Source organism: Nannobrachium achirus, assembly GCF_963921795.1.
Source record: "Nannobrachium achirus genome assembly, chromosome: 3".
In the NCBI taxonomy this organism is placed as follows: domain Eukaryota; kingdom Metazoa; phylum Chordata; class Actinopteri; order Myctophiformes; family Myctophidae; genus Nannobrachium; species Nannobrachium achirus.
In genome coordinates, this window is record NC_137812.1 from 14843613 (window position 1) to 14915701 (window position 72089).

Sequence of the window (72089 nt, forward strand, 5' to 3'; positions counted from 1 at the left end):
TAACAGGGGGAGAAAATGTTAGTGATGGAGGGGTTTAACGGGGACGACGGGGACGGACGTTGGGTGGGAGGTGTAGTAGGATGGAGGCCGTGCAGGGGATGGAGATGGATGACAGATGGGGTGGCAGGTAAGGGTGGGGACGATGGGAGCCACGACGGCGGCGTCGGTGTGGCGTGGGAGGGCGTGATGTGGGAGGAGGGTAAGGGAACCGGAGGGACATTAGTGCCGGTATGTGACGGGGCGTAGGGGGGCGGCAGAGAATGGAGCGGGGGGGGAGTGGGGTGCCTGGCGCACGGACCCTGGAGGGTCTGGGAGGGCGGTGCTGCACAGAGCAGGGAGGGGGGGGAGGTAGGGTGCTTGGGGCATGAGCCCTGGGTTGTGTGGGAGGGGGGGGAGGCAGGGAGCTCGGGGCATGAGCCCTGGGTTGTGTGGCTCTGGGGCTCTGGCCCTCGATTGGCTGGGCCTGGACCGAGATCCCAAAAAGAGCCGTGATTAACGGATGAGCGCAGCGTGGGCTTGGCGGAGGTCGTGGGCGTTGGAGCGGATGTATGTGTGGTAAGCGGACGACGACCAGCGACCGAGAATCTGTATGATGTGCTCGGGGATACCTTGCCGGGATGCTGAGGACGCCGCACCTATACGGAACGAGTGGCCGGAAAAGTGCTCGGCTGCGTAGCCGGCCTTGGCTAGGATTTGGCGAAGGTGGCGATGGAACCAGGACCGGGTGATCACGGTGCCGGTTTCGGAAATGAATAGTGGGTCGGAAGGTGAAGCGTTTTGGGACCGGCGGGTGTGAAGGTGGCGCACGAGAGGCTCGTAGGGACTGAGGGGTGAATTTAGCTTGAAAAGGTAAATGGGAGCCGATGCTCCGAATTGGTCTGTTTTACTGTGCCTGAGCGTGTAGATCAGGGTAGAATGGTCTAGGATTGTGAGGTCGGCGAGGCAAGGGTGGCGAGCCGGATCGAATCTGGTATTGGGAGCGGTGAACTCAGAGCACCTGAGGAACCCGTAAAAGGCCAGGAGGAAGACCGATTCGAGTGTGGAGTCGGTGAACGGATTGGCATGGCCGGAACGGAGTACCGTGATACAATCGGCGAGAATTGGTGAGGTGAGGGGTTGGCGGCTAGGAGGATGGCGTGGCTCGTACCGTCTAATGCCTTTAAGAAGCAGAGAGACGTGGGGATGTGAATGGAAGGGGTGAGGAGCGCCGGTGAGTAGTTTTGTTACGAAGTTAATACCGGCGAGGTAGGCACGGATGGTGGACGAGGGCATAGACCGGGAAGTGTGGCAGTGGCTGATGTAGGAGGCGAGGGTGGCTAGGTCTAGGGACGGGAAAGGTAGTGCATAGGTGGAGTGGAATAATTGGAAATTTTTCCAGGCGGTCCAGTAGGAGGACAGGGTGGACGGGGCGAGTGACAGGAGAATGGTTTGTTGGGCGTGGAGTATGAGGTGGCGGAGAGGGTGGTCTATGGGAAGGTCATGTGAGAAAACGGAGGTGCCGGAGTGGGGTGGATGTCCGCGTCTGGAGCCAGTAGCCTGAATTTCTGGAAGAGAAAACGAGAAAGTGAGTCAGCTATGGCATTGAGGTGACCGGGAATATGGGCAGCACGGATAATGAAATTGTGAGTGACTGTGAGCCAGGTGAGCCGTCTGAGGAGGGACATGATGGGGAGTGAGGAGGAACGGCCTTTGTTAATAATATCTACGGTGGCTTGGCTGTCTGAGTGAATGAGAACGGAGCGGCTGGTCCATTCTGAACCCCAAAGGGAAGCCGCTACGACGATGGGATAGAGCTCGTACATAGCGGAGGAATGGTGGGGGTCGCGCTGGGAATCTAGCATCTCCTTTGGCCATTCGTCCGCGAACCAGCGCCCACGGTAATAGCCTCCGTAGCCTACAGAGGGTGCGGCATCAGTGAATAACTGGAGGTCCTCTGGTGAGGAGTGAAAGTTATCGTAGAAAAAACTAATGCCGTTCCAGTTTTGGAGGAGGACTCGCCAGAGCCTGAGCTCCATTCTGCACTCTTGTGAGAGTGAGACCTGGTGGTGGAGGGATGGGACGGAGGAGGCTAGTGAGAGGAGGTGGGAGATGAACGAACGGCCTTGGGGGATAATGCGGGTTGCGAAATTGAGGTGGCCTAGGAGTTGGAGTAGTTGCTGTTTTGTGCAGGAGGTGGTGTCTGAGAAGTTTGCCACGATTAGGGTGATTCTGTCCAATTTTTCCTGGGGAAGGGAGGCCTGGAAGGCGAGAGTGTCTAGTTTAATTCCTAGGAATTCAACGCTAGTGGCAGGGCCTTCTGTCTTGTCTTCGGCGAGGGGAACACCGAGAGCTGTGAAGGCTGCTTTCAGACAAGACAGACTGTGTGCGGGGGGGGATGATGGGGGGTCAATAGTGAGGAAGTCGTCTAGCAGGTGGACGAGGGAGGGGATGCGGTAGATGTTTAACAAAATCCAGCATAACAGTTCTGACAGGTTATCGAACAGCTTGGGGCTGCTTTTGCATCCGAAAGTTAGGCGGACTGCAAAATAGTATTGGCCTTTCCAGCAGACTCCGAACCAGCGCCAGGAGTCTGGGTGGAGGGGGAGGACCTTGAAGGCCGAGGTGATGTCGGCTTTGGCCAGCCAGGCACCGCGGCCGGCTAGGCGAATGAGGGATATGGCGTGGGCCACTGTAGAATAATGGAGGGAATAGTCGGAGCTGGGGATGAGACTGTTAATGCTAGGATTTGCGGAACCGTGGGGGGAAGACAGGTCTATGATGAGGCGTTTTTTGCCGGAGTATTTGCGGGTGGCTATTCCGACGGGGCTGATGCGGAATTTGGTGAAGGGGGGAGAGGGAAATGGGCCTATCATGAAACCTTGCTGGACTTCCTTGGTGATTAGGGTATCGACGGTGTCTGGGTCTGTCAGGGCGGATTGGAGGTTATTGCAGGTGAGATTTGTGTCTGGGGGTGTGACGAGGCCCGGGGAGAAGCCGTGGTTGAGGCCGTCTAGGAAAAATCGGACAAAATCGGGGTCTGGGTGTGAAGTTAGCTCTGAAGCTAGGGCTGGGATGTTGATAGGGGTGGCTAGGTGCTTTGCTAGTCAACTGCTTGAGGGTTTGGTGGGGTTGTGGGGGCATGCGACACGGGAGTGGGCTCCGGAGCAAAAAGAGCATACATGCAACAATTTACAAGCGGACGAGTTACAGCCCTTGTCATTGAAATTATTGCACAGCATTTTTTGCCCGACAAATAGGATGGGGCGGCCTCGACGATCCCTATCCTGGGAGGAGGCTGGGAGTGCGGTGGGGCGTTGGGTTACGGGCTTAGCTGGGCGGGCCGTGAGCTGTGGGAGTTGTGTATGGGTTTGGGGTACCTGATAGGAAGATGGCCGGGTGAAAGAGGTGGAGGTTGAGGGGCGGGAGGTGGCGAGGACGCAGGCTGAGGTGGGGTGGGCCGGGCAACTGCACAGGTCGCAAGCGACGGCGGTTCTGCCGGCAAAGAGCCGGCAGTACAGCTCGGAGTCCAGTGCCCCCCAGTAGGTCAGCTGGTTCGACTGCTGGAGTCGGGCTGCCGCCGTCGCTGCGAACTGCCTGTGATAGTGGTAGAAAAGGGGCCCGGAGAAACGGATAGCTAGGTCCATGATTATTTGCAAATAATCATCCAGCTCCTGCCTGCGGTAGGGGAAAACGGAACAAATGACATTCCGGTAGAGGGAAAAAGCCAGGACGAATTCTGTGGGGGAGAGAATAGTGGGGTTAGTGGCTGAGTTGAGATCGCGGAGGGTGATGGACACCCCTCCGCAATCTACGGTCCTGGCCTGGTGGGAGAAAGCAGAGGGTTTGATTAAAGCAGCTAGGTCCACGTCCGTACCCTGGAGAATCTGGATGCGGAGTGCGTTTGACACCGGCATCGGGTTGGCGGAGATGGCCGACGGAGGTACGGGAGCGGGCAGGGCTGTGGAGAGGGAAAAAGCAAATTGAGGTATGGGTGTGTGGACGTGGGCCTGGGCTACTGGTAGGTAGTTCAGGGGGACAGTTTGTAGCTGTGGGTTGAAGTAAGCGGCCTGGTTGGCCGTGGCGAGGGAGTGAAGAATGGGTGGTAGGGCCTGGGTTTGGGGAAAAGTGAGCTGATTAGCTGTGGGGGGGAGGGGGGCAGTTAAAGCCTGTTGAAAGAGAGTAGGCTGATTAAGCATGGTGGGGGGAGGGGGAACAGTTTGGGCCTGGGTTTGGGAAAAAGTGAGCTGATTAGCTGTGGGGGGGAGGGGGGCAGTTAAAGCCTGTTGGAAGAGAGTAGGCTGATTAAGCATGGTGGAGGGAGGGAGGACAGATTGGCTCTGGGTCGTTAGACCCGTGGCCTGATTGCGGGGGGGAGGGGGGGGTGTTTGTGTGTGGCCGAGAATAATGGAAGATTGGACGGGGGTTTGGGTTTGTGCAGTCCCCTGTGCATACATGTTAAGTAAGTGCAGCAGTGGGTTGGAATACGTGGATGGGGAAGAGTGAACAGTGGTTGCAGAGACGTTAGTAGTGACAGCGGGGGAAATGGCGGGGGAAGCGACGTGGCGAGTTTTACGAGGAGCTTTCCTAGGGGGTGGGCGGGACGGGGATTCCCCGGGGTTTCCCTCTGACACGCCTGTCGGTCCCGCGTCATCAACGTGCGACGGACCGGGCATGGAGGGATCTCGCATAGCATTACAGTATAGATCAAACAAAGTGGCTTTAACTGCAGCTCGGGGAAATGTTACGTTTAAACTAGTCAGGGCGTTCTGTAAGCCACGTATGGTCCAATCATTAATGGCAATGGAGGGAGTGACTGACCTGGCAGATGGCACGGAGGTGGCAGAACGGCTCCTGGTGTACGGGCGAAGAGCGGAGGCGGCAGTGGAACGGTGAGTGGAGCGTGCTGGGGATGAATGGTGGCTCCGTGTAGGAGTGCTCCTCGGCCCGTGGTGAAGTTCCGCGGGGGTGGGGGTGAGGGCGGGTGGCGGCGCGGTGGTGGTGGAAGTTGCCGAAGTGGTGGTGGCGGTGGTGGTGATGGCGGTGGCAGCGACGGTGGCTCGCTGTCTGTCCAAAATGACTCGGAGGTCGATGGTTGGAGGGATCTCGTCCTCCGAGGCATTGAGTTCCATTGGCTCATCTGGGTCCATCGTGGCGGATGGGTGATGAGAATGGTAGTAGTAGTAGTAGTAGTTTAATGTCGTTTAGGACAGGTTTTTGCGAAAACAAAGTTTCTCTTAGTACGAAGTACTGTTGCGTGGGTTCCCATGCGAGAACTGAGCATGAAATGCTGCTGGCGAGGCCAGGTTTAAATGCAGCGCTTGATTGCTTGGTAGGAGGAGATAAGGGAGGGGTTGTTATCAGTGAGATCTGAGGCAGGTGAGGTAGGGAGGAGGAAGGTAGTTAGATTGGAGCGTTAGGGAAGGTAGGAGGTGGTTATCCGGTGTGGTCTGTACTCCTGAACTTTTGTTGTCTCCAACAGCATGTAGGGACGCCATTCATCAGAGAAGATCGTAGACCCTATTCTGACATGGTGCAGAATTATCGGGAGAAGGTCTCCTCTGCGTCTTCTCTGGATGAGGCAGAAGACAGGCTTTGCTCTTTGGTTGGGCTTAACACCGACCATGCCGAACACCCAGCCCTTCTTTTGCCACGTCTCTCCCACTCTTCCTCTTGCATACTGTAATGACACAAACCATTAAAGGAAAACATGTACTCTATTGATATTTTGAGAAATTCGGGTTGTGCCTGATTTAGATTTGTGCTCTGGGTTGTTAAAAATGTTTGAGATCCATTGATCTCAAGGCGCTAGACTAGTAAACTAGACTCATCCTGTCTTCTGAATCGAATTTATTGAGTCGAATCAGGAGGCAGGATGATTTGAACAGCTGTGGGAGATGTATATGAATGCCATGGAAATAAATACCTAATGTAATATATATAGGCCTATATATATATATATATATATATATATATATGGTTAAAGAAATAGGCATGTGCAGGTGGTATGAATGTGTGTGAATGTGAATGTCTTTGTCTTTATGTATTATATGTAAAAAACAAGAAAAAACAATAAAAATATATTTAAAAAAAAGAAGGCAGGATGAGTCTGGTTTTACGAGGCTATCAATGAGCTTCAAATGGAGAAGATAGGAAACATGTTAACAAGTGAAACACTTTAGGACTTACTTTTGTTTTACTTGGACATACAGTGTCCTGGGCATACAGTGTCAAATAGACAGAGCTAGTTGTTACATTACACATAACATTGACAGTGCAGAACCACAATAATAAACAACAGAAAATAAAACTTTGACAGTGCAAGTCTTTGAATTAAATAGAAAATAAAAATATACTTGATAAGATTAAAATGTTTAATATGGTATAGATATCATTTTCAGTGTTAAAAGTCAATGCCATGATGTTTTGAACAAATAACTAACGCAGGAGAATGACGCTGAGAGATGCCAATCAGGTCAAAATGCCCAGGACACTGGATAACGAATTGATAATGCCAATCCATGCCTTGTCCTTCTCTTTACTGGGCCCACGACAACATGAAAACATCTGATATCTATTGTTATGTTCTACATTGTTATTTTCTATTGGCCAATGAAAGTCTTCTATGCTGTGTACACTCAACTATATATGTGAAATTATTATGCTTTGTACTGAGAGAGCTACGATGGGTGATTTTGCTCTACTGTACTTGCTACAATTTGAACTCTGAACTATATTTTCAATACATCTAATAGAAAAACGGACTCGTACACTGTGTGGGCTCCTTTTATTGTGTGAGACTCTAACTGTGATTTTATTCTGTGGAGAGAAGCTGAGTCTTCTTGTGAAAGGATAACATTCTGAAGAAATTACAAATATGGGAATAATCCATCAATACTCTTACTCAAAATCCATAACATTGAACATGAAAGTGAGGTATTCTTGCACAGTGCAAATTTGGCATAACATTGAACATAAAAAATAGTGCAAATTATGTATACACATTGGAAAAACTTAAAGTAAGCATTATTTAACACTGCTATTTTAAAGTTTTTATTAAGATCTAAAATGAATTACCCCACTTGTAGTCACATGTAGCCTCTTTATCCAACTTTTTTTCCCCCTTCCCCCTGAACGTCTTGGACTTCTTTGAGCGGGACTTCTTCCCCTTGCTCTTCTTCTTCTTCCTCCTTCCATTGGAACTGGAGGAGCTGGAACTGGAACTTGCGGTGGGACTGTAGCTGGAGTCTGTGTCAGAGATGGTGTATTCGTCTCCGGAACTCTCCACAGAGACGGCGGCAGCCTCTCCGTTTTTTTTTTTTTTTTGGCACGCACTGTATACAGAAAATGAAATATGAACCACATAAGACAAATCAGGATTTATTTTACTCTACCACCTTTAAAAACAAAACTACAGTATACAAAACAAGGTAATTACACCAATGGTTCTCAAACTTTAGGATCATGCCATATCATGCCATATGTTGTGTTTACTTTAATTTAGTTTCTCCAAATATATATTGCGTTCAGATGGACCAATAGCCTTTCGGTAATTGGTGTTCATCTTTACGATTCTGGGTCCAACTCTGTACAGAACCTCCTTAAACTGGGTCGAAAGTACTGGGAGAACCGCTCCCCATCCAGCCGAAACTCTCGTATACGAGCCTACGGTACTCTCCCCTTTCAGTCCAACCCTGGAGGATGGGGTGAACCCAGAATCTCCGGGGTGGCCGCTCACATACCATTTCACGGGTCCGCCGAATCGCCGATGATGCATGAGCGCGATGACCAACAGAAATCTTCATCAGTCTGACCGGTGATCTGCAGCATTGGAATGGGAGGGCCTTCTTTCTGCCCTGGTACGTCAAAATGGCGGCGTAATGTTATCTCTATGAAAAGAGTACGGCCTTCTCCTGTCAGTACCATGACGACACCTGGTGGGTGTACAACTGGCATGCCTCTGCATGGGTCCAGGACCACAGGTACGAGAAGTAAGGGTTGGTCAGCCAGGCCATCATCACCATACACGTTTGATAAGGGCTTTATTTGTTGTGGCATCATCTCGATGATTTTCTGTGACAACGGATACATTTTTCCTGGTGGGGGTTCCCCCCGTAAAAGTATTTGTTGTGGCATCATCTCGATGATTTTCTGTGACAACGGATCAATTTTTCCTGGTGGGGGTTCCCCCCGTAAAAATAAAAGTCTCTCTCCTCTCCCTGGCAGCGTTTTTTGCCTTTGATTTCAGGTGTTTTTCTTTTTTTTTTCAGCACGATTTCAAGCTGGGGACATAACATGTATACTGTATTCCCGCATAACCACTGAAATGGTACACACCTCGTCCCAAGCCAATTATTCAGAATCTCTGGGGCGGCGTTCACGTTGCCATTTCACGGGTATCTCTGATATCTCTGCATGGGATCTATAATGACATATAGGATACAGTACCAAACAACCTTCGCCATTTTAACTGAGAAAAATTGTTTTCTCAGTAAACAAACCAACATAACGTTTAAGTGAATAGTGGGTATATGCACATTTCTAAAGTGACAATTGACACCCACATTACGGGTGCAATTGAAGGACCTTTTAATACCTCTAAAAGGAGAAATTAAACATTGTCCAAATTGTCAATTAGAGGCAGAAATTGTGAAAATAGCCGATCTACATGCTCACAACGCCTCGCGCTGCTATTTTCACAATATAACCGTGTTATACAAAATGTAATGCCTCAACTCTTAGTGCTCATCAGGGTGGGGGTGGGGGTGGGGGGGAGATCAGCTGGAGATCAGAGTGGCTATTCAATAATGCAGGGGGCACACAATCTGTCACAGCTCCACCGCCTGTGTATAGGGAGGTGTTATCCCACAAAGTGTGCCTTGACTTGTTAACATTATCGACTGTTGTTGCCCGGTGATGAGTGATATGGGCAAGTATTGGCATTTATTCTTATTATGAAAGTGGAATTACAGATAGTGTGCGTACACTGTATACATCATGGTCATGAGCAGATAGCTGAAACCATGTCCCACATCTTAAATGGTTGCCATGGCATGTATACAGGGGGCCTCTAAGTGTGACAGAATAGTGGAGTGTCAGTGTTCATGTCCTTTGTACAAGGTGTTCTTGTACTTACCTCACACCACACATTTGAATTGTAATTGTGTGTGTGTGTGTGTGTGTGTGTGTGTGTGTGTGTGTGTGTGTGTGTGTGTGTGTGTGTACACATGTTTCTGTATGAGCTTGTATGACCATATGTATTTGTATTGTGTCATAGTGCACCGGGTTCGAGGGGCAGAGCGGAGCGGGCACCTGGGACACAGACACAGGCTGTTTCACTAGTAAGAGACCACACCTCCGCTTAAGTTGAACACGTTTATTAAACAAAGTGAACATGGATGTTGAGGTGTATGAGGTGTGATGATGATGATGGAGCCCGGGATAGGGTGAGACTCAGTATGGGGGTAGTCTCTGGAGTGACGGCACGGATGCTCTGCTCGGGAGCTGTCTGAGGCCTCTGCTCCAATACTCCCCGGTTTATATTTACCTGTCGTCGAGGAGGGTGTGGAGCTGCTGGAGTCTGAGCGGAGGAAGAAAGGCGAGCTGTAGAGCTGGAGCGTAGGGCTCGGGGGGGCTGAGCTGGACGAGCAGTGGCGGGAGCTGAGCTGGTGCAGTGGTGGTTGGCGGTGCGGTGGATGGCCATAACCGCTCTATAGTCAAGTAAAAATGAAGCTGAGGTTGGAAAAAATTGTGTTATTTAGTTTTTCAACTGATTCTGACAGGAAATTAGGTCTACTAGCCAGGATAAAAAATCTACCATAATCTGCTCACTGCAAATACCCACAGTGGCCAAATCAAGTTGGGCTCCCATCGACTTTCTATACAGGAGGAAAATACCCAGAAAAAAAATCCGCTTTAAGTAGGATGTGAGGGGTCTAACTAGGGGTTTGTCATGATGCTGAATCCATTGCAAGCATTTGTTTTGCACAAAAAACATTCATTGGCCCCAGAAAACGCCCACAAAACTGATGAAAAGTGATGACTCGTCACTTTTCATCACTAAACCATCATTTTCTGGGGCCATTTTTAGCCCAAGGAATGTGTTTTGTGCAAAACAAATGCTTGCAATGGATTCAGCATCATGACAAACCCCTAGTTAGACCCCTCACATCCTACTTAAAGCAGATTTTTTTCTGGCTGTTTTCCTCCTGTATAGAAAGTCGATGGGAGCCCAACTTGATTTGGCCACTGTGGGTATTTGCAGTGAGCAGATTATGGTAGATTTTTTATCCTGGCTAGTAGACCTAATTTCCTGTCAGAATCAGTTGAGAAACTAAATAACACAATTTTTTCCAACCTGAGTGGATTTTTTTCCTAGAATTACTAGACTACTAAACAAAGCTGCCTTGCGGTCCGTCCTAGCAAATGGAATACCGGCCGCCATTAAGACATCCTGGAGACCGGCGACAGTCCAGTGAGAAATGGTCTGCAGAGGAAAATCTAGTCCCTGCAATGCGGATGGCCGCCGGTTGCATGTGCATCTCGGTGTGAGGTGGATGGCTGGCTAGGAACGATGACGGCCGGCTGCGATGGTGGAAAGTCCGCTGCGCTAGAACGGCTGCTTTCAGCAACTGAAAAGAGCGACGCGTCGGAAAACAGCTCGTCGTCGAATGCGTTGTCAAAAAGCTCGTCCATGGTGCATGGCCTCGAGCCCGAGCCTACTACTTTACACTTATAAAACGTATAAACTTAAATAACAAAAAAAAAAAAGTTTATTAACTAAATTAGCAAACGATGCTTGGAAGACAAATAATTTAACTTTGAGACAAAGAATTTAGCTTTGAAATGCGAGTGAACTTGAAATACAAGCAACAAACACTGTTTCGTTTGAGACCTACTTTTGCAGATACAAACTGGTAGGGGAGGCAAACACAGGTGCTTTCATACTGTGGAGATTGCGAAGTGGATTGGCCAGGAGATAGTGAGGCAAGTGTATGTGATAAGGTGATTGTGACCGGGGAGTGGCAAGGATGAGCAGAGGTGGGTCTCCACTCCTGAACCTACGTTGCATGCAACTACATAAGTCATGTTCAATGGAAGCCAATGACAGGAAGATAAAAAACCAACGCTCGAAAGGGCTACAAAAAGCCATACAAAAACAGCTGATCTAGATTTAACAGTTCCAATGACATGTCGGTGAAGCATCAATCTGGGACTGCAGAGTGGCACATGCTCAGGGACCCCCTCCAGGGACCCCTGGAGGTATCGCAGAGCTCTGGGGACCCCCTAGCGGTGCCGCGCCGCCTCCTGCTGGAAAAATGACCCCTCCAACGGAGCTGCAGTCCCAGGCCGAGGCCCCGAAGTTGGATAGGAGTAGAGCGGCGGCCGCCTGGTTCTCCAGAGCCATAATCCACAGTCATATCGCCAGGGGTCCCTGGAGGTGGTCCCCGGGGGTGGTCCCCCACTCTGCAGTCTGAGGCCAAGGCCCCAGAGTCGGATGCGAGTGAAGGCCCCTTGCGCCTGGTTCCCAAGTCTCAATTTCCCCCTCTTGCCCTGGATCCTTGGTATCCTTCCCCTAATATGAGCACTCGTGCTGGGCATACAATTTACCGAAAAAAGTAGATCTACAAACCCCCCCCCCCCTCCCATGTAGGCTCATATGAATTAATATATTAAGTAACACCCTTAACTAATAGTGTAAGTAATGATGAATTCCTTGTACTTCATCATGAATTGAAGCTTAATAAATGCTTAATAAATAAAAAAGTAATGTAATAGTAATAGTTAACTAATGTATTAGTCAAGTAATACTTTCAATTCTTTTTTTTGAGGTTATGAGAAAGTGTTATCCATTATTATACACTTATGTTGCTGCTGTTCCACATATATTGACCGATTGAATGAATCACAGATTTGAGGTTTTATCCATTTGCTTTTATGACATTTCTGAGACCATGATTCATGTTTAAATTGTGTTAGATGCTTCGAAACACATGTACTCCATTTGTTAGTGTTGGCATACACTTTAATCTTAGCTGATCTACAAAGATCATCTATTTTCGCTGCGCGACATGCTGCCATAGAAGACATGATGGCTTAAAAAAATAAAATAAAAAAATAAAAAGGAAACATTTTATAAGACGTGCAGGCCACATTTTGGAATCCTTTATCTGAGAATTTTAGAATATATGCTTTTGTCAAAAAATATCAATCAATCAATATACAAACAAGTGTCACTGCAAACCTTTGCCAGTCCACTCCAAATAGTCTGAAACGCGCTCCCGTGGGCTTTATGGGAGCACAGATCCGCTGCAGCGTCTCCTCCCGCATCCGTAGACGGGTGCTACGTCCCGGTCGGACCTCGGGACCCAAATCCCATTGGTTCCTATGGGAGAGTTGAAAAATGGCAGCCGTTGCACATGTGCAACGCCTCCCATTTTTCATCAGTTACACAGAGCCCTTACAGGAGGCTTAGCTCGGGTTCTAGTGGGCATAGAGACAAACAGGAAAAACCTGCTCGGTCTGCTTGCCGAGACAAACGAGACAGGCCTGCTTACCTATACACTAACGCTACTCCAGCGCCAACTAGTGGCCGTCTTTACACTCAAACAATTAAAAAAAAACAATGACAAATAATCAAAAACAATATTTTTTAGTTTTTTCCACACACACTTTAAGCAACATTAGAACTAATGCAAACTAAAAAAAGAGATAGATCGTTAAAAAAAAAACAGAAGTTATTGCCTAGGAGTTTAACTATTGCAAACTAAAGATAGAAATATACATATCCTTTAAAAAATAGAAGAAAAAAAAAGAACAGAAATTAGGGTCTAGCAGTTCAACCAGTCGTAGTCTGCAACTTCCCTTCCAAATGAGCTCTTATTGATGCCATAGTCAAAGAGAATTTCTTCGTATGCATTGATGTCTTTTATGACATGTTCTTTCTCAGTCTGATCGTCTTTCAGCAGCATCTTGTAGGCAAATGGTTTTACATTTGGTATTTTTTATGAATGGTTGATCTTCCTCCCAAATGTCCTCATGCCGGGATGACAATTGCAGCTGTCTGCTTGAGCGTCAAACCACCCGTACTTGAACTGGAAGAAGTAGTAATCCGGTGCCTCTTGCTGTTCGAACCTCGTTTTCCCATCTTGAAGGGAAAGATATTCCCCATGATAATCACAGACAAACTCCCCCTTCTTTATGTCTGTCGCGGCAAAAAGGCCTGTGGAAACAAATAATGTGAACGTTAGGTCTAGTTACTCTGCTACAGTCCTACCCTCCAAACCTCCTACTTTTCTTCCATATTGATACCTCATTCCAATGTCCTTTTGTCTTTAAGGGTTTCTTTTTGTTTCATTTTGTTAGTCTACATGTTGTAGTCTACAGCTCTAAAAGAGCTGTTTAATCTTAGTATTCTCGTTTAAAGCATCTTTGGGTAGATACCTTCCCCTTTTACGCCCACATCTTTGATGATCACAGCTGGCCAAGCTTGTGTCTTCACAAAACAGAGTATTTCTGGATCTTGTTCGGGGTCTAGCGGTGCAGTTTCAGTTTTCAGGTCTTTCATTACAGTATCAGGATCTGGCTTGATCTTCTTCCACTTCTGTTCAATGGAAAGTGTAGTCCTGCGTTTAGAAGGTTTGCGTCTGGAACCTTCACCTGTAAAAAGAATATATATATATATATATACAGTATATATATATATATATGTGTAACGGAGGTGATCCGAACCTCCCCACCCGGCTTCGAACCCGGGTCTCCCACGTGAAAGTCCAATATCTTAACCACGAGAGCAGATACTAGACTTTTGAGGCTTCAGGCTGGGGCTGCGACTCTCTCTGCCACACTCACCCCCCTTTGACCTCCTCCTACGGGGAAGCCCGAATCCGGGTCACGGCACCAATGTAACGGAGGTGATCCGAACCTCCCCACCCAGCTTCGAACCCGGGTCTCCCACGTGAAAGTCCAATATCTTAACCATTACTCCAAAGGAATTTCTTTTTGGAACGAGAGCAGATACTAGACTTTTGAGGCTTCAGGCTGGGGCTGCGACTCTCTCCGCCACACATACATAATATATATATATATATATATATATATATATATATATATATATATATATATATATATATATATATGGGTCAGTGACGTGACGCCCCAAAAAATGTGTTTTTAAAAAAACTTTAAATTGCAGGCATAAAAGTTATTTACTTTTGTTCTACTCACTCTCAACCTTATGGAAATACATTTTGTTTTTAGATATTTTATTGGAATCAGACTTTATTCAGCAGTTTGTTGTACTTGTGCCTAAAATCGTCATATGGTGTGACATGAAAATAATTGTTCATAAAATGAAAATGGAGTACATCTTTCTTAAGTTACTCACTTTATCAAAGTCCTTTATCATAACTAACCAGTGATCCACTATAGTTTTTTGAAAATTAATTATATCTGTATATTTTTTTCATAATCGACACTCTGTGTGAGGCCCATGTTCATGATCTTACAACATATTTTAAATGTATTCTGTCAAAACTTTCTCTAAAATTAAACAAATATTTGTGACTCTTCCTGATAATATTCTCTATGTAATCCATAAAAAAATTTTTGGTTTAATCATTAACTAGTTCACAGCCAAATCGCCTTCCATCGCCATTTTGAGGAGGGTGAGGCAGCCAGATCGCCAAACGTCGCCTTGGGGATCATTTTCTGATCATTTTGGTATTTTTTTGACATTTTTTGAGCTATAAATGACCTTTCTAGCTTAATTTTAGTCTAAAGTTACATATTCGAAGGAAGTGACATCATCGATGACGTAACCCGGAAGTCGTTCGGCCATAACATAGAATGAGAGAGTGTTTTTTACTGGTGATTCAGTCAGAGTGTATGAAAGGGTGCGCTCGTTTTATTGTCCACGACATTGCAAGCGGCGCGAAGGCCAGCGGACCTTGGTCCTGCTCTTCGCCCCCGAGCGCCGCAGGCGCGAGTGGCCGCGAAGAGCGGGCCAGGGCCGCGCGGCCGGCGGAGCGCCGCACGAGTTACGAAGCCGTGGTGAATGCAATCGTTATATTTATGCCCAGGCCGTAAGGCCTGGGCAAGCCCACGATAAACGCCCGCGCAGTCCGGTGCGCATTTCCGAACGCACCCTTTCCCCACACTCGGACTGAAACACCAGTAAAAAACACCATCCCAACATAGAATGGGCCTTTTTACAGCATTGAATGTTGACGTTTTTCTTATCAAACTTTACCATTTTTAGACCGATTTTCATTCGGAAAAAAATGGCTGGACTGACAGATTGGTCACTCAAGAGCAAAAACGAGTGTAAATGGCGTGCACACGACGTTCGGATCGTGTTTTATAGCTCCCGTTCGGCGGACCGGGAGACATAATGGCCGCCAATGGGCGCCGCCATTATGGGTCTACTGCTGTCCACTCGCTAGTCCAGACTCTAGGAGATTATCGTTGGGCACACTCTAGTGGATAGTACTAGTACTACATTCTACAACAATATGATCCCTGTTGGGTTAGATTAAAGCTAACTTGGAAATTAATAAAATTCCTGGCAGTATAGGCGCACAAGCCTATTGTAAATGGCTGGGAGAGAGTTTAATAAAGGTATGATTTTTCACTATTTGGAATGTCACACCAAATGATTTAGTGTCACACCGTATGATCATATCTTCATGTGTCAAAGCAAACTGTGTTTTAACCTACCTATTAGTGAGTACTGAACTTTACTGATTGATTAAACAATTACCCAGGATAACATGGCCTTAATATTTCTGAACAGGATATTATTGTAGGGCTTTAACATGGGATAAGAAAGAATTGTAGTAGTAGATGGATGATGAGGATGTGCACAGGAATGCTACGCACACCTAAGTCTTCTGCCGGCCCACGGCAGAAGGATCCTAAAGAGACAATAAGGCGCATAGCCACACTTGGAGCCAAGGCAACATTTTATTAACACCAATTAGTGGAAACAGAACTCAGCATTCAGGTAAATTGCTTTTTTCCGAAGTCTCCTGAACTTGAACACAGCATTTTGTGTTGAACAAATGTAATTAGGAATCATGACATTACACCACATCTCCACTAGCTAAAGAGTGCTGGGTTGCGCAACTCCGAAAATAGCTGATCTACAAGCTCTCGCAGCACAACGTGTTGAGAGCTTGTAGATCAGCTATTTTCGCTAGTTTTGTCTCGGGTCCTACCTTAACACTGTCCACTGTCCAGTCCAGTGAGTGAAAGTACAAAAGTATTAGATCAGATTAGATTATACATTTAGACTGTATTGTACATCAGCCAGTCGTATTTGGTGAGGGTAGCAAACCGGCTGCCTTGTTGCGGTTCTGCTATGCCACAGACAACCTCCTGCTCTTCGTAGAAAATGCAGTCTCGCCCCTTTGGCTCCTCTCTCCTTGCTGGGTCATTGTTTAGTTTCTCCCTGTACTTTCTCGTTCTCTCAGCACTTGTCATTTTCCAGCTGACAAAAGAAAATGGAATGTATAGTTTAAGACAAAGAGAAAATATTGTTTAGATTGAAACAATATGTTAAGGTTTCTGTGAAGGGGTTTCTGCTCTGTCTGATGAATTTGAAGTATCACTGAATGAAGCTAAATGACATTTTATGTAAAAATGTTTAAAACAAATGTACAAAAGAAACATGGAACTTTGTTATTTATTGTTATATCTGTAGTTAAATACAGTATAAATCATATGGTGTGACAATCAAGTCATATGGCGTGACAAGCAGACATGTCACACCATTATGATTAAGTGTCACACCATATTACGTTTTCTGCATTTAGGTTTACCTTGAGGCTACTATGTACACATTAGCATGCTAACAGCATGCTAGCTATAACAAAGCAACCTAGATCTACATGGAAATATGACCAAAACTTCAAATAACTTAAGCTTTTTTTAATGAAAAGGTGTCACACCAACAGACATCCAAAGTGGTGAGTTTGTCAAAGTTTCAACAAGATGGCATTTCATGAAAATGTTAAAATCATAACTCACCTCAGACACCTGTCTTGCAGTTGTGCTGGGAGTGCTGAATAGCCTTACAGAAGAAGGACCTCTCTAGCCAATAGGTGTCCAAATAATTGCCTGTTTAATTTGTCCAAACTAGTGTCACACCAAATGATTTTGGTTTGGGGGACAAAATGTTTTTGATCAGAAATGACTGAAAACATTATGCTTTGACTTTGAAAAGATATAGGCTCACAAATAGACATTTTTTTAGCCTAAATTCATTTTCAAATGATTTTTAGCAATTCTTTTTCTTAGTTTTATTCAAGTTCCCACTTTGAGAAACAAGGTCAGGACAGTCACACCATATGAGTTTTGCCATGTTTGGTTGAAAATTCTGAAGAAATGAGGAATGAAATGTTTAAATCTTGAGTAAGTTCACATAAAGCTTAATGTCCTGCACAATATTCAGAAGGTTTTTGACAAATATATTTTTTATTTATACATGTTTGACACCGAGGACAGCGAAAACGTTATGTCACGTCACCCACCCATATATATGTGTCCCAGCACCCCCAGCAGCTAGTCATCTCGGGGACTGTCATTATTCCCTGTAGCCAAAATGATTTTTTTTTTTTTTTTGCTCTTTTTTTTTTAATGCCACAACAGCATCTCATAATATCTAGGCTACATTTCACTTAAACGCCAGAGCTTAACTCTGCATGTAAATAAGACTTTTTTTAATTAATGTGAGAGATCGGTACATAATTCTGTTAGTCCTCCCAGTTTATATTAGCTAAAATGCTAACTAGCCAGCCTTTGTTAGCCGTTTGTAGCCAAATGCGGTAATATCGGGACTCCATTACTTAGCGAAGCAACCCACAGTATTTATCCCATTAATTTAATGCCACGTGTGTTCCAAATGAACAATTATTAACCACGTAATGTATGATTTTGTGTATTATTATTTATTATTCTTCCGCCGTTCTTGACTTCCGCTGTTTCTTCTTCTACGCTGGTGAAATGATCCTGGAGCGGCCTGGAGACGTCTGTGACGTATGCTCCGGTGCGGAAGCTTCCTTTGTCACTGAGTTAGCTTAGCATTGAATAGATCAGTGTCGTCCTAAACTATCTAATTCTAACGTTCAGGGTGTTTGTTTTTTTGGACAATAAATTGACAGCCAAGAAAACATGGATGGAATGCAATCGTTCACTCGCCGTCGGAAAGTTGACTTTAGAGTAGACTATTCTGGTTGACTGGCTATGAGTGGCTAACGGCTAACGCTAGCTAGCGTTAGCTAGCGCTAGCTGCAGCGCTAGCTGCAGGCTATAAACAAATAAAACGTGACCCAACTCTATTGTTGCTCTCTTCTACAAGCTCACAACGCGAGGCGGTTAAGCCTGTAGATTGTGTTTTATTATCAGGTCAAATAATCCTTCTGGCTGAAGTTACACAAACACTGATTATGCTACATTTAGCACAGTTAGCCCTGTTGCACACGTAATAGGTTCACTTCAACCTCGTGTTGAGCAGTTAATCCTATTTGCTACGTACGTCTACAAAAACCTTCATATTTCAAAGATAACGTGCTTACTGAAGTCTCACAGATGTCACAGTATGGTACGCTCAAGCAGAATTACCCGTATCTTTCGTATTGTTTAATAAACTGCATTTTAATCCGATCAGATGCCATTTTCTGTTGTTTTTCAGCCATGCGACCCCATCGGTTGCGAGGTGTACTGCACTTAGATACATTAATACCTTTTTAAGGAAACGACGACCGATCGGATTAAAATGCTCCTCATTAAATAATACGATCATTACGGGACATTCTGCTGGAGCGTACCCTATGGTGACATCTGTGAGCCTTCACTAAGCAATTTATCTTTGTAATCTGACCGTTTGTGTAGACGTATGTAGCAAATTGGTTAAACTGCTTCACGGTTGGCGCACTGTAGCGTCTTTACATTTAGCCCAATAATGCTTGAGATGCTGTTGTGGCATTATCTTTTTAGAGAGCAATAACTAAAGTTTAAAACATACATAAACCACTTTAGCCCTATGTTATACCAAGGCTATTTGAAAATAGACGATCTACAAGCTCACAACGCATTGCGGTGCGACGCGTTGTGAGCTTGTAGATCTGCTATTTTCAAACATTTTGTACTTTTACTTTTGGTACTTTAAGTACATTTGGATACCAATACTTTTGTACTTTTACTCAAGTACATTTTTTATTCTGGACTTTTACTTGTAACAGAGTGATTCTACATTGCAGAATTGATACTTTACTTTATTATAAAATGTTGGTACTTTTTCCACCACTGTGTAAACGTTTGTGTTCTCATGCCAATAAAGCTTCTTTGAATTGAAGATTGAATTGAAGATTGCTCCCCATGTGGCGGAGTCAGGTCATTGCAGGTTAGAAATTTATTTAAAACTTGAATATCTCAAAAGTACTATTTCAGCATGGCATCATTCTATAAGCCATATCTTCAAAACTGTTGGGTCAATCTCCACAACCAATATATCATTTTGTAGCTATGATCCCCAGCTTTCAAATGAAATGAAAAAATGAAAATGAAAAAAATTGCAATGACTGGCTCCTGGGGAGATTGGGACACATATATATATATATATATATATATATGCCTATATAATTTTTTTTCTTATGGGCGCAAGTAATTATTTCAAATAACCATTTATTAATTCAAATAAGTTACCTGATTGCAGCTTTAAGACACACTTCTCACATGTTCAGACATCCATAATAATGTATGCTGTACTGTATCCTCTGCCACAGCTGCCATGTTAATGTTATGCATAAGGTACAGTATGCACCCAGGGGACGTTTACTTGGCGCTTCCTGCATTAATGAATTCTATAAATATTTGCTGTGTTATGTAGTAAGCAGCACCCTGGGGAGTGGAGTCATGCTGCAAGGTATAATTATATTGGCTCACAGTTGCAACAAACTGTACCTTTGGTTGTCAATTTGATCTTTGCGTTGCTTGGTTCAAACAGTTTTTTTTTTATCTGGCTGGGTGTAAGGAGCAGCACAGCCTCTAGGGGCTGCTGTTAGGCCTTTTAGACTCATCTTGGGGACTTTGGACTCCTAGGCTGTTCACATAGGATTATACTCAATGGGATGTTCAACACACTTCTGTGCGCATACAGAGTAGTATGTATCTTTAGTGTCAAACCACACGGAATGTGAGGAAAGTGCCCCATCTGTTGGCCAGCAGAGGTATTACACATAAAGCTTCCAGTTCCATCTCAAGCTTCAAGGTTTAAAGGAGTAGTTCACCGCCAAAATGACTCTTTTCTATTGATTACTCATGCCATGGAGACTTGAGTTCAATTACAACAAAATGTGTTTTACTTAAAAAAAAAATCTCGGGTCAAATATTAACACATCTGTTGCCATGGCTTATTTCTGTCTGTACTGTGCTCTTGCCATGTTTTTGACCAACTTCGAAGACAGCCTCAGCATTCAGTTTTATCGTGACAAAATCACACAACACACCGAATGAAAGAGGAGATTCTCTAGTTTCACCCGGTCCAAGAACCATGTTTCTACGATGTTCGCTTCTGTATTTATAGGCCAGACAAAAAAAAAAAAGCGGACAAAAATGACCCCTTTTTAGACCTTGTTTTGAGAAAAACAGCTTTTAGTGAATGATACTGTATCAGGCTGAAAACTCACTTGATCTTTTTAGCTTTGACTTCAATGACTTCAATATTGTATTTACAGTATTTTTCCTTCAAAGAAATACAAAAGAATAAGACAAATAAGTGTTTTTTATTTTGTTTCTTTACCGTTTTCAATCAAGTGTATTCTTGCTAGTTCAGTGTTTCTCTGGCTTGTTCACATTGTTTCTCACATTGTGCGTGTGCGCGCGTGCATGCGTGCGCCTGTATGTGTGCACGTTCACAGTTCAGAGTCTGCATGCGTGCTTGTGTGCGTGTGCATGTTCACAGTTCAGAGGCTGCGTGCGTGTTCACAGTTCAGAGGCTGCGTGCGTGCACGTGTGAGTTGAGATGAGGCCGGTCAGAAACAGCGGGCAAGGAAAGTTTTCAGTTCTCCAAAGGGAAGTCAGTAGGCTCCTCTGCACGAACCACTACCTATAAATATAGAAAAATAAAATCCATTTACAATACAATGTGTCTCACACGCACGCGCACACACACACACACACACACACACACACACACACACACACACACACACACACACACACACACACACACAGACACACACACACACACACACACACACCACAATACATGTTCTCTATCCCTCTCTCTCTCTCACACAATAAAATACATTTCCTCTATCCCACACACACACACACACACACACACACACACACACACACACACACACACACACACACACACTTTCTTTCTATCCCTCCCTCCCTCTCTCTCTCCTTCATTTCTCTCCTCCCTCCCTCTTTCTCTCTCCCTATCCCTCCCGCCCTCTCTCTCTTTCACACACACACACACACACACACACACACACACACACACACACACACACACACACACACACACACACAATACATTTTCTTTCTATCCCTCCCTCCCTCCCTCTCCTTCATTTCTCTCCTCCCTCCCTCTCTCTCTCTCTCTCTCTCACACACACACACACACACACACACACACACACACACACACACACACACACACACACACACACACACACACCCCAAGAGAAAACATTTTCTCTCTCTCTTCCTCCCCCCTCCTCTCTCTCTCTCTCACACACACACAAACCACAATAACCGTTTTACTAAACAATAATCTTACCTTCAGGGGCATCACGTGACACATGATGGTCATCATCATTATCTCCAACAGTATCGTCTGATTCTGAGTCTAAATAAATAACAGATGGGAGGGGGAGAAAAGCACAAATCAATTTACACCTTTAGCCTAAAAGTTTTAGGGGTTTAGAAGACACATTTATCCTACCCAGAGCAACTTAGATTATAAAACATACATTGATTCATCTGACGATTATATATAGGCTATATATATATATATATATATATATATATATATATATATATATATATATTCTGAGAGCTGAATGGACTCTCCGACATCTGTGAATGATTGAATAGATACATTCTAAATGTAATCGTGGATCACTACTATACCGGCAGTTCGCGATACAAATACAACTTCAGAAACAGAAGGGGGGGGGGGAGAAAGAAAGAAACATTTACCTAACGAGCTGCTGGTTTGGCACGTTCACGACGGGGCCTGTGTGTGGGCTGCGGGCCGTCCCCGCAGCCAGCTGGGGAGAAGCGACCGGGTCCGCCTCTGGTGGTTCTGGCTCCGGTTCTGGCTCACAGAAACCTCCGACTCAGTGTCAGGCCTCGGAGCAGAATGCTGTATTGGCTGTATAGGGCTCTCTCATAGGGCTCGATCATCATGTCCACTCGTCCAGGGCTCAGTGGGTCAACCCGCGGTCGCGGTGTTGCGCTGTTGCGCTGAGTCGGATTACCTCCGTAGTTGAAGTTGGAACCAGACAAGAACGCGATCCACAGTGAGGAGAGGCCGCCGTCCGATGGCTCCACTATGGACGCGTACATATTGCATTCTGCTCCGAGGTCTCTCGCTCTCTCTCTCTCTGTGACAAATGTCCGACTACAACTCGCTCAAACAGGTATGTTTTAGACTCCATTATATAGGTTCAGGCGATGGATTCTTCCTTTGATCGTGGCTGTTTGTTTTGTATTCCAGGGTCGAAGGAACGCAAAAGTAGATTGTCTAGCTGCTGCTGTAGCGCCACCGTCTTTTGACATTGTTGTGATGACTGATGAAGTAGAAAATGTTTGTCACAGTGACCCACTAATGCCAGGACATTCACAGCAGCCCGTGATAGCACTAGAGTTAGTTGTGATGACGATGATTATGAGGAAGAATATGTTGTTTGTCACCGCGACCGACTAATTCCAGGGCTGCATAGCAGCCCGTGATCTAGAGTTATTGTTTTGACCTGGGGGAAACACCCTGGCTCCAATCCATTGGTTTCACACAACAGGGCTTCCACTAATCTGACAATAGCGCCATCGTGTGTAATAAAGGTGCAATTGACTAGCCTAATGCACGGAAAGCAGTTCAAAGCAGTGAAATGCATTTCTGGTTTAGAGCGAGTAATGAAGTTAGATATTTGAGCCATTTGAGCCATAGTTTAGCAATATTGTGGTTCATGGGAAGCATTTGTATTTGTTTTTGCTCACATCACTTGTTGAATATGTGATTTCTGACTTTTTTTTTATCACAGAAGCACCACACTTTGTAACAAGATGGGGGAGAGTGTAATTAACCTAATTAAGTAATTAAACCCAAACTCGGGAAACTCGGGGTTGGCACAGCGGTCTATTTGAAATCAAACTCGGGAAACTCGGGGTTGGCACCATATGTGTTAATATGCGATTAAAATGTGATTAATTGCGATTAATTAATTTCTTTTAATCGCATTTTAATCGGATCCCAGCCCTAATCTTGTGTACAGCTAACTTATTTTGGTTTGGCATTCCTTCAGCCTACATGTAAATGTGGATACAAAATACATTGCTATATTGTACTGTATACGCACTGCCTGCTACTAACAGCTACTGCTATCTTTGTGTATAGCAGTAAAAGGTTGTTTATTGGACAAGACTGGTTTCAACAAATACATATAACTACATTGTAGATGCATTTAAGTGAAGAGCAAATGACGCTATGCCAGGATTTGGTCACTGTCCTCCATGTCAGTTCTGTTGTTTTGGTGCCTGTGTAACCACACTAAACAGACTATATTATAGTACTTGTCCGACTTCATTCCGTCAAATCGACCGACTTCATTGGGACATTTTGCTAAGAGATACATTATAATGTTTACTTTATATCAATATGTTTGTGAATTAATGAATTAATTCAAATTTTAACTTTTCACAGATATGAAGATGACTGACATCATAGACCACATGAGACTGGCACAGTATGTCCATGTATGGGCATTACAAGATATGGGCTTAATATTGATGACATCAAGGATCTCCATGAATGGGCATGAAAGGGACAAGGACTGATTCAGACAGAGATATATGACCATTCATTTATTACTGAATAGATTTTCCCAGTTGACTTGAATGGGGAAAATTCAAATGGTAAGAAGGAATTAATTTGCAAGTGTGATTTGCGTCACGGCAACCACACTTGCAATTTCCAATTGCATCTTTCTTGATCTGATTTAGTCTTAGTCTTAAAGTGCGGGTGCCATGATTTTTCCCCCCTCTAAAACATGATTATCTACTATTATAATTATACTAGGAGGAAGATGTTTTCCAAAAAAGTGTACAGAAAGAGTTAAAATGATGTTTTTATGTGGCCACACCCACCAGTTCATTGGTTTGCGTGGTTGTCATGGTGGGTGGTGACCCAGCTGAAGTTAGCCACACCCACGTATGTTGGGTGAATGGTAATTAGGGGAGGGGTTGATTCTGTGATGTAATAAGTATCTGTGTTTATGGACCGGCACGTTTGACCCCACAAGGTGGCAGCCTACAGCTAAAACCCAAATAGAAAAGCAATACATAATTGCTAATAACAACCACACCAGTGGGTCTAATGAAGTACTGTCAACCTCCTAGACACGTACATGAAAACCAGAAAAAGTACAAAACTGTCCAATGACTGCTAATTTCCAGGAAATGGTACAGTATGCAGGCAGTTCAAGGTTTTTGACACACAAAATCTCACGTTTTAGCCAAGTGGCCGAGGGCCGGCTCCTGTCCAGTGTCCATGTGTCTGTCTGGGTGTGTCTGTCTGTCTGTCTGTCTGTCTGTCTGTCTGTCTATCTGTGTGTATCTATGCAGCTAATCTTGGACACAGCTGGACCGGTGGAGGACCTTTCTCGTTAGTAGCTCTGCAAGCCTATAAATTGTTCTGTAAATATACCTCTGAGATTTGTACAAACATGTGTCCATTTGGTTCAAGATCATTTAGCCGGGAAGCACCTGCTCACATTGAGAACCACTGCACTTCTAAGATACAAAAGCATAAAATCGTCGTTGTCGGGTGGAAACCTTGTATGTCCAAAACCGTTTCTTTCGTATTGATCATTTAACTCATACAGTGCCATCCGGCCACAAGGGGTGCTAGAGTGCCAGAAATTTCTCCATTGACCTTCTTTATAGCTTTCGTCGACCCTCTCCCAACTGGCCTGTGTTTTCACTCCGGTCAATCCTATGGGTGTCCAGAGGAGGAAGCTAGCTGACACGTAGCCAAAATGCTAACCCATTGAGAAGCCCGATCTAAAGCTATTTCAGCCGCAAAAAACTTTCTCATTGGGTCTGGGGACACAATCCGGAGAAAATCCTGTCTAAAGATGTGATTTATTATTGGAGTGGGCGGCGCGATTCGGCCGTTAGCGCGAATACGGCCCGTGGATGGCCGAGTCTATAAGTCCCGGCCAAGGATGGACGTCTAGACCGGGGCTTCGTTGAGGCCTCCGATAAAATAATTCATTTTATTAAATATCCCGGACTAGTTCGGGATAGGCACCCTGGAATACGTCGCGCCGCCTACAATGAACATTTGGTGAACATTGGGGGGGTCTAAACTTTATTTTAAACCATTTTCAATGGAATAAATCGTCGGAGCATCTAGCGTCTCTCGTTGGTGAGCGCTGGGCGAGCCGGGACCACCCACGTTGCTCCAAGCAGCTCGGGGTAAGTAAAATAGCAAATAAAAAATAGTTTTTGATCCCGAATATCCCGAACTAGTTCGGGATAGGCACTAAAAGGGTTAAAAGAATTATTCAACTTAAAGAAAATAGCCAATCTACAGGCATACAGCGTCTCACACCGCCGCAAGGCGTTGTGTGCTTGTAGATCTGCTATTTTCACTATTCTTGTGTGACAGTCTTGTATGGTGAAGCAGGGCTTTACTTTACGAAGAAAGAAAAAAACATACTAATTTGAAACTTGGAGATACAAGGTTTCTTCCCGACAGTGACGATTATATTCTATCCATGTTAAAGCTGAGCACTATTAATAGTCCTAATGAGTTTACAGCATACACTGCAGTGTCACCTGTCTGTTCCTGTTTTCTATACGTGCTTTGAAATGCTGAAGTGAATGAATGATGTGCAAACAAAGGCGGCTCATACTGTTCTTTCACTTGGAACGGCGAGTTCGGCATAAAGAGCAGGTGCTCTGTAGTTCTACTGTTCAATGATAATACAGTGTAGCAGGTCGTGACTGAGAATGCATGAGAAAACATTGGCACAGATTTTTTTTTCTTTTTTTTTTTAAATAATTGTAAGTGTTGAATCTATTATAATTAAGGGTACATTTGGTTCCATTTACACACTCAAAGTTAAATTACCAATGAGTATTTTACACTGTGTATTGGGGTCCCAGAGTGTGTGTGTGTGTGTGTGCGTGTGCGTGTGCGTGTGCGTGTGCGTGTACGTGTGTGTGTGCGCGCGCGTGTGTGTGTGCGTGTAGCCCCTGAGGAAGCGTCAAGCAAAAAAATGTAAAAGCAAATCATACCAGTTTACAGTTTAGGCATTTAGCAGACGCTTTTAATCCAAAGCGACTTACAATAAGCAGATAAAACATCACAATAATAAACAAGATAATATGTCAGTACATCAACAGCAATATAACAAATGCAAATGGATATCGATCTAGAAAAACACAATATAATCAGAAAAGAAAAAAGTTCTAAGCTAAAAAAAACAAATGCTAACTAGCTTCATGTATGGTCATTGATTTTTCAGTAGTGCTAAGGGTTTAGGTGGAGTCTGAGAAGGTGAGTCTTCAGTCCACCGGAGGAGAGTGTGGTCCCTTCTTTTAAAGGTTTTTAATTTGTGTCTTTATAAACATTATATTCTTGCGTTGACCTATTTAAGGCAGTCTGCTCTCTGACAGCTTGCTCCATTAAGTCACTGGCAACACAAACATGGTCATAAAAGATGATAACTTATCAAAGGTGGAGCAGAGCTGTTAGCTCAGTGCAATGGGAGAGGCACTGGCAGATGACCGACAGACATGCCAGCAGAACGGTAGGATTACTCCTTTTCTACATACATTGTCATGTAATATCCTAAGGCAGTGGTCCTCAACCTTTTCAGGCCGCGACCCCCAAAATAATCACATTTGAACCTTGCACAAGCACTTGGACTTGTAAGGTTTGACTCGATCTATTGTGAAAATAGCCGATCTACATGCTCACAGCGCCTCGCGTTGCGAGGCCTTGTAGATCTGCTATTTTCACAATTGCTGCCTCCAACATTTGACAATTTGACCAATGTTTGACCAGAGGTACTAAAATGTCTTTAAAGTCCTTAAATTGTCTCTTTAGAAATGTGCAGATACCACAGTACACTTATACTTTATGTTGGTCTGTTTACTGTTGAGTGAGGAAACAATGTGAACATTTAGCTAAACATCTGGGGACCCCCCAAAATAATTTGGGGACCCCTTTGGGAGTCCCGGCCCACAGGTTGAGAACCACTGTTCTAAAGTACTGTTTATCGTCCTCTGGCCGTGAGAAAGAAGGTCATCCATGCTTTATCCCGTTTGGATCATAGTTTTATTATTATGATTTTATGATGTTTTATGATTATGCTAATTTAGGAACATGTTTGGTTCGCAATACGGTGTTCCGCTTATTGCATATAATTATGTTTACGTTGTGCATTTTTAACAACAGAGTGCAAAGAGTTCAACAATAGTGTGCTTTTATGAGGCCCAATGAACACCCAACTATAAAACTATACAATCTCTTTTTAAAAGAACATCAAGCCACATAAAACTAATTTAAAGGCAGGACTAGCAGGAGAGAAGCACAATGAAGAATGTGACAACAGAGTCATTGCCAGGCCGTTCTGTATATGATTTCATATACAGAAACTTTATAAATATGTTTTGTATAAATACATCTTGTACATACAGTATTATATTCTAAACCTGAATTAAATCAATCATGTAATGGAATATGAATTTTAAAAATAAGAATCAAATCAACATTTCAACAAATCAACAGTAACTTATGGTACAGTAGTCTATAAAACACACAATATTATGTTAAATTAACCGGAACGGTGTGTGTGTGTGTGTGTGTGTGTGTGTGTGTGTGTGTGTGTGTGTGTGTGTGTGTGTGTGTGTGTGTGTGTGTGTGTGTGTGTGTGTGTGACTGCCAACTGAGGCAGAGGAGGTTAGAGTCCATGGGTGGTTTTCCCTCCATGGTAGGCCATAAAACTATAAAATACACAGTGTATTAATTATTACCAGATGAACTTATCAGGATATAGAATTACAACGCCTTGCGGTGCGAGGCGTTGTGTGCTTGTGGATCTACTATTGTCACTAGTTTAGATCGTTTTTAAAATGATAAATACAAAACAAACAGTTTTGGACATACAAGGTTTCCACCCGACAACGACGATATGGTTGTTTTTGTCTGTAGAGGGTTAGTGTGTGTGTGTGTGTGTGTGTGTGTGTGTGTGTCTGTGTGTGTGTGTGTGTGTGTGTGTGTGTGTGTGTGTGTGTGTGTGTGTGTGTGTGTGTGTGTGTGTGTGTGTGTGTGTGTGTGAACAAATATTGCTGTAGCTAGAGTCAACAGCCCACACCCTACAGCAGGGGTCTTCAACGTTTTCATGCCAAGGACCCCTTAGTTGAGAGAGAGATGAAGCAGGGACACCCACAACCTTTTCATAGATTCCATATAGTTTAGTCGTTTAACAGCGCAATCATTAGTGTATTTTGGAGTCATGTCAATTTGTGTTTTCAGAACCACTTGAGCCGTCTATTACCTAATAAACTTGACCTTTTACTCTGTACTCAGTCTGCTCTTTTTCCCCTCTACACCAAACCTCTTTGCCGAAAATTGCCGATCTACAAGCTCACAACGCCTCACAGCGCGAGGCGTTGTGAGCTTGTAGATCTTCTATTTTTGGCTACAGTTCTCAGAATTTGGACAATAGGGTTCAAGTTGTTAATATAAAAAGGACTGAAAGATTTGGAGGACCCCCTGTAGTAACTCCCCCTAGGGGTCCCGGACCCCCTGTTGAAGACCCCTGCCCTACAGTGTCATTGCTCAGTGCTCAATAACATTTTAGCTTTAGACCCCAAAGAGGGACTAGTGAAAATAACAGATCTACAAGCTCACAATGCGTTGCTTTGCCGCAGTGTGAGATCTGCTATTTTCACTACTTCTTTAAGTGTCATTTGCATGCCCATGGCGATAACCATCCGCTCTCGTGGCTATACACAGGTCATGGTGTGGTGGACACTGCTCTGGAACCCTGGCTGATGGCAGTCAAGGCAAACAGTGGAGACCTGCGTTTAAACGCATGCTGGTGGCCGGCCTCTTCATCGCTATGATCCTGTGCTACTGCCTCTCCAGTCCCAGCATCCGCTTCACTGTGCCTGAGCATGAGTAAGACTCATTATACAGTCAAACTAGCTAAGAGTGTGGTTGCCGTGACGCAAGTCACACTTTTTTTTGTTTTAAGATTTGTTTTTGGGCTTTTTTATGCCTTTATTGATAGGACAGTAGACTGACAGGAAATGGGGAGAGATGGGGAATGACATGCAGCAAAGGTCGTCCAGATCGGGAATCGAACCGGCAACGCCAGCAGGCATCATAGCCAAGTATGTGGTATGCGCCTTGACCACCAGGCCAGCGGGCGCCCCACGCAAGTCACACTTGAAAATTAATTCTGTCTTACCATTGAATTTCCCCCATTTTCAAGATAATTGGGAACATTAATTCACTTATAAATGAATGGCCATATATGGAGATCCATGATGTCATCAATATTAAGCACATATCTTGGAATGACCGCGTATAGACATTCTGTGTCAGTCTCATGTGGTCTATATGTCAGAAATCTATGAAGTCAGTAGTCTCCATATTTGGGAAAACTACAATGTTTAATTAAAGTCAATGAATTCACACATAGATTTATATATTAAACTATATAACATATCTCTTAGCAACATGCACCCCTACATGTCCTGATGGGCCCAAGTGCGTGCCACCAAAACTGTGGGAAGAGTACTGTACCTTTTATTTTAGCCCTATTTATGTCTCTCAAATATAAATTACGTATTGTTGCTGCCTGGCAGAAACCTCTTATTTCCATATTCTACAAATGAATGCCCTACTTGACAGCGTCACACAAAAGCATCAGAAATAGCAGAGCTACAAGCTCAAAAAGTGGCACAGAGTGACGTGTTTCGAGCTGTATTAGCAGTTTTGGACATATGAGGTTTTCACCTGACAGAGACAGTTATACATAGAGTATATATTTGTCATTTCAGAGCAGTAGATATGATGAAAATGCTAATTATTTTGTTATTATATTGTAATAGGAGGAATAATTGTGTCCACATAAGACTGCTGGAAGAAACTTCTTCCAAAGTCTTGAAGTTTTCATAATTCTCCAGGTTATGATGATTGATTGATTATGTTATTATGTATAGTCAATACAACTGAAATGTAGTACAGTGCAAGTATAGTTAAACACCCTGCCTAAAAGGAACATCCCAAATAAGACTTTTTACGGTCTTGGTTTACGTTGGAAGCCCTCTGTATTTAATTCATGGACCTAGTAAACAGCAAGCAAAGAAAACATACAATAATATCGCAGTTATAAAAAAAAAAAAACACTATGTACAGGATAGGGGAAACAAGGGGGGTGCTCACTTCTCGCCTATCTATGGGAGAAGTGATAACTACCTCCTTCTCTGGCCTCCTGAAAGGTGAGTTTTCAGGGCAGTTTTGAAGGATGCCAGCGAGCTACACGTTTTAAGGGAGGTAGTCAAGGAATTCCACACCTGGGTGGCAGTGATGTAGAATTTACCCATATCTGTCTTATGGGTTTGTGTTATCAGATCATTGTGTGCGCTCCCTCTGGTGTTTTGGCTGTGGGTGTCCTTAACTTTTTGGAGATGTTTGGTCAGATATGCGGTTACTGAGGGGATGGAGGGCAGATTTGCGTGGACTATTTTGAAAGACTATCCCATTTTTTGTTGTTTAACCCTGTCTTCAACGCTGAGCCAACTTAAGCTAGCAAAATCTGTGGAAGAAACATGGGTCATGGGCCCCAGGTCAAGAAGTAGCCGAATCAGTTTGTTTACCTTGCTCATAATAAATTATATTTTTTCACCAACGAAATTCCTTCTCTGTAAGTCTGCTGTCTACACCGTTGGAACTTAGCAGTATTTCATTGAACATTTTTTTGCTCATATATCCTTAGCTGTATCACCAAACAGCACATGTCTCTGAGAGCCTACTGATCCCTGCAGCGCCTTTTCTCTTTTCTCTTTTTTTCTCTTCTCTTTCAGTTTGTTTATGTTGTTTGCTTATCGTCGTTGTCGGGTAGAAACCTTGTATCTCCAAGTTACAAATTTGTACGTTCTTTTGCAAAGTAAAGCCCTGCTTCATCATACAAGGCCGTCGCACAAAAGTAGTGAAAACAGCAGATCTACAAGCACACAGTGCTTGTAGATCGGCTGTTTTCACTAGTTTAAATCATTTTTAAAATGATAAATGCAAACCGAACGGTTTTGGACATACAAGGTTTTCACCCGACAACAACGTTATACATATTTTCATTTCATGATTGGTCCATTCTGAATTATTTTCTTTTGTAGTTTTCCGGTGCCTCGCTCTTGTGCTCCAGCCGAGCTCCACAGCGGCCGGCTGACTGCAAACGGCTCCCAGCCCATGGGTGGCAGCACTGGACGGTGTACTCCTAAAACCGACCTCATGTTCATGAAGACCCACAAGACGGCCAGCAGCACCATCCTCAACATCCTGTTCCGCTTCGGAGAGAAACACCGGCTTAGATTTGCTTTCCCCGACGGCAGGAATGACTTCTCGTACCCGTCTCCTTTCCAGGTTATTATAGTTTTCATATAGTTTATTTTCATGATTAAACATTTCATTTAGTTTTCATTGGTTTGATTTAGATAGATTGATCTAGATATTTGCTAGTTTAGTTTTGAGTTGTGTTTTTTTTTTTTTTTTTTTTTTATAGTTTTTGTGTGAGTTTTAGTTTATTGTAATACGGGATATCTGACAAAATAGTCATTCTAAAAAGGGTTACATAGAGCCGCTTTAACTAAAATGTTTTGTACATTTTAGTTTCATTTATATTGTCTTATTAGTTTTAGTTAACCATAACAACCCTGTCTTCCTTTCCAGCGCTCCCGGGTTAAGGACTACAGATCCGGCATGTGCTTCAACATCATGTGCAACCACATGCGCTTCAACGCAGCCGAGGTGGCCGCGGTCCTGCCTGCGGACACCTCGTACTTCACCGTGCTGCGGGACCCCGCCGAGCTCTTCGAGTCCTCCTTCCACTACTTTGGCCACGTGGTGCCGCTGACCTGGGCCATACCCGGCGAGGACGGGATGGCCGAGTTCCTCAGGGACCCACGGCACTACTTCAAGCCGGACGGATACAACTCCTTCTACCTGAAGAACCTGCTGTTCTTCGACCTCGGCCAGGACCACCTACTGGAGCCCGACGACCCGAGGGTGGATGAGGGCATCAGGTCCATCGCCGACCGCTTCCAGCTGGTCATGCTGGTCAGTCAGGGAATATTATCAGAATAGGCTAATGACAGATCTTGGGCATGGTGTCGCAGTCGGTAGTGCTCACATCACAGCTAGAAGGTCCTGGGTTCAATTCCCACCGGTGACGCTGTGGGCGCTGGGGGTTTGTTCTCCCATCCGTGTTATCAGCGCCCATGCCCAAGGTGGGGTTGGCAAAAGGGCCTTTATGCGTGTTCCTTCCACGTGCCACGTCGAGGCGGGTAAAACTCCCCTCTGTCAGGTGAAAAGAAGCGGCTTGGACTCCTCGTGCATAGAAGGAAGCATGAGGTCAGTCTCCCCAGGTTGGCAGAGGGAGTGTAGCGCCCACTGCCGCCCAGGATTACATTAGGCAATTAATTGACACCTGGGGAAACAAAAACAGGCTTACAAAACAAATACTTGCAATGGACTCAAACCCTAGTTTGACCCCTAACGTGCTACTTTTTTTACCTGCATAATGAAGTTAATTGTACCACAACTTTAAGCAGCTGTCACAGATTCCCCTAGAAGAAAAAAAAATGCTAGATGTGTTACTAGACATCTTTACAAACACAGACATTATGAAGAAATTTCTTGGTAAGAATGTATTCCCAGATTTTATTAATGTCCCCTGATCAGGTGGAACACTTCGACGAATCGCTCATCCTACTCAAGGACGCCCTCTGCTGGGAGATGGAGGACGTGCTCTTCTTCAAGCTGAACGCGCGTGCTGAGTCCACCGTGTCCAAGCTGACCCCGGAGCAGCGGGCCAAAGCCCTCGAGTGGAACGCGCTCGACTGGAGGCTGTACCGGCACTTCAACGCCACCTTCTGGGAGAAAGTGGAAGGGTACGGGCGGAGGCGCATGGCGCGGGACGTGGCGGAGCTCAGGAGGAGGAACGCGGAGATGGCTGCCCTCTGCATCGAAGGAGGTTGTTTAGACCTGGAACGCATTATTACACATTATTACTTTAACCGTTATTTTATGCTTTATCTATTAATAAACTAGCAGATATACAAGCTTGTAGATCTGCTATTTTTGAAAAAAAAATCATGAAAACGAAAAACACATGTTTCTATGTCAGTGGCACTGGTGCTCAAAATTTTTCATGTCAAGGAACCCCAAAATTACATATAATTTGAGATGGGGGTCCGCGGCCAAATACGTTGTTCCAGGGAACCCCCCGAAGCAAATATTTTAGTTGAATATTTGAAATGTCCGCTTTTAAAAAGATATATTCAAAGATTTGCGAAAATGAAATAAATCACAATTTATCAAAAATAGCAGATCTACAAGCTTCAATAGCTAAAGTATAAAAATAATTACAGTTTTTAATGGGTTATTGTAAATCGCTCTGGATTAAGAGTGTCTGCTAAATGCCTAAATTGTTCAATTGTTAAATTGTAGGTCACGCCGTGGACGCGGGCAGCATCCACGAGGCGGCCATGCAGCCGTGGCAGCCCGTCGGGGAGAAGACCATCGTTGGGTACAACCTGAGGACCAGCGTGGACGAGGCGCACGGCGCGCTGTGCCGCAAGATGCTGACCCCCGAGATCCAGTACCTGTCGGATCTGGGGGTGAACCTGTGGATGACCAAGTTGTGGGGTCGCGTGAGGGCTGTTATTAACTGGTGATGAAACACGCGTCAGTGTCAGTTGCAAAAAAACAAAACAAAAAAAAGTACTGTAATTGTATTTCATCGCTGTCCAAAAGTGTTAGCTTAAAAAGAAAAAAAAAAGAAAAAAAATGTTCCAATGGGTCGACTGTAGTTATTATTTATCGTAGTTACATTAGAGCTATTCAACCTGCAGTCCGTGGGACCCTGTGGCTTGTCTGTGGAGCCTGTCATGGTCATAGTAATAAAAAATATATTTTTCTACTTTAAGTGAGGACACCCAAAGAAAGTCTTGTTTTATACAAGACATATTTTATTTTATTTTGTTCTTTCCAAAATAATTTCAAGTATATCATTTGAGTCAGTGCCTTTTTTTTCTGAAATATTGCACTGTTACCATCTGTTCACATTGATGTGTTCACATTTTGTGAATGACGCTTGTTTCTAGGTTTGGAATCTTGTCATTTTATATCCTGAGACTGAAACCTAAAAATTATAGACGTCATTAGGGGTGTAATGATATAGTAACTGAATTGAAAAAATCGATTTTAATCAGCAATGATATACAATATCGATTAACAGGCAAATATTGTACCGTTTGGCTTTGTATAATGTATCGTATTGTTTTACAATGCAAATAATCTGTAGAATCGTTTTGCAATGCAAATAATTGATTGTATGGAAACTAAGTATTTGTGCCTTGTATTTAGCTATTTTAAGAGGGAAAATGAAAAAGAGGGGTTTAATTACATTTCCATTCCATATAGCTACTCTTGGTCTATTGATAAATGTGTGTAATCTCTGTGTTCATGTCAAGGTACAGGTTTGTCCATATGTGTTGTAATATAATGTCCATGCATTTGCTAAATAATCAGTGTTTACTTATTTATATCCATAATAATAGATTTTCCCTTTAAAAATCTGCTCTATTAATATATTTCACACATATTTAATGCTAAATAGTTACTATATCGATTTAAAACCATTGAATCGAATCGTATCAAATCGCCATGAATGAACCAACATCGTCCATGTAACGTGATACATATCGTTTCGTTGTTCAAATGTATCGTTACACCCCTATAAGTTATGTTTCTTTGTTTGTTTCCAAAATGTTATTTTAGGTAGTGCATATTGTTTGTACCAGTGTGACATGGCTTCATTTCAGCTGAGCATTAGCCTCTTACCTACCTCTGATGTGTCCTGTGATTGCAAAAGTAATGTTCTCTTCACATTTTAAAAGTAATGTTCTCTTCACATTTTGTGAATAAAGGCTCATTTTGTAACTTCATCATTTCATCATTAATAATCCCATGACAATCTTTTTATTCAATGAGTTTTGGCCTTATAGATGGAAATGTGCCAGTTTGCTTTGTTTTTTGAGCGGTGCTAACCGCTCCTATAGACCGCTTTTTTACCAAAACCATGATGTCACAAATGATGATGACATGAGTCCGCTAGACCAATGAAACACTTCGATTCTGTTGATCTGTCCATGATGTCATAGTCACATAGGCACCCGATTGGTTAACTCTGATTTAGAACGCGTTTAGGCCGCGTAAAATACGTCATAACGCGTTTAGGCCGCCTAGATACGTCATAAAAAATTATTGAGCGGTGCTAACCTTGAATTTCAAAATTGTTTTAGATGAATATTCACTTATAAGCGATAAAATAACCACACTTTTAGACAGACTGTGGACGATCTTACAGGTTATAAATGATAGCCAACTAATACAAGTTTAAAATACAAATAAACACAATATCCACTGGGTATCCACTGATTGCCCAGTTCTTCGGGCTCTTCGGGCCCAGCTCTTCTTGAAAGATTCAGTCAAGTCAGTGGTCTTGAACATAGCTGACAGTTGTTGTACTTGGCTGACAGCTGTTGTACTTGGTTGTACAGCTGTTGCTGCAAGGTCTGTGGTTCCAAAAAATTTAAAATACAAATAAACAGCTTTTGGAAAAAAGGATTATGCTGTCACTAATGAGGGTAACATGAGTTAACTAGACCAAATGTTCCGCCCCAGGATAACGGATGATTCTTTGGTCAAAATAATCGTGGTATGAAATTCAAATACTTCGGCTTTGCCGAAATAATTAGTATAGGGTCATAAACAAAAATCTAGAGGCAAATAAGGTCCCTGGTTGCCTAACTGACGACCACCAGAGTCATCAGGCTCTGGTGGCAGAGCTGGTTCTGTCCAGAGATGGTTCCGTCCTCTGTATGGATTCGTCGTTTGATTGCCCTTAGGGCTACTAGCATGGCTCTTACCATTCTTCTGGGAGGGATCAGTCTGTGAAATTCCTTTCTGGCTTGATTAAACGGTTGTACCACAGCTTGACGAAAAGGTCCTCGGTGATATTACGTTTCTTCTCCTGTTCTGAGAAAGAGAGAGTGATATCTTCTAAGACAGTTTCTGTATAGCCTTCATAGTGATCTGCTGGAACAGGTTCCAATTCTCTTTTATTCCTCTGTACAGGTGGGTCTCTCCTTAGGTCCTCTGTACAGGTGGGTCTCTCCTTAGGTCCTCTGTACAGTTGGGTCTCTCCTTAGGTCCTCTGTACAGGTGGGTCTCTCCTTAGGTCCTCTGTACAGGTGGGTCCTCTGTACATTATTTTTCTCTTCTATTCACTCTTTGACTGCCACCAGGCTGTTAATGGCCAGGCTGTTTGTCTGATCTCCTGTCTGTTCTCCCTCTGTCTCCCCCTTGCTTTATAACCCACAAGAAGCTCTATTTGGCTCTATCTGGTTTCAGACAGCGACAATTAGGAGTTTCTCCTGCATCTCGGCTACTCAAAATGGAGTTTCTGGTGACACATAAATGTGCACATGAATGTGCACGATAAATTGTTATTAGCCTTTGGTCTGGTCAAGGATACTAACAAACCTGGCTGGTATGTTGCGCATAATATACTCCCGACATAATCTGTTTCCAAGAGGCAACCCAGCACTTCTTGGCGTTGGCCGTCAGTCAAAGTTAGAGGGAAAAAGTCTGACCAACCGCATATCCTGGACCTTTCTGGCGCAAATCGACCCCCACCCAGGATTCAAGACAGCGACCACGCTACATTAAACCCTGCAGTCTATGGTTGCTGTTTCGAATCCTGGGAGGTGTTCGTTTTGAGCCGGTGTAAAGGTCAGGACACACGAAAACCTTATATAGTCTGAGCAGACCTCTAGACTGACATCATACACAACACAAAGAATATTGCCATGCATGCCTATCAACACTGATTCGCGCAGGCGCCCTTACAGGAATTAGTTTGCACCGCTCACTTCGCACGGGTGTCCATTAAAGAAATACCACTTCCTTTGTGTTGTAGCCAATATATGTACTACAAAATAAACATAATAAACGTTGTTGTGAGACCCTCTGTTTGCTTAATGGAAGTAATTCAACTGAATGACCAGTCACCATATTTATTAGAGAGGTTTTAGGATCGTAACATAGGATTCAAAATCACAACACTTTAGTTCAATTATTCAGTTTCTAGTAATTCACACGATTGACTAATAGTCAGGTTTCTGTTGGGGACACTGACACATTGCATTGCAGCCATAATGCTGCTTCTGAGAAAACAGTTAACTCCACCCACTGACTTTTTGAAAAAAGTTAGAAAAGAAGTGAAACGAAACTTTAAGGCATAATAGCAAACCTTACCTCACCCTGCTCGGAACACTTCTGTATAAAACTTCTATCGTCAGCCGGCATACCAGTATTCACCACACTTAGTCCAACATCAGGAGGTAAGTTAATGATTGTATTTTGGAACTGATTTTTGGTGCTTGTTTAGAACATAATCTGTATTTTCAAACCAATAAGAATAAACAGTAGACCTATTTTACATTTGTTCAGTGGTGGAAAAAGTACCCTACTCAATTTTCTTTACTTAATTATCAATAGCCGCAATGTAGAAATACTCTGTTACAAGTAAAAGTCTGGAATTAAAAATGTACTTGACTAAAAGTAGGCTGTATTGGTATAAAAATGGACCACAAGTAGCTAGGCTACTTATTATGCAGAATGTCCCATTTCACCAGTTTAGTAGGCTACAAATCTTTTGAAAATAGCAGATCTACAAGCTCACAAAGTATCATGTCATGTTCTGTCTCAGGCTCAGCATTAGACTGTACCCATCTCCTGTTTATTTCAGGTATTACAGTTATTTTTTACTATGTATTACTTATTGTCAAGCATTCTACAGCTGTTAGCCACGAGCAATTAAGGGGATTGTTCAACCCAAAAAGACATTTCTTTAATATCAATTATTCACCCCATTGGAGACTTGAATAATGAGACAAAAACAAAAAATATCCATGAATACAATCATGGGGTGAGGATTATAATAGATAGAAAAGAGTCATTTTGGGGGCAAACTATCCCTTTTAGAAAGTAATCATGACCTCTTGTCAATTACACTTACACAGCTGTTTGCCATAAGTAATTATGTGTTCTCTATAAGTAAACCCAGAGACTTCAGGTCAATCAGCCAAATGTTTGTTCAGCAAAACTCGACCTTTCCTAATTTCTTGCTTAAGTTCTTTGCATGTAAGTTCATTTGTCAAAACAGTATATTGCATAGTTGCATTCATGTTTTGTATTCACATGCTTTATTATTTTATTAATGTACCCTTTTTTGTGATTTTCAATTCTGACATTTAAATTCACATCAGCTCATTTTACACACTAATAGTAACTCTGTTTTGACAGTGACGCCAACATGAGCAGGATCAGATGGGCTGAGGATGACTTCCCTCTCCCACGCGGAGTACAGCGCCTGGGCCTCTCGCCTCCAGCATCTGGTGGAATCTACGTCATGTACCATGGAACATCCAGGCAAAATGCCCACTCCATCCTGTCCCAGGGCTTCTACCGGTCTAAGGACGGGATGCTGGGCCCTGGGGTCTACCTCAGCCGGGACCTGTTGAAAGCCAGCCGCTACCCACTTGACCTCCACGAGTGCCATCGCGTTGTCCTGAGGGTGATAGTGGACGTGGGCAACGTGATCGCCATCACTAAACAAGGCCATCCGCAGCAGAAGACCTGGCACGACTATGGTTATGACACGGCCTGGGTGCCCCCCAATTGTGGCATGGTGAGAAGCGGTTTGGAAGAGAATTGCATCTGGGACCCCAATCGCATCTCCATTCAGAGTACCATCTCACCCCAGATGTCAACACCTCAGTGGGGCTACCAATACCAATAAGCTCCCTCACAGTTATTACCATGTGAGACGATCAGAATTTGTTTCATAGCCTAATTTTCAAATTTGCATATTTGGATTAAGACAGCAAATTTTCTACCAAGTTTTGTTACTTAATCATTCAATGTTCTGGCTAATAAATTGATCTAAAAATAAGAGTGGGCTTTGAGTGAATTTGTGAGTGTGAGCTTGTAGATCTGCTATTTTTGAATAATCGTGTACATTTGTGCAAGTCTTAGACTATTTCAAATCCTTTTTTTTTTTTGGAAAAACAATGTTTATATGTCAGTGGTGCTAGGGGTGGATATTGGCAAAAATCTTGCGATGCAATACGTATCACGATACTTGGGTCACGATGCAATAGTATCACAATATATTGTGAATCTTTGCGATATGATAATATTGCGATACTATTGCAATATATCAGCTTTAAAAGCTGAAGGCGCTGCTCTAATGTTGTTGTTTTCGTTGTTTGCAGCCATTTTCTCAAGACCCCTCACTCACTGAACCGTGGGAAGGGGAAGTAGCTACTACAGTACAGTGACATCTAGAGGCAGCGCAGTGTCAGGACCAGACTTCATTGGTTCCTATGCATGGGAACATGTTTTATTTTCCTAAAAGTATCGCGATACTACAGCCTGAAGTATCGATACAGTATTGGCAAATTAACTATTGCAATGTATTGCCATATCGATTATATTGCCCACCCCTAAGTGGTGCTAAAACTTTTTCATGTGAAGGACCCCAAAATGATTTAGTTCCAGTGACCCCCCAGAAGCAAAATTTTAGTTACAAATGTTCGTTTAGGGGTGCCCGGTGGCCTGCTGGTCTAAGCGCATACCATATAGGCATTGATGCCTGGTGGCGTCGCCGGTTCGATTCCTGATCCGGACGACCTTTGACGCATGACTATTGCAATGTATTGCAACATGTCTATTGCAATGTATTGCCCCTGACATTACTATTTTTTTAGAATAGTAATGTCAGTGTGTCACAAAATCACTGTCTAAACATCCAAAATAGGACTGTCATTTTTTAGCTTGCAGCCCTTGGACTTTTGTTTGTTTTTGCTGAGTGGCCCCTGATAGCCTTTTTTGTTGCCATGATTTTTTCTCTTCAATGTCCCTTGATGCCATGGTCTCCATAGACTTCCATGTAATTTATAGTGCACGGATCTGATGCACCACGTGTGTGCCCACTGTTCACAGCTTTCAAACAAAAGAATCCGCTTGGAAATCCGTTCAGGCATTCATGATTTATCAGCCATTATGTTTTCTTCAGATGTAAACAAACATGGCTGCCATGTTTGAAAGAATGGGTTGGTATGGGAGTTAAACATGCAATTTCGCGATCGCGATCATGCCTAACACATTTCTGTAGGTCCAAAAAACATTTTTGAACAAAAAATAATTTGAAAAAAAAAAAAAATCTTCAAAAACGGCCCAAACTCGGGAAACTCGGGGTTGGCACAGCATTGGTACCAATACAAACTCGGGAAACTCGGGGTTGGCACCATATGTGTTAAGTTGACTAGCCCTGAGTTACAAGATCGTGTTTAAATTGTTTTCATTGGTTATCCCTAAAATCCACTGACACTCCTAACCAATTTCACTTTCACTTAAGAAAGAATCACAAATAGCCAATCTACAAGCTCACAACGCATCACATTGCAACATGTTTTAAGGTTATTTTTGCTACTTTTGTGTGTGACAGCATGATGAAGTAGGGCATTCACTAATGAAACTAGACCAGGTCAACCTGGTTGTGCCAGACCCCGGTTCTGCCAACCCCTTGTCTGTCATCATCATTTATGACATCATGCCTTTTGTAGGCATGTCATCATCATGTCATCATCATATATACCCTTTATATAGAAAACCCGGACAGACAGACCGACATTTGCTTATGTAGGCCTACCCATTTCATGGGTCTGGCAAAAACTGTTAATTAGGAGATACCAGGTGTCTGCGTGATAGCAACAATTTGCTAATTAAAATTGATTTAATTGAAGATCTCTTTTTCCCTGAACAATTTCAATCCAATCCAATATTTTTTTTTTTGCTATTTTACTTACCCTGAGCTGCTAGTAGCAACGTGGGCGGTCCTGGCTCGTCCATCGCTTTCCAACGAGCCATGCTATGTTGCGACGATTTATTCCATTGAAAATGGTTTAGAATAAAGTTTGGAGCCCCCCCAAAAAAACAATTTTTGCGCGACGTATCCGAGGTGCCGCAACCGAACAATTCTGGGGGTCATTAAATAATCAGAGGCCTTGACGGAGACCTCGTCTAAATTTTTATTCCACCCCGAAAACCGCGAACTCTTTCCACCGGCCCGTAATCGGGTAACGCTGCCGCATCGCGCCGCATAATCCAATACATTCTCACATCTTTAGAGACCTTTTTCTCTGAACTGTGTTGTGTACCCAGGGCAGCGACAAAGTTTTTTTTGCGGCTAAATAGCTTCAGATCGGGCTTCTAAAAAATAAAGAAGCCGATAGCTAACTGTTAGCTCACTTCCTCCGGTCTTCGTTCATAACAGTGTTTGCAGTGAAAACCCAAGCCACTTCTGCCTGTGTACCCGGAAGTTAGAGCGAAGGCCTATGGAGAAATGTCTGGCACTCTAGTGGCCTCTTGTGGCCCCTGGCAGTCATCGAGTTAAGATATGTATTCCAAAATGTTTATAATATTTTATTTATAACATGATTTACCCAATATATTACATCTGATGATTTCTTTTGAATGTTTAAATGAGGCAGTTTAGGATCATCTAGTCCAAAGGGTTTAACCAGTTTTTACTGTAGCGACATTTTCATAAAATACCAAAGTGTTTCATTTTGTATTTACACTACTAGTAAGACGCCTAAGGGCGAAACGCGCTATCTGTCTTGGCCACCTGTCTTGGCCATCTGTCTTGGCCATATATGGATTCTGTTAGTGTGGTTCTCCTAACAGGGCATCATCTTGGATACAATCCCTTTTACGCCCATATATGGAGATCCCTAACAGAATCCCTTTTATGCCCATATATGGAGATCCCTGCTCTGAGTATCTAACGTCATTGTGATGTCACCTTTGATGTGTCAGGGGAAACACTGTCAGGCGTTACCCGTCCAGACGGACATCTATGGACAAGCTGTGACGGTTCTGATAGTAAACTGCGACCTATGGTCGCAGCTACTGTGCTGTCTGCGGAGATGTGCTTGACACAAGAGGTCTCCCTTCTGCATCGCGCAGTGACTGGGGGTCATGAACTTTGGCAACAACCGGCTCCGATTCCACTCCTCCTCGCATCTTTGGCACATTGGCTTCATCACTTGCCATCTTTTCCAGCTGCTCTGGTACCACTGCTTCGTTTTTCCCTTCTTGGCCGGTCACGTCCACCACGTCCTTTTTCGCTGTGGCTACATCGGGTGTGGATACTTCCTCTTTCAACACTTCTTGGACATTGTACTTCCTATACAATGTGTAGTCACGTACCACACTGACACAGCACACTGTCTTGATGACCTCCACAATGATGGTGAGCTCTGGGTTGGTCAGGTCGACCTTATTCTTTGGGTTGAGATTCCCCACCTGACCTGCTATTGATTTGATGATCTCCTCTCGGTTGTTGTGGCTGCTATTTCGGGCCTTGAAGGCAATTTGGAAGGTGGCGTGGCTGGGCGTTTTGAACCAGGGCTCGAGGAAAGTAACAAGGTATTTATCCATGTCTTCCTGGAAGGCCTTGCATGTTCCACTCACTGGAAGCATCCGGAGGATAACACGAGACTTGTTCTTCTTGGTGGTGTGTAGGTCAGACAGGATATGATGCACCAACTTGTCGGGTTCTATATGTTCCCGAGTCCTGATGAAGATGACATCTTTTGCGCCGCTGTCCAACGCCTGGAAACGCCTCTGTTGTTTCCCTTTGGGTGCCTTCAGCTGAGCCACTTCCTTTTTCAATGCTGCCTCAACATCATCTTCATCACACCCTTCTTCACTGCTACTCCCCTCGTTAAACTTCTCGGGTCCGTAGAGCTGGTCAGCATATTCATTGAGCAGATTGAACGCCTCGGCGGTGCATTTCCTCTCGTTCATGTTGCAGGTGATGAGGATACCCTGCATGCCCACCTCCAGCTCCCTGTAGCCCGCCTTGTACCGCTTCCCGTGGCCACCACCGTAGCGCTTCTTACCGCGTTTCCGCGACCCCTTTGGCACATAGGACATTTTGTCAATCCAACGGAATGCTGATGTGACAAATATTAAAAACCCTGTCCAGGGACTGACCCTAGCTGGCTACAGTAGGTGGTTATACTTGTTTTGGCTAGTTGCTTGTGACTTGCGTTAACACAATGGCTGTTTTTCGTTGTCTAATGAGCAGTTAACAGTCAAAGCTAATGAAGTAACTAGACTGCACTCTATCGAGGTGACAACTTACGTCCTGTGCACTCGTGTTCATGTATGGCCGACTTGTGCGCCAGCAGAGCGTGCCTTGTTATTTATATCAGGTGACACTTGTTGATGGTGACGCCACCAAGAATGATGGTCCCTCATTGGCTGATTATGGTGACATCACCAGACATTGTTCCCTGATTGACTACGGGCAGAAACACAGACAGACACGGAATGGATACGCGACTGAACGCAGTACTTGCGCACTCTGCTGGCGCAAGTAGCTACAGCACTCATGTTACACTTGCAAAGCACTTACCAAACTTTACAACCAAGTTAAGTATACGCTTGCTAGGGCACACAAACAAACACAGCATTTCTAGTCACACATTCATTCGCTACACATGTAAACACGCTGAGCCTGGGAGGGAGCCCCAAAATCCATATTTGGACATGACTGATGTCATGAAACCATCAATATATGACTCCATCAACATGATGTCACAGAGAAGCCACACCAGCCCCTCCTTGTCTGGTTTCATCATCACTGCTATTCTCTAACTTTAGGCCTCTAATGTCTCTAATGTATATAAACATGTCTTTGATTTGTTAGCACCACACAGAATTATGGACATTTAAAATCCATTATGGTCTCCTGTGTATGCACATTGATGTTGAAAAACCTGACCATGGTAGATTAGATCTTCTTTACATCATCTGTTGAAAAACCTGACCATGGTAGATTAGATCTTTACATCATCTGTTGAACTAGGTTGTCAGTTTAATTTAGTTTAGGTTGGATGAATTGTTGTATCTGTTGTGATATTCTCCAAGTCAAACGGAATTGTTTTGTGTTTACTTAAAACCAATTTTAATAGAAAAGTGTTTTTCATAATGACAGCGTTATTAAAGTTACCCATGTTTGACCAAAAAAAAGGAGTTTGGACAGAGACAGTTTCGGACAAACTCTCACCTGAGGTCCTTTGGTGGTCGATTGGCATAACTAGATTTAAAATGGGTTAAATCCTAGTTACGCCTACTGACCACCAAAGACCCTCAGAAGGTGAAAACATCATATTGGTCGAGTTAACGCAGTATACAATTATTTAGAGTATATTATACCAGTAAGATTCCCTAAGGGCGAGGTCCCACTGAAACAAGATAGTGACATATTCCCAGATATGTGCTTAATATTGATGACATAATAGGCCTACGGGCATAAAAGGGACAAGGACGGAATTCATTTGCAAGTGTGACTCGCATCAACCACACTGGTTAACATGAGACTGACACAATATGTCCATATATGGGCATTCCCAGGTATGGGCTTAATATTGATGACATCAGGGATCTCCATAATGGGCATAAAAGGGACAAGGACAGAATTCATTTCCAAGTGTGGTTGCTGTGACGTGAGTTCTGTCTTGGCCATACTGTATATGGAGCGTGACATGAGGCGGGACTGACTGACACACATCAACACATACATGAACACATACTGTACATTGGCTATTGTCGGTGAAGAGTTTTGGAGTAGAGGGGAAAAGGAGCATACCTAGGATGATGTAGGGATGGTAGTGCTGATATGTGCACCTTGAGCAGGCCTAAACAGGGTTTGTTTTTGTGTTGTGCTTGTTCTGTGTCTTTCTGTATTATCCACATAGTAATACTTTTGTTACGATTGTGTGAATATGGTGTGATGCTTGTGTTGCACTTTATGTCACCTGCACTTTCAGTTTGGTGTGTTCTTAGTTATTTGCACTTTTGGTCTGGTTTTGTTCTTAATGTTCCGGTAAATTGTGCATTCTTTTATTAATTATGTTCATTGAAGATTTTTTCTTTTTAATTATGTTTGCGTGCACATTTAAGTGAAATGCTCAAATAAATAAATACATTGATATTTACCTTATTCTATTTACTAGAGGTTTGCGTCCACTTCGCCACTTTTTTTTTTTTTTTTTTTTTTTACGGTTTTAGTATTGGATGACGTCAGCGCAGACACACAGACGTAGATTTACAAATAAACGTTCTATAAGGAAAATAAAATAAAACAACACTGGCTCTGTTCTTTCATTCCTTTTCCTAAATGTTAACCTACGCCAGGGGTGCCCAACCAGTCGATCGCGGTCGACCGGTAGATCGCGGGCTGGTTACCAGTGGACCGCGAGATAATTTCAAATAAATAATTTATTAATTCGGGGGGGAGGACATATATCGGGCGTTTCAGTGAAACGACTCCGAGCGAGTGGATGATGTTGACTGAACTCAACTCAACGTGTAGTAGTGTGTCTGTACTGTACCGAAAATAGCAGATCTACAAGCTCTCTACAAGTTCACTATGCATTGATTCCATCATGTTGTTTGCTTGTACATCGGGGAGGGAGGGGGGGGGGGGCTTCTGCACGTGAATAAATTAAGAATTGGGAGCTATCATTGGTCGATCACAGGTTCACTCACAGGTCACCGGCCCGGTGCTTTTTGTTGTGGGAAGTAGTTGTTGTGTCCGAGCGATAAGGAAGACAGCTGTTTTTGAGAAACACAAAAATGGCACAAGCGCAAGCCAAGAGACCCAAAACGTACCATTTCCACAAAGAATGGGAGGAGGATTACTTTTTTGTTTATTTAAAAGAAAAAACAATCTGTTTGATCTGCAAGGCAAGCGTGGCTCTGCCGAAAAAAGGCAATTTGGAGCGCCACTATGCGACGCACAAGAACTTGAAGTACGAGGAGAAATTCCCCCCCAAAACAGCCCTACGAAAGACACAATTACAGAAGCTGAAGGATGGATTAGGAGAGCAACAGGCGACTTTTACGAGGCCCATCACCAAGGCACAAGCTGCTACAGTCGCATCTTATCGTGTCAGCCACGTTCTCGCTAAAAAGAAAAAATCCTTCATAGGCGGTGAATTTGTAAAAGATGCGTTTACTGTGGCTGCCGAGTCACTCTTCGCTGGTTTCGAGAATAAACGTGAGATTATGAATGCCGTCAAAGACATGCAACTGTCACGGAATACTGTCACCCGGCGCTGTGAGGACATGTCCGAAGATCTTCATTCACAACTCAAGAAGGACGTCAACAGTTGTGAGTGTTTTTCCCTTCAGTTCGATGAATCTACTGATATGATTGATGTGGCACAGCTATGCATTTTCATTAGAATGGTCTTTGAAGACATGAGTGCAAAAGAAGAGCTGATCACCATATTGCCTCTCAAAGGAACCACCAGAGGTGAGGATATATTTCACACCTTCATGGAGTTCGCTAATGAGAGCCAACTGCCCCTTCATAAACTCATCTCCATTACAACAGATGGGGCCCCTTCTATGGTTGGCCGTAATAACGGTTTCGTTTCACTGTGCAAAAAAAGCGATGCTTTCCCGGACTTCCATAATTACCATTGCATAATACACCAACAAGCGCTGTGTGGTAAAATTCTAAACATGAAGGAAGTGATGGAGATCGCTATGAAGATCGTGTGCTCTGTGAGGGCACGGGGCTTACAGAGGAGGCTGTTCCGTGCTCACATGGAGGAGACAGAGAGAGAGCACACAGACCTGCTGCTGCACACGGATGTAAGGTGGCTGAGCAGAGGTACATTTCTTGACAGATTCAGCGAGTTGCTGCCTGAAATTAAAGAGTTTCTCAAGCTTGGTAAACATGTGGAATATACACAGCTAGAGGACAACACATGGCTTTTGGATTTGGCATTTTTAACCGATCTCACTGGCGGGCTAAATGACCTGAATTTAGAATTGCAGGGAAAGAATAAATGTGTGATAAACATGATCAGCTCAGTGAACGGGTTTAAAAGCAGAATAGAAATGTGGGCAAGACGGCTGCGGCACAGTGACCTGCGCAACTTTCCTCACATGCAAGCTGAAGTTCAACGTCAGGCTGGGGACACAGCACAGCCTGATTGCACACGTTATGCGGAGCAAGTTGAAAGCATCAGAGTTTGATAGGCGCTTCACAGACTTTGCAGCTATAGAACCTGTTGCAAGCTACATGTGTTTTCCATTTGGAAATGTGGATGTGGATGACATCACATCCAAAGTGGCCTCACTGTGTAACCTGGACAGCTCTGCTGTGGAGGACGAGATCATCAAACTTCAAAATGACATCGAAATTAAATCCAGGGCAACACAGCTAGGGACTAAGGGAGAGTTCTGGGAGCTATTGATGTCTGAAAAGTATCCCAACCTCATGTGCCATGAACATAACTGCTTTATTTGGATCAACCTACCTGCTTTTTCTCACATGAAGTTCATCAAGTCAAAGTACAGAGCTACAATGACAGATGAGCACCTTGTGGCCTGCCTAAAACTTGCAACCAGCTCATACGACCCTGACTTTGACAAACTAGCCTCCTCTTCCCAGTGCCAGGTTTCCCACTAAGGTAGAGACTGACATGGAATAAAGGACAAAAAAAAAAAAAAAAAAAAAAAAATATAAAAAAGAAAAAGAAAAAAAATATATAAAGAAAAGAGAACTATCAGTGACTTTTGACATAATCCACATGTTTTGTGTGAGTGCGTTGTCAGTGTGTATGCAGAGTGTGCAATAAATGGTCATGCTGTCTGTATGCCCAATGTGAGAAGTTGCAATCGTTCCATTCAATTACAATTCCTACTATACAGTATGAGTACAGTACAGTGAGTACACTGTTATAATCCCTATTAATATTTTCTGTTTTTCACGTGTATATTGAATGGGTGTTACGGTACATTTTGGGCTGGTAGACCTCAGCTAGGTGGCAAATTTTAAAGTAGACCTTGGTTCAAAAAAGGTTGGGCACCCCTGTCTTAAACCTTGCCAATCCATGTCATATACCTGTGCCTTTCCTCTGTCTTTCACTCTTGGGATCTCATAAGTGGCCCGTTCTTTATTTAAAATCTAGTCTCGCGTGGCCAGAATGTTGCCTCCCACAATTTACAAATGTTCCCGTCATATAGTCTGGGAGACGAAGTTCTAATCATGAGTTATTCGGCATGAGAATCGATAAAGTGGATGTGAAGCCTCCTCCCCACTTCCGTTTTGTTTTCACATTCACGCCCATTTATCCAAATATAAATCAAAATCATCTAAGCATATTTAGCTTGCTGCTTAGCGGAAATGATATTTTTAAATATATTTTCATGAACAGAAATGCCTGCTTCCGTTACTCGGATTTTGGTGTAGTTCCATACTCTATATCTATCTATCTATATATTTTCAAAGTGGGTGACGGGGCAAGAGATAATTTGATAAAATTTGGAATTTATTTAGTCTAATTTTAAACTTGAATTACAAAGTTATTTTCAGTCAGTTCTAACGAAAATGGCTATTATCTCAACGTTTCCCTTGCAACATAATCACTAAAATATTGTCATTGTCGGGCAGAATCCTTGTATCTCCAAGTTTCAAATGTGTACGTTAGGGATGTGAATCTCGACCACTGAGGCGATACGATACGCATCACGATACACTCCCAGCGATACGATATAATTGCGATACATTGAAATCTTGCCGATACGATACATCACGATACACCCCTGACCCTGATACGATGCGATATGATTCACGATACTTCGCGATACACCCCTGGTCCTTACGATGCGATACGATTCACGATTCGGTGCGATTCAACACAATGCAAAGGATTTATATTAAAGCCCATGTAAATTTCCCCCCAAAAAAATTACTAAAAATGCATTACATTTAATTTCCAAACAATTTATTGTTTCACTGTAGTACTAGGCTCTGTCTAACAATCCAACTTATTGAAATCTGGGAGAACACTCCTTGCTGGCTGGTAAAATTGTTTGATTAATACTATATCATTATTATATATCATTACATCCTCAACAGGTGGTCAGGGACCCCTAGGGTCCTCAGAGTTATGTGAGGCGGCCAAATATTAATAGTTAGTTTTTACAGTAACCAATTGAACCCCTATGGGGGAACATTAGCCAATACATTAACACTTATTGAGGGTTTAAGAGATAATAATTCATGGATTATAATGAATAACATAAATCCATCATATTAATAGAAAAGATAATGTGTGAACAAATAAACACAACATGGTAATGTATTAATGTCACTGATGAAATAGTGCTGTCAAACAAGTCTCTGACAAGTTTTAATCTGCAACAGTTTTATATAATAGCCTACAGTAGTCTAAAATAGCCTACAGTGGGGGTCCCTGCTTGATCTCTCTCTTCTCAGTTAAGGATCCTTGACCTGTATTATTATTATATTGTATGAATATAATCTAGGATTTTGCCATTTCTAGCCAAAATGTTTCAAAACGTAGATATTTGAGTCACAACGCGTTGCGTTGTGAGCTTGTAGGTCTGCTATTTAGGTGCGTGCGCGACACCGTCGAGCTGCCAAGTATAAATCAGGCTCCAGCCTCTCTTTGCAGAGGGAACAGCAGCAGCAGAAGAGTGTTCTGCCTGCTACAGTAACAAGTTGTGAAACAGTGTCAAATAATTTGTTTTAATCGCTAGCTGCACGCCCAGTATCGTTGTTGTAGTTCATACGTGTGTGTAGTTAAAGCGTGGAAGCTTCTGCTTTGTTTAAATCAATTCCGTCGCAGACTCGACAAGAAGAACAAACGGGTGTGGAATGTGGATCATAATATCACGCAGCGTGCTCCAGTCCAGTGACACAACAACGGATCACATCAGCGAACATTGGACAGGGATGTTATAAAGCTAAACGTGGTACTAATCTTGCATGTTTAACCAGTGGGCTCACGAGTGCTGTCTGTCTGTCTCTGCATTCCGTCGGGTCGGGTGTTCACTGCGCTCCGCTGAGCAGCTCAGTGCTGCTGTAAAAGACGCATATCTGTAGAGTCGCTACAAGTGCTTTTTGGGGGGAGGGCTGATGGGGAATTCAATGCGCCTCGGAAACACAGTATAGAATGCAAAAACCGATCCAACCGTGGAATGTACCGATCCAGGTCACTCACGATACGATACATCACGATTCCAGCCGTCAATTGTACCGATCCACCCTGAATGAACCGATTCACTCGTATCGCGCACGTTTGTATCGCGATTACGATCCGTACCGGTATATCTTCGCATCCCTAGTGTACGTCTTTTGGTAAAGCAAAGCCCTGCTTCATCATACAAGACTGTCGCACAAAACTAGTGAAAACAGTCGATCTAGTTGTGTGCTTGTAGATCTGCTGTTTTCACTAGTTTAGTACATTTTATAGATGATAAATACAAAACGAACGGTTTTGGACATACAAGGTTTCCACCTGACAACGACAATATGCTATAAGGTGCTGGGAGTGAAAATTATAATGTAGGGGTGCCTCGGATTAAAACAAATATTCATGGGGTGCCCAGAGACATAAAGGTTTGGGAACCCCTGCTCTATATAGCATTCAGAGATTGTGGAATAGTTGTCTGGCTACGCAAGACTATTTAAAACCCAGTATAGAGAGGAGTGCTCAGAAAGGCACTTCTCCACTTCTCTTGCAATCCAACCTGTATACTCATGATTCCTTCCTGTCCACGCCTTAACCACTGACCTGACTGTCATGGAGGGACAAGAAAAGTTTATCAATGCCACAGTGTCCTCTACAGCAGTGATTCTCAACCTGTGGACCGGGGAGCACTGGTGGGCCGTGAGGATATTGCAAGTGGCCCCCAAAATAGACAAAACACAGATTTTAATTATTATATAACATAAATAAGTATAAAGCAAAAAAAATCATTGGTATTTTTTCTTTGTGATATTTATAAATATCGACTTAAAGCCATACTGTGTAAGATGCCCAACTAGTGGTCATTAGCCCTATAGCAAACCGCGGTCGCGTCCGCGTCTTTCGGACGTTTTTCGTACCTTCAGACCCCCGCGTCTGCCTCCACCTCGCTGAGATCTATCTTTTAAGGGGTCCCTTGTTCCTGTGCGTTCAGTAATTCCAGAGATACGGACTCCTTCACCCTGCCTGGTAGGCGAAATTACCTAGAGAAGGGATGGTACAAACGGGCGACAACAAATATGGCTGCCATAGCGACCCCACTTCAAGATGCGCTGTGATTGGCCGGCAGTTGTATAACCCTCGCTGTGATTGGCCGGTAGTGTGATGACGCAATTTTGGCGCGAGATCCGGTCCACGGCAAGGATCTCAGTTTACATACAGAGAAGGCTTTACAGGCTGAAATTCACGGCGCGGATCTTCTAAAACTTTTGTGATTTAATAGTTAGGAGAATTTTAAGATTTGTTTTATAAAAAAAGTTACATAGTACAACTTTAAAGTATACTACATTAGTTCCATTTGTTCCAAGCCGGAATGCAATCAATTGATTGATCATTCATTTAGGCCTAGAATTATTGAATGCTTTAACTATTGAAAAATAGCAGATATACAAGTTCGCAGCGCGGCACTCTGTGCCGCGCTGCAAGCTTGTAGATCTACTATTTTTGAAAAAGTCGTGAAAATGTGTGCAAATCTTTGAATATATGTATTTTCAAAGCAAACGTTTGTAACTCAAATTTTGCTTCTGGGGGGTCCCTGGAACTAAATATTTTGAGATGCGGGTCCGTGGCCAAATAAATATCATATATCATTATATTTTTTCAAAAAATCTTAGAAGGATTCAAAAGACACTTATAGAATCGGGTCAAAATTATAATTTTCATGATTTTTCTAAAATAGCAGATCTACAAGCTCTGTGAGCTTGTAGATCTGCTATTTTTCAATAGCTAAAGCATAAAATAATGATACATAATAATGTGTACCCGTTCTAAAATGAAAATGCACGTGGCTGCCGTGTTATGTGGTCAGATGGGTGGGCTTTGAATGTTTTCAAGACTTTCAAGTGGGCCCTGATCCAGAGAAGGTTGAGAACCACTGCTCCACAGTTCTAAAAGACCTCATTTATGATCACAGCGAGAGCCAAGACTATGCACGTGAACAGGACTTTACATTAAATGGCACTGCCTGATGTGCAGTATATCGTCGTTGTCGGGTGAAAACCTTGTATGTCCAAAACCTTTCGTTTAGCATTTTTCCTTTTGAAAATGATTTGAACTAGTGAAAACAGACGATCTACAAGCACACAACGCCTCGCGGTGCGAGGCGTTGTGTGCTTGTAGATCTGCTGTTTTCACTACTTTTGTGTGACGGCCTTCTACAATGAAGCGGGGCTTTACTTTGCGAAAGAACGTACAAATTTGAAAATTGGAGATACAAGGTTTCCAACCGACAACGACGATATAATACTTATCTATGGGTAGTGCCTGGGCTGATAGCTACCCAGTGGCTTTCAGTTGTTGCTAACAAATCCTTCCTGTCAACAAAATTGGTGACTGACAGGTATTTGTTGATGTTTTTTGTTTTCAATTTGGCCAACTAAACACGTTACCTGTGCCTTTGTAAGTGATGTCCAGCCTGTCTGTATTTTAAGATATGTAGGTGAAATAATAAAATGTAAATGCTCAAGTGTGGTTGAAATCTGTTTGCTGTACATTGCAAATGCTGAGAGTGCAGTGGAGATAATATCCCCTAGTTCAGGGGTTTTCAAACTTTTTTGTCTCAGGGCACCCCATAAATATTTGTTTTAATCCGAGGCACCCCTACATAAAAAATTTCACTCCCAGCGCCTGGGAGTGAAAACGGTGTCGGGTGGACACCGTTTGTTTTGTATTTATTATCTGAAATATGTACTAAACTAGTGAAAACAGCAGATCTATGCGAGGCTAGTTTTCACTAGTTTTGTGCAACGGTCTTGTAACTTGGAAATACACCCCTGGACTGTTGTCGCGGCACCCCAGGGTGCCCCGTCACCCACTTTGAAAACCCCTGCCCTAGTTAACTTGTTCATTGTCCATGTATTCTTTCATGAACATAGCCGTTATTACCTACTAGAATAAACACAAGCACCCGGGAGGAAGGGGACTTTTATTATTATTATTATTATTATTATTACCCCTATCGTTAAATCGGTCCACGAAGCCGAGGTCCTAGGGCTGGTGTACACGACAAATTTCCAAACCCCGCTGTGTGTTCCCTGGGGGCGTGAAAAATAAGGGTGTGGGCTCTACATGTCCTCTGGGACCCCATCTACGTATGGACACCACTTGTTCGCCCATCCGTCTTACGGATGCTTTTTTATTCCATTTTATTTGTTTTAGGGTCCTATCTTGCAGTTCAAGCCTATTTCCACAGGGTGGCAGGCTACTTTCCCAACCTACTGGAGGTGAACATGCAGGGGCGTCAATTGGGTATGGCAAGCTATGGCAGCTGCCATACCTTGGCTACAGGGGGGAAATAATTAAATGTACTTTTCATCGTGCCTGTTGCTAAGGTATGGCAACATGATTGGTGTCTTGCAAGACACCAGTCATGTTGCCATACCTTAGCCTTTCCTGAACTGACGCCGCTGTGAACATGTGTACACAGCCAGCATATTACTCAATGCCAAACTTTGCACACACACTCCTTGCCTGCCAATCCACAACCTCCACCCCTCCAGGGACCCCCAGGGCTTATCTCCCGATTAGGACACTTTCCAGCATAGTGACATGCAGAACAAACTGTCCATATAGTATGGTTTACATAAAAGTCAGTTGTCTTTCACACACACACACACACACACACACACACACACACACACACACACACACATATATATATATATATATATATATATATATATATATATATATATATATATATATATTCATTTATTTATTTCATAAATATTTTTCATCACAATTGGGTTTGTGGGGAGCCATCCCTGCTTCAAGCTGTCACAGCACGGCACCAACACTTCAAACTAGTTAAAAAACCCAATACAGCAGATCTACAAGCACCTCACAGATCTACAAGCACCTCGCACATGCCAGGGACAGAGTAGGTTGGCCTGCATAAGCCTTGCTGTCAACACACTATACTACACCACTCAGGCCACCAAGCCAGGTGTGGTCAATTAGTGCCTTCTTTTGATCAGTGGCTTCTGCTTGATGAGTGGCACCAGTCTGTCTTTGTTCCCTGGTCAGTCAAGTTCACTGGGAGAGAATGTTTCAGATCAGTGCAAGTGTATTTGTTTTCCATTTGGACTTACTGTGTTTTGTTGGTACAGTATGCGTGCGACTAACTAATATTTCTGATAATTCCAATTTGTTTGTTGTTTAATTAGCCGGATTGTGAATGCCCTGCATTTTTCTTTCATCTTTAGAACCACACGTGTGTAACAAAACAGAGTGGTGATCATTTGGTGTGGGTGAAGAGAAGAAAAACATTTCATTAAAGGAGTAGTTCACCCCCAAAGTGACTTTTTTTCTATTGAACTCAAGTCTCCATGGCGTGAGTAATACATTGAAAAAATAAGTCATTTTGGGGGTGAACTACTCCTTGAATGTCAGTTTTGTGGTGTTTTGACTGGACACCATGAGGATATTGCCAGATAGACAGACAGACAGACAGACAGACAGACAGACAGACAGACAGACAGACAGACAGAGAATTGTAGGCCTTGCATTTATTTGACTTGGTTCCAACAGATGGCGAAAATAGCTAATCTTCAAGCTCACAATGCCTCACTGTTTGGACAAAGAGTTGAGGCGTTACATTTTGTAAAACACGGCCTTGTGAAAATAGCAGATCTACATGCTCACAACACCTCACAACGCAGGGCGGCGTGAGCATGTAGATCTGATATTTTCACAATTTCTGCCCCTAATATTTAATTTATCATTTTAAAAGTATTAAAATGATAATTTTTTTTTTTTTTTTAAACTACTGGTGACTTTGTACATTTCCCATAGATTCTATGGGACTTGAACACTTGCTCCTGCCCTTCGTGTACACGGTCTGTGCCGTGTCCCCTCAGAGGGACACTGTGGGCCCCCGACCTCACTTTGAGAACCGACCATGGACCACTTGATAAGCCCACAGTGTCCCTCTGAGGGTCCCCCGACCTCACTTTGAGAACCGACCATGGACCACTTGATAAGCCCACGGTGTCCCTCTGAGGGTCCCTCGACCTCACTTTGAGAACCGACCATGGACCACTTGATAAGCCCACAGTGTCCCTCTGAGGGTTTATGTAAAACTACTGGTGACTTTGTACACGCCTGTGTACATTTCCCATAGATTCTATGGGACTTGAACACTTGCTCCTGCCCTTCGTGTACACGGTCTGTGCCGTGTCCCCTCAGAGGGACACTGTGGGCCCCCCGACCTCACTTTGAGAACCGGCCATGGACCACTTGATAAGCCCACAGTGTCCCTCTGAGGGTTCATGTAAAACTTAAAACTATTGCCCGTGTACACAGTGGTTAATCGCATGTGCAAGGATCTACAGAGCTGGCTGGAGCAGCCTGGTGGAGTCTGGTGCAGTCCTGTCTACCCTGGTCTGGCCTATTCAAGCCAGATCTGGACAGTAATGGCCTGGTAGAGTCATCTAACTACCCCCTTTCCCCGGTCTATACTCCTACTCGGCAGGACTGGGCTGGACTTAGGTTTGCTGGACTCTGTTGGGCTCTGGGGGGCTGTATTGGGCTCTGGTGGGCTGTGCTGTGCTGGGCTCTGTTGGGCTAGACGAGGCAGTACAGTACTAAAGCCTAGACATGTTCATGTAAAACTATTGGCCGTGTACACAAAGTCATGTAAAACTATTGCCTGTGTACACAGTGGCTTTTTCCTTGACCTTTCGAGTTAGGAGTGTCGTAGAGACACGAGACCGGGTTTGTTGGATTCAGCGTCAAAAAGTAAGTCAGAATAAGTGTCTTTTATCCGAATTAATGTGTAATCGTGTTGGTGGCGTGCACATTTCGTGTCTTTTTCGCAATCATAAAGGGTTCAAAGTGTCGGAGAGACACGAAACCCATTCCATCGGATCAGGCATCCTTCAAATATGAAAAGTGTTTCCTGCGTAAAACAAACAGATTTTTTTAGATTTTTTTATTGATTTTAAGGACAAAAATCCGGGTTTCGGTGTCTTTTTCGCAATCGTAAAGGGTTCAAAGTGTCGGAGAGACACGAAACCCATTCCATCAGATCGGGCATGCTTCAAATATGAAACGTGTGTCCTGCCTGAAACAAAACATATTTTTTTGATTTTTTTATTCATTTTAAGGACAAAGGGCCTGTTTTGACGCCTAAAACGACCCTTTTCCTTGACCTTTCGAGTTAGGAGTGCCGTGTACACAGGATCTACAGAGCTGGCTGGAGCATGGAGCAGCCTGGTGGAGTCTGGTGCAGTCATCTAACTACCCCCCTTCCCTGGTCTATACTCCTATTGGGCAGGACTGGGCTGGACTTAGGTTTGCTGGAGTCTATTGGGCTCTGGTAGGCTGTATTGGGCTCTGGTGGGCCGTGTTGTGCTGTGATGGGCTCTGTTGGGCTACACGAGACAGTACAGTACTAAAGCCTGAACATGTTCATGTAAAACTATTGGCTGTGTACACAAAGTCATGTAAAACTATTGCCCGTATATACAGGGGTTAATTATTATAATTGAATTTAAGGACACAACTGTTCAAGTGTGGAGAGCTACAGAGCTGGCGAGAGCCTAGTGCAGTGTTCCAGACGGATCCAGCCTCATATACTCCCCTTATAAGTCAGTGGTTCAACTATGGGACCCCTAGAGGGGTCTCCATACTCCCCTTATAAGTCAGTGGTTCAACTATGGGACCCCTAGAGGGGTCTCCAAATGATCTTGGGTGGTCCCAAATGTTTAGCTTAATGTGAAACATTGTTTTTCCACTCAACAGTATACAGAGGCTATCTGCACATTTCTAAAGAGACAATTTAAGGACTTTTTAATACTTTTAAAATGATAAATTAAATATTAGGGGCAGAAATTGTGAAAATATCAGATCTACATGCTCACGCCGCCCTGCGTTGTGAGGTGTTGTGAGCATGTAGATCTGCTATTTTCACAAGGCCGTGTTTTACAAAATGTAACGCCTCAACTCTTTGTCCAAACAGTGAGGCATTGTGAGCTTGAAGATTAGCTATTTTCGCCATCTGTTGGAACCAAGTCAAATAAATGCAAGGCCTACAATTGTCTGTCTGTCTGTCTGTCTGTCTGTCTGTCTGTCTGTCTGGCAATATCCTCAGGGTGTCCAGTCAAAACACCACAAAACTGACATTCAAGGAGTAGTTCACCCCCAAAATGACTTATTTTTTCAATGTATTACTCACGCCATGGAGACTTGAGTTCAATAGAAAAAAAGTCACTTTGGGGGTGAACTACTCCTTTAATTAAATGTTTTTCTTCTCTTCACCCACACCAAATGATCACCACTCTGTTTTGTTACACACGTGTGGTTCTAAAGATGAAAGAAAAATGCAGGGCATTCACAATCCGGCTAATTAAACAACAAACAAATTGGAATTATCAGAAATATTAGTTAGTCGCACGCATACTGTACCAACAAAACACAGTAAGTCCAAATGGAAAACAAATACACTTGCACTGATCTGAAACATTCTCTCCCAGTGAACTTGACTGACCAGGGAACAAAGACAGACTGGTGCCACTCATCAAGCAGAAGCCACTGATCAAAAGAAGGCACTAATTGACCACACCTGGCTTGGTGGCCTGCGTGGCGTAGTATAGTGTGTTGACAGCAAGGCTTATGCAGGCCAACCTACTCTGTCCCTGGCATGTGCGAGGTGCTTGTAGATCTGTGAGGTGCTTGTAGATCTGCTGTATTGGGTTTTTTAACTAGTTTGAAGTGTTGGTGCCGTGCTGTGACAGCTTGAAGCAGGGATGGCTCCCCACAAACCCAATTGTGATGAAAAATATTTATGAAATAAATAAATGAAATATATATATATATATATATATATATATATATATATGTATATATATATATATGTGTGTGTGTGTGTGTGTGTGTGTGTGTGTGTGTGTGTGTGTGTGTGTGTGTGTGTGTGTGTGTGTGTGTGTGAAAGACAACTGACTTTTATGTAAACCATACTATATGGACAGTTTGTTCTGCATGTCACTATGCTGGAAAGTGTCCTAATCGGGACAACCTCCATCCCTGGAGGGGTGGAGGTTGTGGATTGGCAGGCAAGGAGTGTGTGTGCAAAGTTTGGCATTGAGTAATATGCTGGCTGTGTACACATGTTCACAGCGGCGTCAGTTCAGGAAAGGCTAAGGTATGGCAACATGACTGGTGTCTTGCAAGACACCAATCATGTTGCCATACCTTAGCAACAGGCACGATGAAAAGTACATTTAATTATTTCCCCCCTGTAGCCAACGTATGGATAAGCCCACAGTGTCCCTCTGAGGGTCCCCCGACCTCACTTTGAGAACCACCACGGACCACTTGATAAGCCCACAGTGTCCCTCTGAGGGTTCATGTAAAACTACTGGTCGTGGACACCACCTAGGGCCTGTGTACATATGGCTCTCTGCTGCCCCCCATTAAGAAACTATAGACGGCACAGACCGTGTACACGAAGGGCAGGAGCAAGTGGTCAAGTCCCATAGAATCTATGGGAAATGTACAAAGTCGTGTACAAAGTCACCGGTTGGTCCACGAGCCATAGTTTTTTCCATTGTAGCTCCCTACAGTGTACACGACTTTGATTATTATTAACTTTGGTGTAACCAGAGCGCTCAGCGCTGTACTGACACCGCATAACCTCGCGTCACCACGCTTTCCGCAGTACATGTGGAAGCCTGGTTTCTATTTACTGCAGTGATCAGTGCTCTGATTCCGTCTAGATTTAAAACCCGCCTACTGTATCCGGTAATTTGCAAACACACACATAAGTGCACGTAACATTTCCGTGTCCGCTCTAGACCCAGACGGATCAGCAAAGTGAATTGATCCCAGCCTGCCTGGGCTGCAGTAGTATAAAGTTACTAAGTACATTTACTCATACAGGCTGGGGCATATGAGGCCCTTGAACAGGAGGTGTAGGGTGGAGCATAGATTTCGAGGTCTATATGGGATGGAGGACCTACTGTAGGCCCATATGTCCTACAGTGGGGGGGCTCTTCCTCTGGACAACAGTGGCAGTACAGAAATGTGTGCAGCTGGTCTAGCTGTCCAGGCACATAACATACCACATAGACTCTGATGCTTGACAGCGTGTCGCGGGTTCGATTCCCGATCCCGACGGCCTTTTCTGCATGTCACTCCCCGTCTGTCTCTCCCTGCTTCCCGTTTTATTTTTCAAATCCAAACAAACCACTACAGCAAACCTATTTGCCAAAAAAAAGCCAATCTACAAGCTCTCAACTCCTCGCAGCGCGAGGCGTTGAGAGCTTGTAGATCTGCTATTTTTGGCTAAAGTTCTCCTCGGAATAGGAATGCGAGGGTTCAAATTGTTAATCATTATATCACTATAACATGACACATTTTTCACAGGTTCCTTTTATTCCACGCACGCACGCACGCACGCACGCACGCACACACACACACACACACACACTCACACACTCACACACTCACACACACTCACCCTGACACTTGCTCTCGATTAAATTATTTTTTGAATAACCCAAGTTGCAAACACTGCACAAATTTAATTTGTTCAGTCCAGCAGTTATGTAATACAGTAATACACAATTATAAAACAATTTTGGACAGGAAAAAAATAAAACAATTCATTTCCAAATCTTCATATATGTTCTGGACTTAACAATCCAGGTAACAATTCATTTCCAAATATTCATATTTAAACTATGTTCTGCACTGTAGATCTTTTATTCAACAATCCAGATACAGATAATCCTGATACATAATATTTCGGGATGGGGGTCGGTGGCCAATTACATCATTTTGGGGGTCCTTGACATAAAAAGGTTTGAGAACCGCTGACATAGAAACATTTTCAGAAACCTGTTAGGATTTAGGAGACATTTATGGAATCAAGTCAAAAATATTCAAAGACTTGCCCAAATTTTCACTATTTTCCAAAAATGGCAGATCTACAAGCTCGTAGCGCAGCACTGAGCTTGTAGATCTGCTATTTTGTAATAGTCAAGGTATAAAATAATGGTTAAAGTAATAATGTGTAATAATTAATAACAGTGTGTAAACTCAACAGGCGGTTTGGTCATGCAGTAGGATTTAAAAACGCTCTCACTGACGGGGGAAGACAGAGAGAGAGAGACCTGGAATTAGATTGGGCTCCTCATAACCGAGTGGTTGGGGCATGTACTCTGACACTCTGAAATAGATTCAATTCCTTATTTTCCCGTCTTCTTGACTGTACTATCAACAAAGCCTGTAAATTATAATAGAATTAGATCACAGATGACTTAAAGAAAAAACATTTCTCAAAACAAAGTTAGTTAATATCCAGAAGACACAAGCTTTGTTGTCCAACAGGGGTCTCCATGTCTATTACAAGGCATCTACTGCATTTAGTGTATCTGCTTGCAAACATCTGTCGACCCTTCATTTGACGTTAGAGACTTCATTAAAGACTTGTTTTGGCCACATGAACCCTCTTGTGCCAATAAAACAGGTTGAATTGTTTAAGAACGAAAGAGCACAGCAGCAAAGTTGACAGTTATAAATGCTGCTCACCTAGTTTGCCCTTTGACATCTGTGAGGTCCCCTACTCTGATGGTAGAACACATGCCTGTGTTAAGGTCCCAGCTGACCTGCAGGTTGGAGTGGTACGTGTTGAGCCTGAGGACAAGGAGAACGCACCAACACTCAGAGAGGATTGCAGAACAGAAGTAATGTGCCATGCCATCAGTGATTCCCAAACCTTTTAGCCTGTGACGCAAATGTCAATTACACATCACCTTGTTGTCCAACCCCCCCCCCCCCCCCCCCCCCCCCCACACACACACACACACACACACACACACACACACACAAACAAACAAACAAAAGGGAGAACATTGCCTGTGATATAGATGAGGCCCTCTGGCTAGACAGGAGCGTGATTTCAAACCATGTACCGAAATATAACTTTTTGTGGCTGCATATTTGTGTGATGTTTTATTTTGACTATGAAAAAAGTAGACGTACACCGAGTCATTTTTACAAAAGGAGAAATAGCTCATTCTCCAGAGCCATTGTCATTCATATGGTGTGTTCCATTTCTATGACTGTGTTTTAAATGGTGCACTTCAGTACCTGTGTAAATGTGTGTACAATCTGTAAAAATGAACAGAGTGGGGCATACTACTAACTAGAATGTCCAGCTGAGTTGTATTATAGTACTAGCAAGTCCCTTTTCTCATATGCTTGCCTCTTTTTTTCCTGACTCTCTTTCTACCAAGGTCCATCATGTACGGCTGTTTGCAGGAGAGGACATCTCCTCAACTCTTACTGTGTGTGAGTGGCCGAGCGATTGTCATCTTTGGCTTCAAGTAAGAGATTCAAGAAAACACCAGATTCATACTCAACATAGCTGTCCAGTAAAGAACATTTAACTATCTGTCAATGGATTGTAATCTGAGCTAGATAAATGATGTGTGTGTGTGTGTGTGTGTGTGTGTGTGTGTGTGTGTGTGTGTGTGTGTGTGTGTGTGTGTGTGTGTGTGTGTGTGTGTGTGTGTGTGTGTGTGTGTTTGTGTTTGTGTGACATAGACCACATTTGGGGTCAAATGTTGAACAGAAAACCAGTTGATTGGGGTCAGCATACTAGGGTTAGGGTTGATATGAATCAGTTGGTGAATTCATTGTCCCAAAAAGTTTGCAAAAGTGATGCTTGCCCCTCTCTGCTTGCAGCACCAGCTCACCTCTGATTCGCCCTATGATCAGCGAGGACATCAACGACTCGGACAAATACAAGAAGAGAGACGTGTACATCACCATTGCTGCCTCAGCCACGACAATACGCACAGGTAAGAACGCAGAGGCTGTAGTTTATTCTACTTTTGTGAAACAGGCCCCTGATGCGACAACGGTTGCTACTGTTATCGCCAAAGGTCTGCACCAGACCACCATTGTTAAGGTTTTCTGTAATAAGTTATAAACGTGTGCTCTTTTCCCTGCTGTCTCTCCAGGTGGTGAATGGGCTGGCTATGTGCTCAACAGCAGGTACCAGGTGTGTTATAATGTGATTGGGGATTTTCAGTCAGGCATACTAGACAGACACCACTGGGGTCCTGGGACTTTTGCATTGCTTTGATGTAGCCGGTAGAGAGCCAGACAGGTGTTATAATTTATGAAGAGACCATTTTAAGATCAGACGGCGTCGGTCGTCGTCCTAGAAACGGCAGATGTTGGACATGGCGACAAAACGCGAGGCTGTCCGCGTCAGTGCCTATATCCAAAATGTTCCGTTCACCATGTCAAAATACCGATCCGAATCGTGTTTAGATTAAGAAATGTAGGACACTCACGTTGTCGCGCTGTGGTGGACCGTGGTGCTCCGTAGGTTGCGTTTTGTTGTTGTTTGAAACAGGAAGACAAACAAACCACTTCTTCCTGTCACTGTGTTTACAATATGTTTAAAAATAAAACTATTTACCATGAGTAAACATGTGTCACGTAGGCTCCATTCATTATTCAGACCATTTAAAGCGTACAAATAAACGCATCAATAAATTAATGAATACAAATAAAAAATTAAAAAAAAGAGTCAACAGGATTCGATCTCCTCTCATTCTCGGCATAAATTCACCGTTTCAGAGCATAGACCACTGCACCACAATGGCCACACAGGTTGTCATTTGGACTCCCCATACAGAGTAAAGACAAACAGCCTTCACACACAGACGACATGGATTAACTTGAGACATTGACACTGCATTTCCAACTTGGCTGTTTAATAGGCAACCGATTTGTCTCTCAACATCTCACTCGCCATCATTCATCAGATTTAGTCTTCATGGTATACAGCCTACTTGGAAATTGTAAATATGACGCATGATATAAAGGTAGTCTAGTATAGCAACTCGAACTGGTATAAAAAAAGACAAAGCCCCTCCCCCTGACCATAGACCAAGGCATATACCTACCTCCCTCTTGCCTTTGGAAATATCTCCTATTTCACTTCATTATTATTATTTTTTATAACTGCTTTTTTTTTATTGTTTACCCCTTTGTTACTGAATTCCCTTTACAGAGTACCTACTTCTATCCGTCTGTCTTTCAATGTTATATGAGATATCGAAAGTGGTTCCTCTGTAAATGAGCCAAAAAGCTGACTAAGGATCTCCCTTTAGTTGACCTTGTACCAGTGATTTGTACTGTCATGAAACTGTAGGCTACTTTTAAACAAACTGTAATGTATGTTGTGTTTTATATCTGAGGTCTGACCTTTTTAATTATGTATTTTTTTATTTATTTTTTGCTTTATAGACTACATTTATATTTATTTTGTAGTAAACCTTGTATCTGAAATGTACTGCCCTGTACTTTTTCTTATGCAAACTTCTAATTATGAAATCTATTCAGAGAGTTTATAGCATGACCTCATAACTGACCTCATGAACAGTCTAATTTTAAGGTGATTTGATGTAATCACCTAGAAGTTGTAAGCCTATGTTATAAGATGCAGTTGCAGCCGTTGCACAGAGGCTAGGCATGTCCACTTAGACTTGACAATATTATCCAGGACAGCCCTATGCTCTGATAGTCACTATGTACATGAAATTCCCCCATTACACAAAGAGCAAATAAAGAGGACCAAGTAAATCACACACAGTGATACATTGCAGTATGCTTCTGTGTATCAGGTTGTAACCTTTACAAATACATCATAATGTACTTTGGTAGGGTTGAACGTAAAGTTTAGTCATTTAGCAGATGCTTTCATCCAGAGAGACTTACAATAAGCAGGGTACACTGCAACAAGACAAACGTTGCCTCAGCAAACTGTGAGAACAATTAATAATCTGCATTCTGCAGACTCCAGGGTTTTAGATAATAATGAACCTAGCATCTGTCAAAATTGCATGCCACGTAAATAGGCCTCCAATGTTAACCTTTGCAGAAGTCTGCATGGTCATCCAGACTAGGTCTATTTTTTTATCCCACCACAATCTTGTAACCCATTTTTCACTCGGTGCCAATTGCTCAAGATATCATCTTTGCCCACTACTCTCGCTCTGCCAACCTGGGGAGAACCTCAAACTGAGCTCATGCTCCTTTCAATGCACGAGGAGTGAGCGGACCCCTTATCAGGTCTTCTTTGTTTGTTTTTTTAAATCAATTTACACATCTGCAAACTTCTGATGGCATTCTGCATAATGAGTACTTTCTACTTTCTTTGATACCAACAGTTTTATACCTTCACTCAAGTACATTTTGAGTTTGTCTATACTGCAGTATTGATACTTTCTCCTCCTCAAGTCAAAACATTTTACTACATTTCTTTTCACAATTGCAATACTCTCTGAATGGCGAAATAAATTATAACGAAAACATACCATAACTAAACTGTACACTATAATATGATAGATAAATGATGAATTGATAGATAAATTGATTGATTGAATACTTTATTAGAAGCTTGCACACTTCACAGATACACAGTCAACTAACACCACAAGAAAGCTGGTGGGCCTAAATTGGGGTCCCTTTTTACAACTCATAGTCTACTCAACATTATATTATGACAGACATGAGTTAGTCTAAAAATGAGTAGCCTGAAAACAGAGAAAACAAAACCTGCTCTTAACTATTCAGATTTCCCTAGTAGGCTAGCCACTCACACAAAGTGCACACATTTCTTGTGCATGGTCCCCACCTGTTATACACAGTCTCCCCAAAAAATAAGGTTGTCATGCAGATTTAGGCCTTCCTTTGATCATGGTGGCTGGACATTAACATTTTTTAGCACATTTACTGATTGACTCTGGTCAATAATCAGTGTGAGGTGAGTTTTCTGAACACCTTAATCAATCAATCAATCAATCTGTCAATTCTATCATATTATAGTGTACAGTTTAGCTCAGGGGTCTTCAACAGGGGGTCCGCGACCCCTAGGGGGTCCGCGGAGGTACTGCAGGGGGTCCGCAAAATTATTGCAAAAAAAAAAAAAAAAAAAAATAGATTTCAAAAAATGTTTTTTTTTTTTTTTCACATTTATGTGAAAAATAAATCTTGATTCTATCCATTTTGAATAGCTTGAATACATGATTACTATGCAATTGACAGATTGTTGATATTATTGGTTCTCAGTTAATAAGTAGTATGTTTAGAAATGGTAGTGCTACGGCCCACCCTGCTCGCTGTAACTTGTACATGTTTAAAATAAAAAAATATGTCGTAGCCCCGACCCCCCCACCCTCCGAGGTGGTAGGGGGTCCCTGCTCCATCTCCCCATCAGTTTGGGGGTCCCCGGCCTGAAAACGTTGAAGACCCCTGGTTTAGCTAGGTTCACAATGCTTGCAAGCTTGGAGAACAGCTTTTTCCAAATGGCCAAAATGTATATATCTTTGGGCTGAAGTGAATAATATGTTGTAATAATAATCACAATCTACAAAGTAACTAGTAACTTCTGGTCAGTCAGGTAACTCACGATAAATTGATTGTTCAATGTTTATTATTAATGAGTATACAAGTGTGTATGCAACATTTAATTTGCTGTTTGGATACATTTCCCCTTTGCTCAGCAGCAGCACAAAAAAAGAACTTCATTAGGAGATATAGATATAGCCACGTCATAGCCTTCTTCAGGTGTAAACTGAACAAATGAGTCACAGTGAAGGTTTAAGTAGTGCATGCTGGGTAGAATTCACACAAATCATGAATGAAATCAGCCTCTGCCCCAATGATCTTGACTGATTGTCAAATCAGCCACAGGCTGTTGTCTCTAGCAGTGAGAGAGACAGCCACATTATAGGAGGCCATCAGGAGGTATAGGGTATTTAAAGAATAAGCCAGCATATTTACAAACAAGAGGTAACAGTGTACCAAACCTATTACAGTCATATACAAGGATAATAACTATAAACAGTGTAAACAAAGTCAGATTTCACAAATAAAACTCAAATAACAACGCAACAAGAAATACAATGCAAAAGTAAAAACAATATACAATGATTAAGTAAGAAACTAGACCAGGTCACCTGGTTCTGCCAGACCCGCAATGAAAATCAGAATGCAAGGAAGGGGGGGGGGGGGGGGTGGATCAAGAACATTTTCAACACTTAATAGCAAGAGCTTGTAGATCGGCTGTTTTCACTAGTATGGCACTGAACTAACACATGAACACACAGGATTGTATAGGCTGAGCAGCTGGAAATGTTTCTGAGCTTGTAGATGGGCTGAGGAATTTATAGTGTCAGCAGCTCGTCAGCCAACTCAACTCAGCTGGTCCTGTACAGGTGACGGCACTCAAGGCAATCAGCCGAGCAAGGGAAGGGAGGGGCAGATGAGCAGTCAGAGGCAAACACAGGCACACTGAGGAAAAGAGGGACCGACCGACCGACCGACAGACCGACAGACCGACAGACCGACAAAGCCTTTTGTAGGCCGACCCCCTGGGTCTGGCAAAAACAAGTCAGAAGAAAGGCTTCAAATCAAATTCTTTGTTAAGACCATGTGGGGCCATAGTGTGAAGATAGTGTATATAGTACATCTCTCTCTGTAAAAGGTGTCGTTCTAGGTTGCCGCCTCTAGGGGTTTTTGCCAGACCCAGGGGGTCGGCCTACATAAGGCTTTGTCGGTCTGTCGGTCTGTCGGTCGGTCGGTCGGTCGGTCGGTCCCTCTTTTCCTCAGTGTCCCTCTTTTCCTCAGTGTGCCTGTGTTTGCCTCTGACTGCTCATCTGCCCCTCCCTTCCCTTGCTCGGCTGATTGCCTTGAGTGCCGTCACCTGTACGGGACCAGCTGAGTTGAGTTGGCTGACGAGCTGCTGAGACTATAAATTCCTGTGTGTTCATGTGTTAGTTCAGTGCTGCAAAACATTTGCCCCACAGCCATACTAGTGAAAACAGCCCATCTACAAGCTCACAAACATTTCCAGCTGCTCAGCCTATAAAATCCTGTGTGTTCATGTGTTAGTTCAGTGCCATACTAGTCAAAACAGCCGATCTACAAGCTCACTACGCTTTGTTGCTGAGACTATAAAATCCTGTGTGTTCATGTGTTAGTTCAGTGCCATACTAGTGAAAACAGCCGATCTACAAGCTCACTACGCTTTGTTGCTGAGACTATAAAATCCTGTGTGTTCATGTGTTAGTTCAGTGCCATACTAGTTTTCATTGCGGGTCTGGCACAACCAGGTGACCTGGTCTAGTTTAGCTAGTCTTCAGGCCAACAAACTGTCCAGCTCTATGATCAGATCATTTTCTCAGACGATAGGTTGCTACCTTTGATTACCTCTTATGGATATATGTCGCATGGTAACTGAGCTAGTTAACTAATTGACCATGTCATGTGAGTTGTAGCATCCAGACTTAACCCTTTAATGATGGGAATACCTGTTTGTATTTTCACCCTTCAGGACATGAACACATTTTGTGTTGTTGTTGCAATGTAGTATAGCATGAAATTGTTTAGTAATGTTTGAAATAAATATTATTACGTTTTTTTCTGAACTGCCTGGGGTGCTCAGTCACAAAAGCCAGAGTAAAATGTTCACTTAAAACTCTTTAATTGCCTCTGTTCTTCTTATTTTATAGGTGGCCTTCCTACAGCAAGTTTCTCCTATAGGCTAATAGTTACCTGGTTTAACCATTAACTGAACTAAGCCAATAAGGCCCTCTATATCCTATATGATTTGTGTATTAAACTGTTTATTGCTTTACACTGCATTTATCACTGTGGAGTATTGTATTTGGCACTGTATTATTATTCCCTTTGTGTTTCTTTTTTCTTATTCATTATTCTTTGGCAGTTTTTTCGTTTAGGCCTTTGATACATATGTATAATAACTATATGGCCATTCGATATTTACTTGGATGTAATACATATCATTCACCTGTGTGTGTGCTCCTTCTCAACCCAGTACTTTATTCTTTGGCAGTTTTTTCGTTTAGGCCTTTGATACATATGTATAATAACTATATGGCCATTCGATATTTACTTGGATGTAATACATATCATTCACCTGTGTGTGTGCTCCTTCTCAACCCAGTACTTTTCCATGTATGCACGGTCTGATTGAGCGTCACTCCCCCAGATTGGCCATGGTGCCTTTCGGGTACTTGTTGTGACCAGGGTGTTTCTTTGACCAGTGTTCGTATAACCCTGAAGAAGGCAGCTTGTCTGTCCAAAAACGTTGGTTTATCATTCTGTGTAGTCCTATAATAAATGTGCATCGGCAGCTACGAGTGTGCGGCTTTACTCTTTTTTCAAATGTACCCTAACATCTTTCAAAGTGAAATATCCCTTTAACATGGAGTCCAGGTGGTTGGCTGAGGTGTGATGCAGATTGGCTTGCTCATCTAACAAACATTATAAAGGTGTGTGCACACACACACACACACACACCTCTTTTGGGAGTCTAAGACTAAGCAAGTTATTTAGCAAGACTAAGCAAGTTATTTAGCAAGTAAAGCAAGTCAGTATTAAGTAAGTAAGTAAGTAAGTAAGTATGGATCCAGAATTATATCAGTCCATTATGGACTTTAAATTACACAAGATATATCGTGAGCCAGAAGGTCAGCCTTTAAGTGGCAAGGCCAGGGGGAATATAAGGCGAAGAGACGACCGATATGTGCTAATCGGTATGTATTCTTTGAAACTATCAATCTCCATAAGATAATTGTTTTATAAGATCTGAAATGTAATATTGCCATCACATTAATTTTCAAATGTATTTGTACCAGATGGTGTACTGCACTACAAATGCATCAGAAGCCGTTCAAAGGAGCCTCATTTGGCCAAGGTAAATATATTTCATGCTTACTTCTGGTGCTCAAACACTAGAAATTCCCAATGGGGCTCAAAAGAGGACTGTCTGTCTGTATCTCATACATGGGAATACTGATTACTTCAGTCTATATTAGTAGCCTTAGTAGTCTTTTTTTTAATGTGCAATGCATTCATATTTAAGTTCATATAGTTAAAGGGATACTTCACTTTATAAAAAACCTTTGGTCATTTTATCCTCAGGCTTTTATGAACACCCTGGACAGTTTTTAAGTTGGTTGATTCAATATTTAGATATTTGATGTAAATGTTACTCATCCTCCAGGGCCGCTCCCCAAACACACTCATTGTAACTTCTAACTCCATTTTAACCATGATAGATTCATTAAAAACACCCATTATTTTTTATGGTGACTCATACTACACTCCTAATACGTGAGCAGGCCGTGTTTTTTCAATAACCTTTTTCATTTATTTATAATAATTATTTTGGAAAATGGAAAAAATTAAATACAATAAAAATATATAAAAAATAAATGAGAAACGTTATGGAAAAAACATGGCCTGCTCACATATTAGGAGGGTAGTATGAGTCACCATAAAAAATAATGGGTGTTTTTAATGAATCTATCATGGTTAAAATGGAGTTTGAAGTTACAATGAGTGTGTGTGGGGAGAGGTCCTGGGCCTGGAGGGCCGAATAACATTTACATCAAATATCCAAATACTGAATGTGTCACGAATGAGTACAGAGGTGGACCCAAAAGCAGGCGACAGGAGGCAGAACTATCATTAACTTAGAATTTATTATGAAACAGGATCTTTCAAGAATGCAGGCAGGTAATAAACAGAACCAAATACAGGACAGAACTCACTCTACAGGGTACTAAGATCCAACAAGAACAAAAGAGAACACAGGGCTTAAATAGACAGGGATCAACAAGACACAGGTGAACTCAAAAACAATCAACACAGGGATAGGCTGGGGAAAACAGGACACAGGTGATTCAAATATAACCAATAAGCAGGGAAGGTGAGACAAGAGGGGTAACAACTACAATGGATGACAGGAAACACAAGACCATTACTTCAAAATAAGATACAGAACACTTCAAAAACAACACAGAAATGCAGATCCTGACAGAATGAAGAAAATGTAAAACTGTTCAGGGTGTTCATACAAGCCTGATTAGACTATACAATGACAAAAAGTTTTTTTGAAAGTGGAATATCCCTTTAAGAACATATAAATGCATTCGAAATTAAATAACTCGAAAAATAAAAATACTGTTCCTACGAAACAGTGTGGGCTCGCATGTAACTCCATGTATGGGCACCAATCTACCTTTTGGCTGCACCTCATTGGCTAAGGGCCCTGCCTTTGATAGTAGATGAATAATGAAGACAACATACGTGTGCTGTGCTCGCTTTCAACAAGTCCACAATAAAAAAATAAGCTAAAAATAATTCTGGATTCCAATTAAAAAATGGCAACAATAGCAGATCTACAAGCTCAAAAAGGGTTGCACTGTGACACATTTTGAGCTGGTAGATAAGCTATGTTTGCCTGTATATGGGTGGGTGACGTGACGTAACGTTTTCGCTGTCCTCGGTGTCAAACATGTATAAATAAAAAATATATTTGTCAAAAACCTTCTGAATATTGTGCAGGACATTAAGCTTTATGTGAACTTACTCAAGATTAAAACATTTCATTCCTCATTTCTTCAGAATCTTCAACCAAACATGGCAAAACTCATATGGTGTGACTGTCCTGACCTTGTTTCTCAAAGTGGGAACTTGAATAAAACTAAGAAAAATAATTGCTAAAAATCATTTGAAAATGAATTTAGGCTAAAAAGAATGTCTATTTTGAGCCTATATCTTTTCAAAGTCAAAGCATAATGTTTTCAGTCATTTCTGATCAAAAACATTTTGTCCCCCAACCCAAAATCATTTGGTGTGACACTAGTTTGGAAAAATTAAACAGGCAATTATTTGGACACCTATTGGCTAGAGAGGTCCTTCTTCTGTAAGGCTATTCAGCACTCCCAGCACAACTGCAAGACAGGTGTCTGAGGTGAGTTATGATTTTAACATTTTCATGAAATGCCATCTTGTTGAAACGTTGACAAACTCACCATTCTGGATGTCTTTTGGTGTGACACCTTTTCTTTAAAAAAAGCTTAAGTTATTTGACGTTTTGGTCATATTTCCATGTAGATCTAGGCTGCTTTGTTATAGCTAGCATGCTGTTAGCATGCTAATGTGTACATAGTAGCCTCAAGGTAAACCTAAATGGAGAAAACAGTAATATGGTGTGACACTTAATCATATGGTGTGACAGGTCTGCTTGTCACACCATATGACTTGACTGTCACACCATATGATTTATACTGTATTTAACTACAGATATAACAACAAATAACAAAGTTCCATGTTTCTTTTGTACATTTAAACATTTGTTTTAAACATTTTTACATAAAATGAAATTTAGCTTCATTCAGTGATACTTCAAATTCATCAGACAGAGCAGAAACCCCTTCACAGAAACCTTAACATATTGTTTCAATCTAAACAATATTTTCTCTTTGTCTTAAACTATACATTCCATTTTCTTTTGTCAGCTGGAA

General features: G+C 42.8%; 2 protein-coding genes across 2 annotated transcripts; one reads left to right on the forward strand and one right to left on the reverse strand.

The window, feature by feature from the left end:
• Positions 1-29321: 29321 nt before the first annotated feature.
• LOC308281999 (galactosylceramide sulfotransferase-like) lies at positions 29322-34188 on the forward strand (the record flags this gene model as incomplete). The annotated part of the gene is made up of 5 exons (XM_080722347.1): positions 29322-29407; positions 31630-31876; positions 32183-32569; positions 33194-33485; positions 33962-34188. The coding sequence occupies 5 exons, from the start codon at positions 29322-29324 to the stop codon at positions 34186-34188; spliced, it is 1239 nt and encodes a 412-aa protein (XP_080578473.1).
• Positions 34189-42553: 8365 nt separating this feature from the next.
• LOC308282000 (THUMP domain-containing protein 1-like) lies at positions 42554-43585 on the reverse strand (the record flags this gene model as incomplete). Its single annotated transcript, XM_080722348.1, has 1 exon — positions 42554-43585. One exon carries the CDS (start codon positions 43583-43585, stop codon positions 42554-42556), a length of 1032 nt encoding a protein of 343 aa, XP_080578474.1.
• Positions 43586-72089: the final 28504 nt, after the last annotated feature.